This window comes from Camelus dromedarius, chromosome 16, assembly GCF_036321535.1.
Source record: "Camelus dromedarius isolate mCamDro1 chromosome 16, mCamDro1.pat, whole genome shotgun sequence".
NCBI lineage: Eukaryota > Metazoa > Chordata > Mammalia > Artiodactyla > Camelidae > Camelus > Camelus dromedarius.
Genome location: NC_087451.1, coordinates 40,116,493 through 40,176,510, shown reverse-complemented (window position 1 = coordinate 40,176,510; position 60,018 = coordinate 40,116,493). Strand labels below are relative to the sequence as shown.

General features: G+C 43.8%; 1 protein-coding gene across 5 annotated transcripts; it reads left to right on the top strand.

Annotated features, from left to right (window-relative positions):
* The first annotated feature begins 1,355 nt into the window (after positions 1–1,355).
* MAP3K3 (mitogen-activated protein kinase kinase kinase 3) lies at positions 1,356–59,704 on the top strand. 5 transcript variants are annotated; one of them, XM_064495683.1, is made up of 17 exons: positions 1,356–1,698; positions 9,206–9,327; positions 10,974–11,066; positions 20,101–20,141; positions 26,360–26,459; positions 31,193–31,306; positions 37,950–38,070; positions 46,755–46,888; positions 50,078–50,139; positions 51,960–52,027; positions 52,290–52,382; positions 53,034–53,225; positions 53,769–53,917; positions 54,509–54,640; positions 55,130–55,259; positions 55,624–55,801; positions 56,937–59,704. In XM_064495683.1, exons 1-17 carry the CDS (start codon positions 1,695–1,697, stop codon positions 57,163–57,165), a joined length of 1,962 nt encoding a protein of 653 aa, XP_064351753.1. In that variant the 5' UTR covers positions 1,356–1,694; the 3' UTR covers positions 57,166–59,704. The 5 variants fall into 5 exon arrangements, with proteins under 5 accessions (XP_064351753.1, XP_064351755.1, XP_031324715.1 ...); XM_031468855.2 differs by having other exon boundaries at positions 1,358–1,698; positions 50,078–50,151; XM_064495685.1 differs by lacking the exon at positions 10,974–11,066.
* Positions 59,705–60,018: the final 314 nt, after the last annotated feature.

The following is a 60,018-nucleotide window of genomic DNA, read 5'->3' as shown; positions in this document are numbered from 1 at the left end:
TATTGGGGGGTGGGGGGTGTGTAAAGAAAGAAGGAAGTCTAAATAATGCTTAAGAAATTTGACACCCAAGGCAAAGCCACTGCTAAAGATTTTTAGTTGACATCAGAGGAAGATGTTTCTGGCATCTGATTTATATTACACTGGAGCCAGAGGAATGGAGCCTGTATTAATTTTGCTGGACTTGGAATCTGAAGATCTGGGTGTATAAAATGTTGAAAAACGGAGGTTGGGAAAATTAATTATAGTCACTGCATTTTGAAATATGCAGCCAGTACAATTGTTTTCGAACAATATTTGGAGACTTGGGAAACACATAATAAAATGTAAGCACACGACAAAAGAATGTGAAGCTATACTTGCATATTTAGGTAGGAAAGAGATAAAATTATCTCTGGGTTGAATTTTTATTTTTTCAGTTTTAATACAAAGAGCTTGTACTGCTTTTATTATAACTAGGAAAAAATTTTTCTTTCCGAAATAATCTCTCTGGCTTTGCCACTTAATGGTTTCGGCCCTGGCCAGCGGATTCCAAGGACCCACCTTTCGGCACTACCCCAGCCCCTTGGAAGGTGTGGCCCTGGAGGTGTGAGACCCAGGAGAAGGCGGGCAATGGTAAGCCGATCCTGCCTCCCGGCAAGCGCAGCGTCTGAACAGGAGGACTTGCCAGGGGATCCGGCGGCAGAGGTGGCCACACGCCGGGAAGCGCTCAGAGCCAGAACCCTCCCCGCTTATTACGCTCCCGATGTGGGCACAGGGAGGGGTAGGACGTCAGCCTCAGGGACCGCCGAGGGGCTGGAGGCCAGGGGCCCTTGCAGCCGTCTTCCCAAACTCCAGCCTCAAAGTAGCCGGCGGGGAACCACGCCAGCCCGCGCGCCCGCGGAGCCTTTGGTGACTGATGGGAGGTGGGAATATGGGCGGAGCCTCAAATGCGAGCTGTGATTGGAGCCACCAACACCTCCCGGGGAGAGAGGGCGGGCAAGCCTGCGAGGGATGCGCAGAGGAGGGTGCTCAGAGCCCTCTAAGTGATTGGCTAGCAGCGGAAGGAACCGGCCGCTGTTTCTATGATTGGCAGGCGGTAGACAGCCCTCGGAAACCTCCTTGGCTTCGCCCATTGGCATCCTGCGAGAGTAGGCGGGATTGGTTCATCGTGTGGTGCTGATGATTAGCTGGCGGCTGAGAGTTAGGGTGTTGGGGAGAGAACAGGGGGAGATGGGGCGGTGGGGGCAATGACTTCCTCCTTGTTATTGGCCGATGAAGTGAGTGGAGGTGGTACCAACGTCCAGCGACTGCCTGGGATTGGCGGGCGCTGGGGTGAGTGACAGGCAAGGGGGCGAGCTGCGCGACCAGCGGTTTGTTTTTCGGAGCGTTCCTGAGGTGGAGAACGGTGGCCGGACGGAGCGACTGCGGGACTGGGGGACTGGCGGGCGGGCGGGCCGAGCGGGGCCGCCGAGGCCGGGCTGGGCCGAGCCCAGGAGCGCCAGGGATGTAGCGGGTCACCCTGCCCATGCCACAGTGCCCGGCCGCGGGCGGAGCCGGAGCCGGAGCCTGGGGAGGCGGCGGGGGCCCAGAGCGCAGCCCGCGCCCCCCGCGCGGAGCCAGGCCCGCTGCCGTCCCCGCCGCCCGGGCCCCCGGCATGCAGCCCCGGCTGCGGAGGTGACACTCGGGCCCGAGACGCCGCCGCCGCCATCGCCACCATGGGTGAGTGTCGCCACCGCCCCGGCCTGTGCCCGCGCTGCTTCGCGTCGCCCCGCCCGGGGCTGAGGGGAGGAGGACCCTGGGCCGCCGCCTGACAGGCATGGACAGCCCGCCCGGCCCGGGCTGCGGACTGCCGGCGCTCTCCCGCCCTGCTAGCGGCTCAGTGGCTCCGCGGCCCGGGCGGGGGTTCTGGCACCCCTGGCCCGCCGGGGCGGTCCCGGACGGCTGAGCCCACTCAGCAGCCTTCTTTTCGGCTGGGCCGCGCGGCGGGCGCATCCCAAGGAAGCAGAGGCAGGAGCGAGGGCCCACGCTCCGCGGGGCAGATCGCTCCGGCCCAAAAGAGCCGGGCCGCGAGCCCGAGGGCGGGGGGAGCGAGAGCTCAGTGTGGGGCCCGGGCTGGAGGCTGGTGCAGGCCCAGCTGCTGTTGTGTCTTTTCCTTGATTTGCTTTTTTTTTTCCTGCCTGTGTCATTTCCTTCCCTTTGCTCACACAGGCCGGCCTGTGAGAGTTCCCGGGGCTTGCTCTCAGCCCCGAGCGTGCCCCAGCTCAGGGGGGAGGGCGTGCGGGGAGATAGGCTGGGAGGTGATTAAAACGGCAATCACTGTTATCAACAGCGCGGTTGAGAAATGCGAACTGCACGCAGATTGCTGGAGGTTAGAAATTGGTCGCGGGCTGCCAATTATAATACACATTATACTTTTTGAAAAACCTGTTGCAATGTTCTACATCCATTATTTTTATCGTTGTCCCTGAAATTATGTAACTTTTAAAAGAGAGAAACGTTCACTACACAAAAGAGTCTCTGAAATTATTTTTTTATCGATATTTGCAGTTTCTGTTGTGAAGATGTAATCTACGAAGAGCTTTTAATGTCTTCCACATGCAGCATTTGAACTGAATTGTATTTCATGTCCTTTTTGGTAATTTAGCAAATGACTATTGGACTAGGTTAAGTACCAAATAACATTTTAGATGTACTTTGCTTCTCTGGTTGAATCAGTTATTTTGATACTGTTGTCGCAGTGTTAAGTTTTGCAGAGTATTTGGTATTGTCCTAACTAATCAAGTGCTAAACTCTAGTAAAAGGATCATTTGCAAAGCCTTTGAATGCATCTGTGAAGAGGGAACATTAATGTTTGCTTTGCCCTGTAGCAAGGTCAAGTCGGTTTTTGTAGGAGGTTAAGTGTTTGCTGTGTCACATCGCGCAGATATTCTTTTGCAGTCCATCTTTTAACTCTGGCTTTGAATGAACTGCCTTGTTCTTTTCCACGCTGCCCCTCATACAGTAAGAGTTGGGTTTGTTCATTTGTTGAGTTTACTGTTTCCTTCTTATGCTTTGCTTCAGAAGTGCTTGCTTTTGGGGGGAAGTGTGTGACAGTAAGCAGAAAAGGAACCCAGTGAGGCCTAGTATTGCAATACATAATTCAACAAATACTAAATGAACATTTACTATACCCCCCAGGTTTCAAACATTTATCTTATGTTCAGGAATTTGATTACTTACTATTTCAATTGATTTGTGAACCTGTATTTGCTATAATCTCGCTAATAAGTCTTTCCTCTCTGTCCAGTGAGGGCAGTCTTAAGCCCCAAAGGGGAGTGTGAAGCACTTGAGGGTGTGCAGACCTGCCATTCTCCACTTTTCTTGACTGCTAAATCAGTCAGAGTGTCCAGATGTGTTGGCTACATTTCATGTCTAACAACAAAATAGATGTCAGCCTGTTTTCACATTTCAAAACATTTTCTAAAGATTTGTATGTGATTATGTGGAGAGATAGGAAAGAAACTGTATAGGTAGGGTCCAGAGCCCCAAAGGTAAAAGGACCAAGAACTCGGTGTCTTCTCGTTTGTCCCAATGTCAGTTTACATGAAGAAAGTGAGACAGTGAAGGGAGAATTAATTTGCCTGGTTTTTGCAGTTTACTAGACAAGCTGGTTTAAGAACCACTGCCTGGCTTTCTTCAGCACTTTCCCCTCATACCTCGCTTTCTTTTTCGTAGATGACCTTGACATGCAATTAGAACTAATACTGAATTCTCTTGGAACCTAGATCTTTAGTTTGCTTTGCGTAGGGCTCAACGAAGATGTATGTACACATACAAACACACAGAGTCTCACTTAAGTACTAGTTTCCATTTTGGTGATACACATGATGAAAATTCAAATTCCTGGGTTAGTTTGCTTTAGTTGCTGTAGTTTTAAATAAATTCAAGGGGTAATAGGAGAGAAACACAGACTTATTAATATTTTTATTATACTTGTTAAACTCCAACCCAGTAAGGAAAGGACTAAAACTAATTTGAGTCCCTGCCCTACAGGTTCCTTGGTTAACAGTCAAATTTTCCTGAGCTGTTCTAAGCCCCAGACTCAAGCTTGTTTGACAACTTGGGTTGGTAGTGAAAACAGGTCAGATTTTATATTGGCTGTTGGCCCTAGTAAATTTCTAGTGGAAATTGCACTTATTCCTGTAAATAATAGGAAATATTCTTTTTGGGGGGTTTGGTGCTATGTGGTTAAAAAAAAATTAGGAATTGGCTGGTCACTTTTTCTTGATCACACCAAAATTCTCTCCTAGTTTTAGTAATTACAGTGGCAAAGGCTGTTAATAACACCTAAGATTAATTTGCTAGTGTTTATTTGGATTCTTTATAAGTGCAATCTAAAATTTAGTGGGAAGTATTACTGAAAAATATGCAACAACTTGGAAATGTTACAGGAAATGATCCTGAGCTGAGTTTAGGATTTAGGATAGTGTTGTTCTGGTTTGCTAACTTGGTTTGAAGTCAGAATCATTGTGATTTACAGATACCGTGTGTTTGTAGGGTCCAGGGCTTTTGGGAACTCCCAGTTAAACTAGTCTCAATTTACTTTGGCTAGAATCTGGCCACCTGTGTAGACTCTAAATAGTTAGCAGTTGTTTTGATTGAAATTGGGATCACAGTTTATTAAATCAACATGGCTATGTCATGATATTTTATGAAATGATGGTTGGATGTTAAAAATGAATTGTAGATACTCATAAAAAGTAAGTGTTGGTTCATTGAGCATTACGTAGGGGACTACATACAGGACAAGAAGCAGTTTTCTTGATTCTGACTATGTAAGCTATTTATTTTTTTGCCCATTTATTGGGCATTTCTTATGTGTCAGATACGGTGTTTGCTCTGTACCTGTATTTATCCCATCTTTAAGAAGTTATAGTTAGGTAAGGTGAACCAGAGCATATAAACAAGTAAATGCAATGAGGTGTTATAAGTACTTTGTCAAAACTGTAAAGTTTACAGGCGGGAGAGACTAATTCTGTTGTTTTGGGATTGACATACTTTATCCTGTGGTCCCAGACCTTTAAGGTTAATTTCATTAAACATTAAAATAAAATATGATGGTGATGTACTGATTCTTATGAGGAAGCAGTAGCTTAGTTTGTAATATGTATTTTTAAATTTTAAGTCATCAGTTAATACTGAAGGGCTGTTATATCCTAGAAACAGAAAAATAAACACCAGAATTTGACTTTGAGATCTAGTAAAGGTTCAACCATGTCCTTGAAGAAAAATATGTTTCTTGTGAATTGAGTATCAGACCTTTTTGCTTATACTTACTATGAAATGATGTTTTCCCAGGTATGGATAGGGTGGAGGCAGTGGGAGTATGAGAAGTGTCATGAAGAGTAAGATAGTAAAATCTGACTCACAAACACTCTAAAGCACAGGACCTCCTGGGTGAGCACCGTTATCGGGCAAGTTGGCAGAGCTGGGGAGAACACGGGGGAGATGAAGAAATAACATTTTTTATCAAGTGAAGACGAAGATGAAATTTGGGGTTTGTGGATATGGAAAAGAGAGAGTGTCTGGCATCATGCAGAACAACAATGTTTATCAAAGGACATGTTTCTGGAAACTTTTCTGGTTTTTAGCCAAGGAAATTCATAAGTGGGAGTGTCTTAAGACGCTGCTTTTAGATAGAAGTAATAGCTCCGTCTGGAAGAGTGACTTCCTGCTGGAGCTAGTGAGAGAGGCGTGTGTTGCCTGACAGCCCCCATGCTATAGGTCAGGGTATCCGGAGAAGAAAAAGTACATGCCACTGGATAATTACAGATAACTGACTGCTTAAGCGCTTCTACTTTTCAAGCCTGAACTGTAAACTTTATTTCGTAGATCCCTTCTTTTCTTTTTCCTATGACTTCTCTTTCCCTCTAGATTCTTAATTTCCTCTATGCCTCTTCTTGGTAGCTTTTAGATATGTCAGACCACCCCCATCCTTAGAGAAATCTTTTCAAGGCTATAGCATACTATTACTTCTGCATCATCTTGTTCACCTGTTAAGTTCGTAAGTGAATTGATTTCCACTACTTCGAATTTTCTTTTAATCTCCAGCTTCTTGATTCCCTGTAAAATTTTGTTTCTACCTCTACTATCCTATTGGATCTGCCTGGCCTACCCCTGCCTTGGCTTTTCTTTGGTCTTAGCTTCTTTTTTTCCCCAATCCTCTTAAAGGCTTCTCTGCCAACATACCTTCTTCCTACTCTACTCGATAGGATTACTACTCACTGAGGATCAGTCCCTGACCCTCTTTTCTTTTCCTCTACCGCTCACTTCCTTTCATGTCCCTTCTCCTTGGTTCATTTGTAAAGCTCTCCTGCATAGCTGGATCAGCTTGCTTTTCTGAAAGAATCTTTATTCTGTAAAATCATCTACATAACCTCTTGCTACTCACTGTAAAAAAATTTTTTTAACATATGTGTGTATATGTATTCTGGCTTGTATATTGTCTAATTTAGTCTCTTTATTTGTATAACCTTGTATTTATGTGTTATCTTTTTACCCCTAGAGTTTGAATACCTTAAAGTACCTTAAACTGTCTAGTGTATAATACATGATAGTTATTTAGTAAATGGTTGTTAATGATTAATAAAAATTCAGAAATAAAATTAAGTATTAAGGTACATTAAATGGCCTCCGGTCTTTCCCCATTAACCTTTTTTTCCACTGATGATGATAACAGCCAGCATTTTTTTAGCTTTACTACGTTATTAGGTACCATGTGGAATAATTTGTAAGCTTTTTTCCCCGCTTAACTCTCACAGCAGCTCTGTGAAATAATGCTTTTATTACCTCCATTTTACAGATGAGGAAATTGAGGTTTAGAGAGAAAAAGTGATTTTATTTAAGGCCTCCTTAAATCCAGGTCTTTCTGACTCCAAAGTCCATATAACTAACTACTGCACTCTATGAAAGCCGACATTTGTTTTTAACAGGTTTGTTTGCTTTTATTTCTTAAGGAATGCGTACAGTAACGCTGATAATTCAGTTAAAAATCTCAATCCAGGAAGAAATGCCTAAAAGAGCCACTTGATTTACTTCCTGTCTTTATCCATGTCCTCAGTTTGAAGTATCAGTTTAAGAACCTGTCTAGAAATGTACTCACGTTTTACACAAAGTTAGATTCTGTACCCCTGTTTCACTTGAGTCAGTTGTCCTGGATTTCAGGAGATAACGCTAAGCCATTCCTCTGGTATGTTCTCAGCACTTGAACTACCAAACAAGTTTATCCATTAAGTAATGCCAGGAATTGGTTAGCTTCCTGGAAACAGAATTTGTCAACCTGATAAACCAGCTCTTGTAATAGCATCATCTCATACAAAATTAGAAACGATTTTTCTAGTCATACTTGTCATGGATTTGATTTGAAAAGCATGTGTGTGTGTCTGTGTGTATGTATGCAGAGCCATCTTGATTCCGTATCTGAGCTAAGACAACTGAATTCTCAATTCCAAGGGTAGTTATAGTAAAAACTCCACGAATTCTGCTGTTAGGACTATCACTGGATGCTCCTCAGAGAACATCCACCTAGTTGTAATCATACTTATAGTGACTCCAACAATTTACTGTTACAGTTGGCCCAATAATTTTATACATATAATATTTAGTGACATATAAGCCAATTTAATATATAAGCTTACACACACACACACACACACACACACACACAGAGCCAATTGTCCTAGCTTAGCTGTTATGCTCTAGTTTTTAAATCTTGGTGGGAGGTAAAAAACAAAACAAAACAAAACAAAACAAAGCAAGTTCCCTTTCTTTAAGGAGCCTATAGGTAAATTTCTAGAAAATATAAAATAATTGATGGGATATATGTGTTTTAATTTTGGTAAATGTCTTTCTATAGGTACCTATTTCCTCCTCATTCCTTATCCCATTTACCGCATTCTTTTGGTGCTACAGTGATACCACTCTCATACTTTTGTATTTATTTTGAAGTAAAATCAATTGGGAAGCTACTCTACTTGTGTTTCCTGCAAGTCTTGAATCTAATTTTGTTTTTCTGAGCAGGCAAAAATCTCTTCATGGGCACCCTTCTTCCTTTCCTGCCCCTCCTCAGAGGGCATGTGGGGCACCTGAGCAAATTTGGTCTAGGAGGAAAGAGGCAAATAATACCATTTTATTTCCTATACTTCATGCTGCTCTTTCCTTTTCACGAGGTGTTAGAATATTTCCAAGAGACAATGATAAAAGGGCAGAAGATAGGCACACTCTTTGGGTGGAATCTTCTATACATCTTTTAAGGTGTGCCCCAAGTCCCTAAGTGACTCACTTGTCACTAAAGCAAGTGTAACGACTCATTCTTCATGTCCCTTTGCAGAGCAAGTGATTTATTTTCAATTCCCCAATGCTATTTGAGCACACAAGGATCTCTTGATGGACCTGGGAGAATTTTGCAAAACATGGAATTGGGCTGGTATAGTTTCTGGGTTATGGCCAGTTGTCTTCAATGCATGAGAACTCTAGTGCTTATGCTATTTCAAGAAAGGGGGATTAAAAGTAATGCCAGTCAGGCAGAGACAATGCATTGCTTCGCCAGTTAGGGAAGAAAAACAATAGAACTGCCTTTTGACTTCCCTGTGGGAAGCAGAAAGCCTGTAAACTTGTTAATTGGGAGACAGGCATTTAAAGGCTAGGCTTGTAAAACAACTTCTTTTCAAAGCAGGGACCTGCGGTCCTTGTTTGTTACCTTTTAAATATGCTCTTCTACATATGATGCATTAAGAATAAGTCTGTGACTAACTCTGTTCCCTAATCAGCTCTCCATGAATTCATCTTTTCACTCAGTACTCTGTTACACTGTGTTGTGGTGTTCTTCACTTCACTCCAACTTTTCGTCTATTTTTCCTGGTTGAGTTTCTCTGGCACTGGAAGAATTGCTCTGTTTAGCACCTCCCTTTCCCCTGGTGAATTGGTAGATATTGCTGCCAGAAATGATCGGAGAGCTGTTAAGAATTCATTAAAAAAAAAAAAAAAAAAGAATCCATTAAAATTCAAATCACCATAGTCTGACCTCAGTTATCTACTTTTCAAACATATCAAATGCATGTGATTATAGTTGACAGGGTCTGTCATTTCACCCTGGCAGAACTCCCTGAGTATTAGTCATATAGGTTGTTGAAGAACTTTTCTAGTCTGTGTTAAAGTGTCTTAGCCCATGTGCTCTCTTTCTTTGCAGATGAACAGGAGGCATTGAACTCAATCATGAAGGATCTGGTGGCCCTCCAGATGAGCCGACGTCCCCGGGTGCCCGGATATGAGACCATGAAGAACAAAGACTCGGGTCACCCAAATAGGCAGGTGTGTGCAGCCATGGCTGACTTAACTAAATTTGTTGGGGAGCAGTTTTCAGGTGGGAAGTATGTGAGAAGCTGGTGATACTCTAATACCAGGCTTGAATGCCATTGGCCCCTTCCTTTCACAGTCTGTTAAATGGTAAGTGATGTATACCAACCAGGTGTAGGTCATGATCTGGAGTCCCAGTGCCTCATGCATCTGACCGTGTGCATAGTGTTTCAGCTGTGGAGAATAAGCGTAATTTCTTCACTAATTATGGGGACATTATTCATATAATTTTTCCTTTACTAATTATTTGGCAAATATTTTATCCAGATTCACGATCCCTAACTTAGAAAGTATTTAGCTATCTTACAGTATATACTTAGGAAAATTAATTGATTTTAGTATTAATTATGTAAAACATAATTTGGAAGAAAAATTTATTTAATGAAACATATATTCTAAAGGTAACAATGCGTGATTTTGTTATTGTTTATTTTGTGATTGTAGTTGTTACTCCTCGTTAACTCAGGTAGTTGAGAGTGCCTGTTTTATTGAGAGTTGTGCTCTTTAAGAAAACAGTTTCTATTTTGTTAACATTTAAACTTGTACACTGGTGAGAACCTTCTCCCCTCCAGTGTCATTTACCTCCCTCTTCCTGGGTCCTTTGGCCGGCAGAGAGGAGTGAATGATGGTGAGCTTTACTTCCCAGTGGGTATCAAATGTTTGTGTGTGGTGTATTTGATGAAAATTTGCCCGTGAAATCCTCCCTTGTGGTCCTCCCCATTACCAGCTAAGCTTCTCTCCATTATCAGCTAAGCGTCTGTCTCCTCATTTGCACCTTGTCTACCAATTCTTCAGAAGGACTCTTAGTTTCTAGAGAAAGTATAAGGGCCTAGAACTTTTTCTGTCTGAAGTCTGCTAGATATAGCCCCTAGAGTATTTCCTGCCTTCAGGAAAACTAGAGACCCTGAGTTCTTTTGTTTCTGTTATAACAGACAGAATGGTTTAGAAAGCTGCTTTCATTTTGTGTGGTTACCATACAGAATTGGGGGAACAACAGAATAAGGCCCATTCTTACACTGTTCTTATACATTATTCTGATTGTGTGGGTTCTCCTTTGCTGTAACTCATTTCTATTCAAAGCTGCTTTTGGAAGGAGCTTTACCAGAAGTGAATCCCCTCCCCCACGTTTGAGCCTAATGACCTCACTTTCCTTCCTGTCTTCCTATGTGGAGTGTGCTTGCTAGCGCTGCTTCAGTCAGCTGATCTTTTTCCAAATGGGACTATTAGCGTAGGTATCAGTTAGGAGGTGAAAAGGGGAAACTTTCTTGAGTTGAAAGGCCCAAAAAGACCAGGTAGAGAAGGGAGGGCGGTGGAGTGGTCTCTGATTATTCCCTGAAAGGGGATTACCTTTTAGGAATCCTAATTCGAGCAGAAAAGCTATTATAAGAAAAGTCCTAATCTTTTACTGTGACTGCTGCTGTGTTGTTGGAGTGAAGGCAGTGTTTATGGAGGTAGAAGGCTGTGAAAAGGATTGACTAGTGTTAGCAAGTAATCTTAAGAGGTACTAACTGTTTGGACCCATAGTTGACTTGACTATCATCATTTTTTTTCTGTTGCATGAAGAATACAAATTATTAACCTCAGTTTTTTTGTTTTTAAAGAAAAAACACAACAGCAGCAGCTCAACCCTTCTGAACAGCCCCACAGTAACAACAAGCTCATGTGCAGGGGCCAGTGAGAAAAAGAAATTTTTGGTAAGGAACGAAATTACTCGTTAAAACTAAAATGTGCTTTTAAATCTGATACTAGTGCTGGAAGAGTGTGGAATTCATTTCCTGGACAAATTGTTTTAGTGGATTTATAGGGAGCACTGGTTACTCATTACCTATGTTCTGTCACTGTTTTTCACAGCAGTATTACTTATAAGTGGCCCTCTGTCAGTGCTGTCCAGTAAACTTCTGTGATGACAGAAATGGTCTAAACTTGTGCTGTCCAGTGCAGTAGCCACTAGCCACATGTGGCTATTGAGCAACTGAGGAACTGAATTTAAATTTTTATTTAGTTTTAATTAATTTAAACTTAAATAGTCACATGTGGCTAGCAGCTATTATCTTGGACAGCACAACTTTATTATATATTATATAAGGGACTATTGGTTTGTTGGGCAAGAAATTACGTACATGCTTGGAGATGTGTAATGATTCATTGGTACATTCACTCCTCCATACAGGTCATGAATTTCTACGTATTGTGATAAGCTTATCAATGGGAATTCTATAGATTCTGTTCCAGGAACATAGGAGTCTGGGGGGGAAGGTGAAGCTGTGGAACTAGCATGGCTGTTTAGAAATTGAAGCTCAAAGTTTTATGCTAATATTGGGTAAAAGGGCAATGAAAACGTCCAAATAGCTTCTCCCCTTAGTAAAGCCAAGGTTGTAGAAGTGTCTCTCCTGGGAAGTATAGCAGATGTTCAGCTGCTGACCAGGAGTAGTATTCTTCAGCAAAATCCTGAAAGCAGGAGAGAGAAAGTCTCGGTGAACGCATTTCCAAGGAAGGATGGGGTGAGCTATGTGGGTAGTGGGAACATTTGTGGGGAGAGGTGTTTACAGCTTAATGTAATAAAAAGAGCCCAGCCTAAGAGTCTCAAGATGTTAATAATCTGTTAACATAGGACTTTATAGTTTACAGAGTGAATTCACGTTTTTTCATTCTTGTTTTTGTTGCTTGGGCCTGGGATAGGATTGAATAGTTTTCTCCATTACCAGTTCTTCTGCCAGAAGGTCATGCTTAGGAGAGAGGAATGAAAGATCAACACCTAATTTAAATGGCTAAGAGATGCCAAATTTGTCTGAGAAATGTCAAATTGGGCTAAAGATTGAAATTGCAGAGACCCAGTTGAAAATAACCAAGTATTTTGGCCAGCAGGAAAGGTGATTTGTTCAGGGAGAAGATGGCGCTGGCAGAGGCAAGCAGCACTCCAGTGTAAGGTGGCGGAGCTGGGATTGGCATAGCTTCATGGGGCTCAAGCTTGGCGCAGCAAGGAATGCCAGAGGAGCTGGCCGTTCATTGACAGAATTGTTGTGAGCTGAGGCCTGGAAAACCTAATTTAGTATCTCTGCTTGGCAAGACTCCAGACATTCTCTTCCCTGAGTAAACAGGCTAGGTAATTAATTGAAAAAGAGAATGTATTTGAGAAGAGCTAAGCATTCTGAGCAGCTGTGGAAGTACATGGGCACGAGGTGCTCGGTTATCCAGTGATGTGCTGGGAGGTAGGATCTGTGTTCTCTGTGCTCTCCCACCTGGACATTAGGTCCCTGGAAGCCTATAACCTGGTTAGAGCTGGCTGCACATTTTTAGCTGTATGGCACATCCTAGGTGTAGCTGGGGCCTGTGGGTGGTTTTATAGGCCAGTGTGCAACATCTCTTTAGCAGTCATCAACTCCACAGTGCTTGATGGTGGACAGTTTAGTATAGTGAGAAGAGCACCAGGGTGGCAGTCATTGAATTGTTCATAATCCATTAATGTGGGATTTTACAATTTACAGAGTGCTTTCAACAACAGTTAACAATAGTAACAACAACTTTAAGCATGTGTGTAATATTTTAAAGTTTACAAAAACACTTATGCAAAGGTATTGAGTAAAGCCAGGAAGCAAACCCGGCTCTTCTGACTCCTGGTCATGGTAATTTTAACATGTATAAGTCTGATAATCTTTCTAAACCTCAGTTTTTCCATCTGAAAATATAGACATAGTGCCTCCCTCTGAAAGTTACTGTAAGACTGTAGACAGAATATACAGCATTTGATACATTGTAAAATAATGTACAGATGTAAAGTGGTAGTGATTACATCACTTCTGTTATGTTCTGGCATTGTGGGTATGAGCTCTTGTGAACACTTCTAACCAGAACCATGCAGATTGTCATGGAACTGAAAGGGTTAAAAGTTTTCTACCTTTATTGGATTGTCATTACTGTCTGTCAGATGGACCTTTGTAGACTTCTGAAGCTAGCCAAATATATGAAAGTCCCAGTGGAGGAAGAAATAGAATCCTTATTTCCACGGATTCCTGCTTCCCTTGAATCTTATCAGAATGGTAGGTAGAGGCTTGAACAGAGCCCAGGGTCTGGGTCTGACCCTCCAGATGCTCACCAGTGGGTGCTTCACAGTGGAAAAGTTGCTTTCTTCATAGAAGGCATGAAGAGGGCAGGCTCTTGGCCATCAGTTCTAGAGGAGAATTCTATGAGCTGTTCCTCCAGCAGGGTCAGTATTGAGCAGACTATCTTTTGCTTTTACTGTGATAGACCTAACTCTTCAGGACTTCCCTTTCTGTTTCAAAGGATGTGATTAGATAGGCTGGCTAGTTTGAAAATAAAACATAATGCAATATACAAGCCTCATGTTCTGTTTGGTAAGGGGTTCCCTTTTTTTGTGGTAGTTTATTAAGTATCAACAAATAACTAATACACCATTCAATCATTGATTCATTCAAACACTCACCAAGTCCCTACTGCATGCCAGGCACAATGCGAGGACTGGGGACATTGAAAGAACTAGGGCAGAGAAGAAGGTGGCTTTATAATCATCTCTTCCACTGATCTCTTAGGACTTTCCTGAGTCATACAAGTAAAATTATTCTTGTTCCCCCTCCTTTTTTTCTTCTCATTTATTTACTGTCTTTGGGAAAATAAGGACTCTAGAGCCAAAGATGTGGGAGCCATCAAAGGTCTGTAGCAAATATAGGGAGAGGGAGTACTACAGAATCAGAGACAGGGTACCAGAGGGGATGGTTAGCTGGGGCTTTGCCAGTCAGAGGTTCACAAACCTTTGTTGAATAAACACTTTGATTTGTTTGGACTCTTTGGAACCTTCTTGGGTTACATGTTCAGTTACTGAGTTCAAACTCTGAGAAGGTCATTTCTACTGAAGTTTGGCATTATCGTTGTTTAGTCTTGTTACTGCCTGCTGAGTCCCCAGATCTATAGCTCAGCCTGGAGCCTGCACTGTCCTTCTCCTGGGCGTGGCTCTCACTCTTCCTTTCACCAGCTTGGCTCTGGTGGGCAGGCATCTTGAACCTGCCTAGACCCGAATTTTGTACTAGAACTTCTTTCTCAGCAGCTGTGGCACCTCTCCATTCAGTTCAGCATATGCCTATGCTATACTCAGGCTTCTGAGACAAAATAAATATTAGTATTGCTCCCTGTACCCTAGGAGTCATGCAGTCTTTTTGGAAATGAGAAACATGTGAAAACAAGAAACTGAGGTAGGATGTGACTATGCCTAAATATACGGTACAGATACTGAGGCTACAGGAGGCCAGGAAAGTGAAAGAGGAGCGTGGGCCGAAGGAGTTGTGGAGTCCTGTCTGGAGGAGGTGGCAATGGCACTAGACTGTGAAGAATGTGCGAAAGGTTAGTTAGGTGGAAAGGAGGAAGTGTGGCACTCCAGGTCGGGAAACCTTGTTAAAGGCCTGGGGAAAGGAATGTATATGGCACATTTCAGGAAATAGGGTGTCCATTGATCTGGCTGGAGGGAGGGTTTCCGTGGAGAACAGATGGTGTGAGATGGTTAGGTAAATGGAGTGGACTTAAATTCCAGAGGGCTTTCAATGATAGTTGAGAATTTAGACTTTATTCCATAGGTCGTGGGTATCATTGATTACTTTTTGAACAAAGAAGGGATGTGGTGAAAGTGGTGGTTAAGATGATTTAGACTGTGGAGGAATGTAGAATGTGTGGCAAGAGGGGAGCCAGGAAGCACAGAAGCTGCTTCAGGAACTCAGGATTGAAGGTGAGAGGGCTCAGCGAGAGTAATGGCCAGGAGAGAATGGGAAGCAGAGTCTCACGCTGGGATCCCTTGAGAGGAGAATTGGAACTTGCTGTCTGGCTGTGAGGAAGGGAAAGGAAGGAAAGAATCAAGCAGAACTCAGAGGTTTGAGCCTGTAGCCAGTGTGAGAAATGGCAACACTGAGAAGGCAGACTAGTTTAGGTGGGTAGTTGATGCATACACACATGGCAGGGTTGAGCTTGTGGTTACAGTGAAGGACTCTGAGACTGTGTGTGTGGCTTTTGCAGGTGCACAGTCACATATCTGCAGTTCTGAAATCCAGAGAGTACTACAAGCTAAAAGGGTGGTTGCTGCTGGGTTTTGTTGGTTTGTTTAATTTGCAGCAGACTCATTTGGCAACAGAATTTGCCTAAACAGACTCAGGGTTGTTTATAATCTTTACTTATTCCACTTACTGTGAATAGTCACACTTTTCTCTATAAAAACTTGTGTTGGCTGTGTTAACAATAAACCCTAAATCTTAGTGACTTTACACAACATGTTCAGCACAGAGAGGTGAGGACAGTGCTCCCACACTCCTGGGTTCCTGATTGGGGGTGGCTCCACTGACCTGGAGCACGTGGCTGCCAAGGAAGAGAGTACAGAAGTCAGTTCTGTTCCCAGCTCTTGGTCAGAACTAGTTACAAAGCCCCAGGCTAACTTCAGGAGAGGCTAAGCAATGCAGAGACGTGCCCGGAATACCCGCGAGCGCTCGGGCCTCTGCTGTGGGAGTGCTGCCCAGACACCCTCTCCCTGGGGGAGGCATCACTTAATGTAGAGAACACATACCACTACCTCTCTAGACCCAGATGTGCGTTCTGAGACACTCGTGGCCCCAGAGGTTTTGGCTGAAGGGTAATGGACCTGTATTATCATTGATTGAGCACTTACTTTGTGTCAGGTACTCTTCTCATATCTTTACCCAGTCATTTCACTTAATTATTTTGATAACTCCATGAGATAGATACTATCACTATTTTCACTTTACAGATGAGGAAACTGACTCACAGAGATTAGTAACAAGTTCAAGGTTACAATAAGGAGGTTGTAGAGTTAGGATTTGAAGCTAGATAGTTTGACTCTAGTGCTGTATTCCTAACAATGACTTATCTGCCTCAAACATGTGGCAGACAGATGAGGTTTTGCTAGAAAAATTGGGACTGGACATAGAGATTTGGGAATCTTCTGTTTAGAGGTTGCTTCATATTTTAAAAAAATTCCTTCTGAGGAGAGGATGTGAGAAGAGGGAGAGAAATCCAGAGGCCAAAAGTCCAAACATTGAGGAACAGTCACACGTTGGGGGAGGGGTGGGAGAAGGCATGAGGAAGAGGAATCGGCAAAGAAGCAGAAGTGGTTAGAGTGGTGGCAGCTCCCTGGGTTGGGGTGGAGTCACAGAGGCCAAGGGGAGGGAATCTCATGACAGAGGTTGTGGCCACCAGTGCGAAATGCCTCAGAGAGGCCAGGAGGATGGTTGGCAGGGAGGAATTGAATCCAGTTGTCTTTAGCTGAACTTTCTTGTCCATGGCTTCTTCTAGTCACTCTGACACGGTAAACTGAGATTTAGGAACTAGGCAGATTTGGGCACACCATGTGGTACTTGGAAGTCAGTCATGGGCCTGCACCTGAAAAGGCTGTTACCACGTCAGACAAGGGATTCAAAGTCTAGGCATCTTTGCTTTCACTGCTTACTAATCATAGGCTAGATTAGTCTTGAGTAAGAGTGATTTGTGGCTTGAGGCACAAGTTTGATTCCCTTTCTGACTAAATTCATGTAGAATAGTATTTACATTATGGCCCATTGTGAAATAGATTTACTTCCTTCAGTCCCACAAAGGGACAGAGGGGATTCCTTCATTGGTGCATCTGAATATAGTGTCCCAGTTTACGGAAGAGAGCTATGTGTTTTTTATTACTATTAGAAAATTAGATAAAAATCAGCAGAGGAATAAAAAATGTTTTCAATCAACACAGGGGGAAAAAACTAAGGAAATCTGCATGAACTATGGACTTTATTTACTATATCAGTATGGGTTAATTAACTGTGGTAAGAAATGTACCATACTAATGTGTGATAATAGGGGAAACTGGGGTTGGGGAGGGGGAAAAGGGTATATGGTCACTCTCTGCTCTATCTGCTCAATTTTTCTGTAAATCTAAAAATTTGGTCTAAAAATACAATCTATTAATAAAATAATAATGAGAGCTCCACCAAGTTTATGCCAGGCTGTGAGCAGGAGTAGGTGAAAGGATGTGGTAACCTACTTACAGGGACGGGCAGGACTGTAAACTGCGTGGAGCACTTGAAATGGTCCAGAGCTAGTTGTGGAACTGGATGGTGGGATGCTGGAGATGGCAAGTCACTTCGTGGTAGCGTGTCGCAGGCATCATGTTTTGGAAGGCCCTTGCCATGGGAAGGGCTTAGCATTTCAGGGGAAGAAGAAAAAAAAGACAGTGAAAAAACTGCTGTCACTCGTCCATGCCTTGAATCTATGTGATAATCTCCTCTGCAGCAGTGTCCATCTTTCTGCTCAGGTGCCTGTGCATATGCAGGTGCATACACACATGCACACACACACCCACACTCACTCTCTCACCAAGAATGTAGACCGGATGGGGCACAGTGCCTTTCCATTTCAACTCCTTCATCTTCATCCACTCACAACCTCAGCCAAAGCCTCCCCTACTGGTTCCCCAGGCCTCATTGCTTCCTGCATGACTGCTACCCTGATCTCCTGATTTTGACTCCATTATTACTTCATCTCCTCCATGATTTCTGAAAAGTAAGGTCTCAAAAGATTCTTTTATAGTTTCTTTCACTGCTCCCATTGAAGCCCTGCATCTGTGAGTAAAATAAACCTCCCTTGCCTGTGTGACACTTAAGTTGTAGCATATTTGGGCTTCCAGGGTTCGAATCTTGGTTCTTCTCTTAAAGCATTGTGATCTTGAGAGGACTGATATAACTTCATTGTAACTCAGTTTCTCCTGGAAAATAGGGTTAGTTTAATCAATATATGCAACATGTTTAGAACAAGATTTAGTATATAGTATATGCTCAATAATTGTTAGCGCTTGTCATATTATTGTTAATGGATAAAGTGGTCCATATATTACATCAAAGGATGAGAGCTGTATCAGGGCTGTTATTTTGAAGAACTGTCACATTGCAGCCTTGCTCCTCAGGGGAGCTTTGCTGTCCACTATTTGGTATGTGAACTTTTCAGGGATATGAAGTTCATTGAGCCTCTATTTCCTTGTCTTTAAAATAACGGGTTAGAGGATGTACTCATATTTTAATTTAGTGACCCTTTAGCTGTGTTCTCGGAACCCCTAGGAGGTTCTCGAGAACCTATCAGAGGGTCCATTAGGTCAAAACTATTTCGTAATAATGCCCTTTTCACCCTCATACTCTTAGGAACGTAGAGTTTTCCAGAAACTGCATGATGAGTATTATCACAACAGTTTGAAAACAGAAGCTGATATGAGAATCCAGCTGCCTCCTATTAAGCCATGCGTTAAAGAGATTTGCATTCTCTCACTTCACTTTTTAAAAAACATACAGTTTTTAAATTAAAATGTATTTATGTTAACATGTAATGACTTTTAATTATTTTTAAATGAATAAGATAAATTTGAATTTTCTCAACTTTAATTTCTGATATGGCAAATATCAGTAGATACAATCTACATAAACAAAAGCTCTTTGGGGTCCTCAATAATTTTTAGAGTGTAAATTAGAACCACTGGTCTAGTTCTTGACTGGAAGAGAAGTGTAGCCCCCCAAATCTCTTGGGAAAAAGAAGTCCTTTGTGCACCCACCCTACCTGTCAGCTTTCCCTTTTCTGTTGTTTTCTCTGTCTGCTCTGTGTTCTTCATCTTCAAATACTCTGAAACCCTCTTCTTTCTTCCAAACCACACAATCTCTTAATTTGTCTATCTCAGTATAGTTTTCATTATACAGAATTATAATGATATTCATCACTGACTATGAACTCTTTCTTACCTTCATGTTTATTACTTGTTGGTTTCCTAACAATCTTAGCTTTCTTTTTCTCTATACCTGTTCTTTTCTTCTGTGAAATCTCTTCCCTTCTCCTGTCATCTTTAACGCCTCAGGATGTTTGTTTGCCCTTCACAGTATCTTTTCCTCCTTGATTTGTTACTTAACATTCTAACACTTCTACTTCCTCTTATTTCAGATGCTTGCACCCAACTCTTTTCATATACCAACCTTTGCTTGTCACTGGGCTACAGAAGCAAGATGGACATGATTCCTGTCCTCCTGGAGCTTAGAGGGTACCCATGATGGACATTTAGGCTAAAGCTAGGGGCAATTATAAGGTATTTGTCCAGGGTCACACTTTACGCCCACTGAGGGTAGCCTTGAAGGATCATGGAAATTATCAGTAGCAGCAGCAACTTACACTCGTCTACGATGTATTTGGTATTTTACTTACATTTTCTTTTTTAGTTCTCATAGCAACTGTGCAAATTGTGTTTAGGCCTACTCTAAATGGAAAAACTAAGACTCACAGAGGATAAGTTACTTGCTTGTGGTCATATAGCTAGGAAGTATCAGTATTAAGATTTCTTTTTCTGTTTAGTGACATCAGCCAAGAAGGAAAAGTATCCTGGCCAGGAGGCAGTGATATGGTGGGAGAGAAACTCCAGAGCCAGTTATGGGAACAGAGAGTGTGAACTTCCAAATGGCATATCAGAGCAGAGGACCTGAGCTGGGGCAGCCACCTGGGGATCTTGTCCCAAGAGCTTTATTGCCCCTGAGGTTAGAACTGGAAGGCTACAACTCATTGGAAGGAATGCCTGTCCGGTAGAGAAGCTCCAACAGGGGCCATCAGGGATGTTTGCCTGATGTTGCTAAAGGACTGCCTGAGGCTTAACCTGGGAAGGGCGGGAGTGACACAAGCCAGAGAACCCCCGTAACCTGTTTATCATTTCTTTGGCAGAGTGACGTCAGAATCAAGTTTGAGCACAACGGGGAGCGGCGGTAAGTCTGCCTTCTTATCAGTGGTTGTGTTCATGTGTGCTGCATTCCTCAGAAAGCGTTCAGCTTGTGGAAGCTGTTTCCCTGGAGTGATCCCCATGGGGCCACTGGCTGGGTAATGGGGTTTATTGGGCATCAAGGGGAAAATTTCACTCTTGGCTTGGCCTGTCAATTGAACTTTGTTTCTGGTCTTCGAATTGGAAGCCAACTGTTAAGGTTTTACTCTTTTGCTCTTATTCTGCTACTGTGAGATCTGCCATTTTACTCAGGGAGGAAGTCAGGACTCCAGCTCTACTGAGTCATGGCTTCCAGACACACTGACACTGTGCCACCGGTGGGCACCAGAGAGAGATGAGGGTTCTCCTGTGACGTGGTGCCATTCCCATTCCTGGGATTAGTGTCCCTGGTTTTGTCCCCATCAGGGGTCAGGCTGGTGAATTGAAAGTTTCCTTATAATGTGTCTAGATCATGGGAAACTGCAGCAATTCCCTCCACTGTGAAAGATTTCAGATCATTTGAAGACATAGAGAGAGGGCGTTTCTCAGTCAGTATATCTTACCTTGTCAGGGAAATGAAAGTAACGTTACAAAACTCTTCTTATCCTTTACTCCATTGTCAGTATTTAGTTTCTTGTAGAAAGTCAAGGCAGAAGTTCTCAGTGGAAAAAAATATGATTCCATTTAATTTCTCAAGTTATTTTAAGGAAGAACTTTAAGAAAGCATACAGAACTCCGGTCGTGGGATATATGAGACCCTGTGTATGCATGTGTGTGGCATGTATGCATGTAAGTATGCTTTTCAGTATCTGCTTCCCACTCTTTGCCTTTCTGTCCCATTGATAACCACCCCTCCTCCCTTCACACCCATGCCCCTAGCCCTTTTTCCTTGGCTTTGAGCATTTGGAGGGGCAAAGAGCATATCCATGAGGATAAGATCCTCCTACTTTACAAGTCCCACCAGAGGACCTTAGTACCTTCAAACGTTCTTGTACTGGTAGTTCTCTGCTGCTGGCATCTTTCAGCCCACTTTGAGGCTAGCTTCCCAGGAGATCTGTGGCTACTATTCTCCCTTAAAAAAGATACGTTCACGCTCCTGCAGGTTGTCAAAGTTTGCCCGATGGAAACATTGTGCAAAAGTGGTCTGCAGAGCCAGGTTCCTGCTGTTGCCATGTGGCCTCTAGGGCTGTTACAGGCCTACAGGGAAGAAAGTCTTCTGAGCTCTGTCCCCAGCTGCTCATCCTGTGTCCTTCCAGTAGCACGGAAGTTAAATTGTCACTTCATTGTTGCTGTTTTTCATACTTCTGACTCATACGTCTGACCTGACTGGGTTTTTGGAGGGATTGCCAAACCTGGAGCAGCAGAGAGTTTTCAGAAGTAGATATGAAATCAAAAGCTCAATTGTGTTGGAGCCTAATTACACAGTTACGCTCTCCTGAATTCCTGTTCCCAAAGTGGTATGCAGTTACAGTGAGCGGACTTACACTGAAAAAGTGTGTGTGTTCAGTTTTAGAGACACTGCCAGATCGAAACCACAAATATTTAAGGTGGTCAGGCAGGAATGGCCTTTTGAAGCCCTGAGCGGCAGTGTTGGTATCAAGGTTTTGAAAACTATACATTCTCTCTTTATGGGGCTGTTTTCAGGAGCCACGGCATTTCACTGTTTGTGTACTATGTGTGGAATTGAGGACTTCATAGAGTTTGTATAGGGAAGCCAAGTTCAAGCTACTGTGTGCCAGACAGCTCTGGTTTCATGTATTTCATGTCTTAGGATTTTGTAGAGAATGTTGTTGTGGGCTTTCTTTACTTTTTACTGGGAGTGTAGATACTATCTATCTAAATGTTGTAGGCCCTTATAGAATTAGAATTGACAGAAAAGAGGAAAGAAATAGTGACTTTTCCCATTTGTCTTTGCCAAAAGTCTGTTCTGGTGGGCTGACTTCCCCTTTGCTTAGGAAGGCTGGGGACCAAACTCCTAACCCTCCTCCCTCTTAGCTCCAGGAGGATGGAAGAGGACTGTAGATTAGAATCTCCTTCCCTTCATGTCTGGACACTAATGGAGGTGGTTGTCCTGGGTGTTAGACCCCTCTTTGAAGCACTGGTCTAAAAATGCCTGTTACTCAATGTGATGGCAGCAGCTTAGATCTTATCAGACCTGGAAGTCCTGGTTTCTGATCTTGACCAGACATTTGGGCTGCTTTGAGGGACTATGAATGGCTTGTCACCAGGCTGAGTGCAGAGAGTTTATCTCTGAGCCTAATCTTTTCCTAATGGTGTGCTAGGGACATCTGAGTGGTCTCCTGGTATTTTATTCAGAAAGGTTGGCCCCTTTTGAACTGTTGCTGAGGTTCTGATGAAGGAGGTATGATTTACTATTAGGAATTAATAGAAAGCTGTTCTCTCAGAAGTATTCAGAAAACACTCATATCTAGACACTCAATCTAGATAGCACCTAATTATTGCTTAAGACAGTTGGTTTGAGGGAAAAAATATAAGGATCATAATATGGATGGATTTCCCAGTGGATATAAACTAATATATTCAATATAATTTTCAAAAATGAAAGGTAGTGATGGATGAAGGAAAAGTTGTAGAGAAATTATCTTCCTGGGATATTAGGCTTTGTGTGAAGGACAGATTATGGTTTATAGTAATATCCTATCAATGTTGTCCAATAGAACTTTCTGCTGTAATGGAAATGTTTTACAGTAGTCCCTGGGTGTCTGAGGAAATTGGTTCCAGGACCCTCTGTGAATAGCAAACTCCTTGGGTACTTAAATCCTTTACGTAAAATGGCGTACTTAAACACAAGACAAGACACTGTAAACCTCCTAGAAGAAAACATAGGCAAAACATTTCTGACATAAATCTTAGCAATGTTCTCCTATAGCAGTCTACCCAAGCAATAGAAATAAAAGCAAAAATAAACAAATGAGACTTAATTAAACTTACAAGCTTTTGCACAGCAAAGGAAACCATAAACAGAACAAAAAGACAACCTATGGAGTGGGAGAAAGTATTTGCAAATGATGATACTGACAAGGGCTTAATTTCCAGAATATGCAAACAGCTCATACAACTTAATAAGAAAAAAACAAACAACCCAATCCAAAAATGAGCAGAAGACCTAAACGAGCAGTTCTTCAATGAAGACATACAAACGGCCAATAGGCACATGAAATAATGCTCAGTGTCACTGTATCAGAGAAATGCAAATCAAAGCTTCTAGAGGTATCACCTCACACCAGTCAGAATGGCCATCATCAGAATGTCCACAAATGATAAGTGGTGGAGAGGGTGTGGAGAAAAGGGAAACCTCCTACACTGTTGATGGGAATATAGTTTGGTGCAGCCATTATGGAAAACAGTATGGAGATTCCTCAAAAAACTAAAAATAGACTTAACATATGATCCAGTAGTCCCACTGGGCATATATCTGGAGTGAATGCTAATTCAGAAAGATACAATGCACCCCAGTGTTCATAGCAGCACTACATACAATAGCCAAGACATGGAAACAACTTAAATGTCCATCAACAGATGACTGGATAAAGAAGTTGTCATATACACAAACACACACACAGAGAAATACTACTCAGCCATAAAATAGAATAAAACGATGCCATTTGGAGCAGCATGGATGGACCTGGAGATTGTCATTCTAAGTAAAGTAAGCCAGAAAGAGAAAAATACCATATGATATCACCTAAATGTGGAATCTAAAAAAGAGACACAAGTGAACTTATTTACAAAACAAACTCACAGACATAGAAAACAAACATGGTTCCTGGGCAGAAAGAGGGTGGGAAGGGATAAATTGGGAGTTTGAGATTTGCAGATACTAACTACTATATATAAAATAGATTTTAAAAGTTTATACTGTATAGCATAGGGAACTATATGCAATATCTTGTAGTAACCTATAATGAAAAAGAATATGAAAATAAATATGTATGTATATGTATGACTGAAACATGCTGTACACCAGAAATTGACACACTGTAAACTGACTATACTTCAAATAAAAAATTTTAATGGCACAATCTTTGCATATAACCTATGCACATCCTCTTGTATTCTTTAAATTTTATCTAGATAACTTAAATACCTAATACAATATAAACTCCACGTAAATAGTTGTAAATACAAGGTAAATGCTATGTAAATAGTTGTCAGCGTGCGGCAAATTCAAGTTTTGCTTTTTCGAACTTTCTGGAGGTTTTTTGTTTGTTTTGTTTTAATATTTTCTATCTGTGGATGTGGAACCTGCAGATATGGAGGGCTGACTATATAGTTGTGTTTTCCAACATACTAACCACTAGCCACATGTGTCTAGTGAGCACTTGCAGTGTGGCTAATAGAACTGAAAGAGCCAATTTTAAAAATTAATTTTAGTTAATTTGAATTTAAATGGCCACGTGTAGCTAGTGGCTACCATATTGAACAGCACAGTTCTAGATGATGAAGGGTTTTATGCTGCCCACTGATCTGAGCCAGGCTGACACAGAAGAACATTAAAGAAACTGGTCAGATTCCATTACAGTCCCATGGCTTAGATCCCTCTTTCCTGTGGCTTATTGCTTCTTCCAGAGCACTTCCCACTCTGGGGAAGGAGGGAACCAAAGAACTACACACTTCTTCCTCTCAGCAGGGAGGAAGGCAAGAACTATAGAGGCTCGTGGCTGAGTGCTGCTACTCCATCACACACTAGTCACATTTCATCCAGCCTAGGCATCCTGAGAGATGGAGGTGGCTTTAGTATACATTTTTCCCCATCACATTAAGCATCTTTTCATGTGTTTATTAATCATTCATAACTTTCCTGTGAATTGTCTCATCATATTCTCTGCCTACGTTTCTATTGGGTTGTCTTTTTCTTACTGATTTTTCCAGGTTTGATGTTTGTCTTCTTAACTTTGTTGATGGCTTATTTTGGCATCAAAAGTTTAAATTTTTGTTGTCAAATTTGTCTTCTTTTGGTTTTCTGTATTTTATATAATACTTAGGAAGACCTCTGCTCCAATATTTTTTTAATCCTATATTTTCTTTTATATATATTAGAGAGAAAGAATATATATGTTTCTTTCTGATATTTTCTTCTGTTTAGTTTATCTCTTTGCTTATTTTGGGAGGAGGGGGTAGGTAATTAGGTTTATTTATTTATTTATGTTTAGAGGAGGCACTGAGTATTGAACCCAGGATGATTTATTTAGTTATTTTTAGAGGAGGTACTAGGGGTTGAACCCAGGACTTTGTACATGCTAAGCATGTGCTCTACCACTGAGCTATACCTCCCTACCTATTTTTGTTTTAATTATTTAAATTTTAGAGTATGGGGTTGGATCCATATGAAATTGCCACTTTTGTACATCAAAATTTTTGACCATCTCCATTATCATATAGTTAAACCTACTACAGTGATTAGAACTTTTTATTAAAGAAATTTCAAACATACACAAAAGTAGAATATTATACTGAACTCCATGGATCTGTCACCCACCTTCGGTATTATCAACATTTTGCCAGCCTTGTTTCCTCTATCACCACTTTTACATTTTGTTGTGACATTTAATGACAAATCATTTTAAGGCCTCCTTCTTTGAACATGCTCTTATTCTACTCTCTATAGAAATTGTTCTTTGAACTGATCTGATGAGTCTTTATAGAAAAACATCAATATCAACACTACTTACATGCTCACATGTGTCACTGGTTAAGAAGACTGATCAGGCACATAACCAAGCTCAAGGGAAATTCCTGTGACTCTGTGGTAGGAAATGTCAATTCTGAGGAAATCAGCATTGAGATTCCTGTGGCATCTCTGAAATGGACAATGGAAATACCTTTCAAGTCCTGAGATTGAGTTGAGACCATTTTTTCAGGACTGCTGCTCCAATCTCCAGGTTTTCTTCCTAACAAGAGTCTTTGGAACATAGCTTTAAAATCCAGGTGTTCTGCTATGATACCGAACTGTTGTTGACAGAAAGATCTGAGCTAAACTGGTGGAACAATGGTTGGGATTGAGTACTGCTTGTAGGTACTACTGGCAAACCTGAGAGATGCTAAGAAGAAGGGTGAAAAGATAAAGGTAGATAAGAGAAGAAAAAGAATACAGAGAAAGAATTCTATGTTGAAAAAGAAAAGGAAGACATCACTCAGAAGCTGTAGCTTTCTAAATCCTGCATTTAAAATATACAATTAACCACACTTCCTACTCCTTTTCAGAATTATAGCATTCAGCCGGCCTGTAAGATACGAAGATGTGGAGCACAAGGTGACGACAGTATTTGGGCAGCCTCTTGATCTACATTACATGAACAATGAGGTAAGAAAGATGGATAGTGTGTGGACAAGGCAGGCACAGCTGCCTACCTTTTTTCTCTCTGCTTAACTGAGGATTTCCTAGTTTGTCCCTCCAGTATCGTCTGTTTTCATTTTCTGGAGCCTGTTTTCTTAATTCCAGTAATTCTGGGATTTCTGTTTTTTACTACATGTGAGATTACGTAGCTATTTCCATTCCCTCTGCTCATCCAGTATCGGTAGCTCTAATACTCCATGGTGGAAACAGGTATGGGATCAGGGCCAGGGCTTATATTCTCTCCTTTGCATTTTGTAGATTACCTTTTTCTTTCTAGCACAGCGTTAATAGCAGAGGGTTCAGCAGGGGCTGGGGAGGTGTGGAAATTGATGGGTTGGTCCTCTATTGACAGGCATAAATGCTGGATTCCTCTCTCAGAGTTTAACTTCTGATTGTAGCTTGTTTCAAAAGTTAGCACCTACTCTAATCATTTCTTTAACTCTTAACTCCTGCTACCCTTGCCCAACAGTCCTTACTTATTCATAGTTCTAGTATCACCCAGGAAGGAATTTTTTTTTCTTTTTTTTTTAGTATATGTGCTGCTGAAGTGAGCACAGAAAGGAATTCTTTCGAATGTCAGTTCTTTGGCTGCTTTCCCAGCTCCAAGGAAGATCCTAGAGGCTATATCTGCTTAGGCTGGTGCTTTGCGTTAGTTTGAAAGGCTGTGTGTGTGTGTGTGCACGCGCGCGCCTAGTTAAGAGAGGGAATTGAGTTGGGTGGGGTGAGGCAGGAAAGCTGGGCAACCTCATTGGCTCTTTGAGAGTCAGGTCCTTACTGTGTAGTTTTATTTTACTGGTTGAAGAGTTAAGAATTTCTTCCATACTTTGGGGCTGAGATTTCTTGGCTAAAAACTCTCTGGTCCTCTTCATACAAAATGTACAACTACAGTTGGATGTATGCACTGCCAAATAGCTAACAAAAGACCATCTAATCTTTTGTTTTTTGGATAAATTTTAGAAATAAAGCAAATTTAGAAAATAAACCAGTAACTCTATAGTAAATAAAAAACACAAATGAAAGTATTTAAAATATGTAGACTACAAGCAATTCTCCAAGGAAGACATACAAATGGCCAATAGGCACATGAAAAACTGCTCAATATCACTAATTATCAGAGAAATGCAAATCAAAACTACAATGAGATATCACCTCACACCAGTCAGAACGACCATCATTCAGAAGTCCACAAATGACAAATGCTGGAGACGTTGTGGAGAAAAGGGAACCCTCCTACACTACTGGTGGGAATGCAGTTTGGTGCAGCCACTGTGGAAAACAGTATGGAAGTTCCTCAAAAGACTAGGAATAGACTTATCATATGACCCAGGAATCCCACTCCTGGGCATGTATCCAGAAGCAACCCTACTTCAAAAATATACCTGCACCCCAATGTTCATAGCAGCACTATTTACAATAGCCAAGACATGGAAACAGCCCAGATGTCCATCAACAGATAACTGGATAAAGAAGATGTGGTATATTTATACAATGGAATACTATTCGTCCATAAAAATGACAACACCATTTGCAGCAACATGGATATCCCTAGAGAATGTCATTCTAAGTGAAGTAAGCCAGAAAGAGAAAAATACCATATGAGATCGCTCATATGTGGAATATAAATAAATAAATAAATAAATAAATAAATAAATAAATAAATAAATAAATACAAAACAGAAACAGACTCACAGACACAGAATACAAACTTGTGGTTGCCAAGGGGAACGGGAGGTGGGAAGGGACAGACTGGGATTTCAAAATTTGTAGATACTGACAGGCATATATAGAATAGATAAACAAGATTATACTGTATAGCACAGGGAAATATATACAAGATCTTGTAGCTCACAGCGAAAAAAAATGTGACAACGAATATATGTATGTTCATGTATAACTGAAAAATTGTGCTCTGCACTGGAATTTGACACATTGTAAAATGACTATAGCTCAATAAAAAATGTTTATAAAAAAAGTCTGACCAAAAAAAAAAAATTTTGTAGACTAACACATTTTAAATAAAAGATATGAAAATCCCAAAAATATAAATGTTAAATTCATGGAACTTTAAAAAATTGTAGCTCAAGCTTCAGTGACTGTATACAAAAGTAAGGCTAAAGTCAGCTAGCCAATCAGCATTAAAGAAGGTGTTCTTTAGTTAGTATAGACACTTCTGGATGATTTAGTGCTTGTTTCTCTTTCTGTTAGTATTTCCATTAAGAATTCCAGATGTCCCCAAATGCATTTTCAGACTCTTTTGCCAAGAAAGTGACTGCCTAGAATGTTGGGCATTCCTTTATTCAAATGCTTATGCAGATACTAATTCTAAATACAAATATAAATAATTGTTATTATTTTAAATCATGCACATCTTTCTATACTCAGCTAATGATGTCAATGACCTAGAGTTGCCTAATTTACATTTTATTAATTTCAAATCTCTCAACCTATTTTTCTTTCGTTTCCCCTGTAAACCTTGCCTTACCAGGATTTATGAACCACAAGTGAAAAATCTGTTGAGATTTTATTTTATGTTTATATTTTTGTAATAATAGCTTTATTGAGATATAATTCACCTACTGTAAAATTTACCCTTTTAAACTGTACAATTCAGTGGTTTTTAGTATATTCACAGAGTTGTGTAACTAACTTCACTGCTTAATTCTATAACTTTTTCATTACCCCAAAGAGAAACACTGTATCCATTTGCAGTCACTTCGCATTCCCCCTTCTCCCCAGTCCCTGGCAACCACTTACATACCTACTTTTTATCTCTCTGGATTTGCCTATTCTGAACATTTCATGTAAATGGAATCACACAATATGTGGCCTTTTGTGTTTGGCTTCTTTCACTAAGCATAATGTTTTCAAGTTTCATCCATGTTGTAGCATGTGTCAATGCTTTGTTCCTTTTTTTACTGATGAATAAATAATATTCTGTTGTATTGGTATATCACATTTTGTGTATCTGTTCATCTGTTGATGGACACTTGAGTTGTTTTCATGTTTTGGCTATTGTAAATAATGCTGCTATGAACATTTGTGTAAAATTTTTTATATGAACGTATGTTTTCAATTCTCTAAAGTATACCTAGGAGTGGAATTGTGTGTCTTAATGGTAACTCTGTGTTTAACTTTTTCAGGAACTGCCCAACTTTCCCATATCCCATATTTTACATTCCTACCAGCAATGTATGAGAGTTGCAATTTTCCACATCCTTACCAATACTTGTTATTTTCTGTTGTTAAAAATTATAGCCATCCTAGTAGGTGTGAAGTGGTGTCTCATTGTGGTTTTGATTTTTGTTTCCCTAATGACAAATGTCGTTAGGTATTTTTTCATGTGCTTATTAGCCGTTTGTTTATTTTCTTTGGACAAATATCTATTCAAGTCCTTTGGACAAATGCCTATTCAAGTCCACTTAAAAAAACTGGATTATTTGTCCTTTTATTGTTGAATTGTGAGAATTCTTTATATATTCTGAATACTAGATTTTTATCATACATTTGCATAATTGTAGGTTTTTTTAAAAGTTAAAACTTACTTCAGTAGTTTATCTTCCCCCATCTCCACCCACCCTCTCCCCCACCCCAGTCCTTATTTATCCCTACTTTGAATGTTACCCAGGAAGGAATTCTTTAACAATATGATTTATAAAATTTTCTTTCATTCCACGAGTTGCCTTGAGATTTTATTTTAAACACTATTCTTACTATTTCTTTTTTCTTGGCCTATGATTTAGTTTTCATTTCCTTGGATTATAAATTGGGAACTGAAGAAGTTAATTGGATTTTTGCTTTATGTTTGCCACAAATATGTAAGATCTGATATTAGGTCTTAGGCAAAGCATACTTTTGCATCTTTTAATAGTAAGTACTTATAATGTCTTCTGCTTTTAACAGCAAGTGAGACTTATTTGTACTTCAAGGATCTTCTCTTTAATATGTCAGTGGAATGAAAACAGAGGAAGTAGTTTTTGGTTCTAGTCACTGATTTTTACCTTTAAACATTAAGATACTAAACTCTGCTATGCAGTCTAAATTTGTGTTCTTATTTGAGTAACTTTTTCATCCTCTACCTGCCCCCTCTTCCTCCTGTGCCTTTTCTGCTTTTTCTGTTGATGTCAGCATAGGGTAGGGTGGGACATGATTCTACTGCTTAATTTGCAAAGAAATATGGGGATTATAGCTGTTTGGGATTTGATGCTTTGGAGTAAAGGATACTTTTAGAGACAAAGCTCTTCTCAGAAAATATCTTGAAACAAAGTGTTAATGTGTTACAGCATGGATGAACTCAAACACATTAAGCAAAGCAAAAGAACCTAGACACAAAAGACTGTATAAATTGAATTGAATATATATGAATTTTATGATTCCATTTATATGAAATATCCAGAAAGAGCAAATCTCTAGAGACAGAAGGTAGATGAGTGGTTGCCTGGTGTAAGAGATAGAATGGGGAAGTGACTATGACTGGGCTCAAGAGATCCTTTTGGATCAATGGAAATGTTTTATAATTGAATTGTGGTGATGGTTGCACAATTCTGTAAATTTATTAAAAATTATTGAATTGAAAAAAATCTCTGTGGTTTCAGATCTTTTAAGACCCCATAATATCCAATGAAATTGTTTTCCTCCGAACTTATTTTATTTTTGCAAACTAAAGACTTACATAATTTCCTTCTCTGTGTCCTGTGTCATAGCTCTCCATCCTGCTGAAGAACCAAGATGATCTTGATAAAGCAATTGACATCTTGGATAGAAGCTCAAGCATGAAGAGTCTTAGGATATTGCTGCTGTCGCAGGACAGAAACCATGTAAGTAGCCCCTGTCATGGCCTGACATCTGAAGACAAAGCTTGCAGTCCTTCAGGAGTTCACCTTGCTTCCTTGAAAATGTTCTTTTCCTCAGCCACTGCTAAAGCAAGACCATAATTGTTGTCCAGCCCACTGGTCAGCAGCCCGCTAACCTTCTACATTTGATTTAATATTAGTGTTAAAAAGTTGCAACTAAAGATTACTTGGTTTGTGGTGTGGGAGGAAGAAAACATTTTATGATAAAGGGGAAAGTTCTTTTTCTCTGTATTTATGTTCTTCCAATTAGGTTTGGGCCCCAAGAAGAGAGACTTGGTTAGTGTGGGGTGCTGATTAGCAAAGGTGGTCAAGGATTTGAGACTATCATGCTTTGTAAACCCAACTCCCACAACTCCTCAGCACCCTTGACTTTCTCTTGGGACGTGTGTAGGAAATAAACTTTCCCTTCTGTTCAATGGCAAAAAGGCCATGGGCTGAAGGGCCTCTTTTAACTTACTAGCTGCTGCTTTAGCAAATGGCGGGCAATCTGCAGGGGCTGTCAGAGGTGAGGAGTTATCCCTACACAGTTTCTGCTCCTAAAGGGTCCCTGGGGGCCTGCGTTTCAAAAGAATGCTTGTAATCTGGGTGTGTCTTCTAATCATTGATTCCTCTATCACCTTTCTTTAGTTGCATGTTCCTAAAGGTTTCTTGACACTCTTTCCTTATGCTTGAAAACAGCCAACTGTGGACCCCTGACATTGCTGCGTAAGGACTGTGGACGCACATACCAGGACAGAGTTTAGATGGAATGGAGCTCATGCTGACCATTTGTTTTTAAAGAAACTTTGGGCTGTCTGTTGATTAGGGGAAGACGCAGGAGAATGCAGTTAGGAAGCCTTGTAATAAAGAAGACATTTTCTAATATTACAGGTGTGTCCTTGAGCACACAGACTGGCCTTCTCTATCCCAATATATCTTTTTTCTGGACATGTTTTTGGAAGTATTCTGAAGTAAAATATATACTTTATTATTTCACTTCTCTGTTCAAGTTACTCACCTGCTCCTTAAAATGCCTCCTCATTGCCTATCATATAAAATCTAAATTTAGCCCAACACCCCCGGTTTATCACTGACTACCCTTGCTTTCAGCTCCCCAGTCTCATCTTTCCACATTCTTCAGCATTCTCCCCCTATTCTGCAGCTCTTCCTTCTTCCCCTCTGCCAGACCGTATCAAGCTTTTTAAGGGTCTAGCTTGATTTGCCTGCTACAGTTTAATTAGTGTTTTTGACTTAAGTCATTTTGATTATTCCCTGTTCCTTCAGTCATTGGATATAATTTGCGTACTAGTTCATAGGTTCCTTCGTGGGGGCCCTCTAGTTGTTGCATATTGTTAAGTTTTACCCCAAAAAGTTACAAGCTCCTCTAGAGCAGGAGCTGTGTCTTACTGTTTTGGAACCCCTTACCCACCCATCCTCTTAGGAGAACAGAGTGAGTGCTGCTTATTGTTAGCAAGAGTCAAGCAGAGATCATATTCAGCAAACCCCTTCTTTACAGAAGGAGCTGGAATTGGGGTTTAGTTTAATGATGTCACTGTTTAACTGGGGGCTAGCACCTCTGCTAGTGATCCCTCCACTCCCCTGATGACAAGCTGTAGACAGCTGGTTCTTTACATCCACTTTCCCATCCACGAAGGCGTGCACTCAGCCTCAGATGCTGCTGCAACCCAGAGCTGTTTGAAGGATGACCACTGGAGCTCTGACACTCATGGCATTGCGTTAGATGTTGCATAAAATAAATGCCATATTGATGCCTCTTTCTAAGGATGTATAAATATATATATATATACATATATATATATTTCCCCTAAGGCTGTATATTTTAAAAATTTATTATAAAATCAGTAAAACTTACTGTAAAGTTAAAAAGAGGGCCATCTTGTGCAATCCTAGCACCATAATATTGATTAATTTTTGCATACGCCCTTCTAGTCTTTGGCCATATGTATACACACTTTAAGTGTTGTCATGGTATTTATACAATTTTCTAACTTAATTTTTCACTTAACATTGTCATGTATGTTTTTCTATTAATATATACTCTTCATGATTATAATTTATAAGAATACATAATTCCCTTGACTGGCTATACCATAATTTAATTAACTATTTTTTCTGCTGTTGCAACACTTAAGCTGCTCCTAATTTTTGCATTTATGAAGTTCTACATTTAAGACTAACAGGTATTGGTGGTGATGAAATCTTTCCTTGGGAACGTCCTCAGCTAGACTTCTGGCTTCTTAATAAACAGAGGTATCATTATCCAAAATTATATTCTCAGGAGTCCCACCTCTAGAGCAGTGCTTCTCTGTTTGTGATGAAATACCAGTTTTGTTCTGATTTCCAATCTGTCAAGGACCAATTCTTTTTTAAAAACAGAAAAAAAAATGAAAAATGAAATGGAAAAATTAACTAGACATCTGCAAAGTATAAGCCCACAATTTTTATTGTTAGATTCAATAGACATAAGTCACTCTGCCAGACTGTTGTAAAAGTCTTTAAAGGATTATTCACCATTTCCATATTTCCCTTGTTGAGGACTGGTACAGCCTGGCACCAGCTCACAGATCACACTTTACATATGTTTCTCCAGAATACCTTATCACCCAGGTCTCCATCTCCTCTTGATGGTAACTGTCAGTCACTTCATTCTCTACTTAGTTTCCTCTATTTTTAGCAATCTGTCACCTCGTCCACCTTTTGTTACCACCTATACCTTTATTTCCCTTCTTATTCCTGTTTTTAAATGTACTGTCTCTTTCTTCTCTCTGGATTCCTTTTTTTATTGTTCCTTCTATGACCACTTCTGATCTTTCCTCTGTCTTCATCTCTCACCAAGATGTATAGTCATACCCCTCCTATCTCACCTGGCCAAGGCCATGTCTTACGCTTCAGTATTGTTCTTACCTGAGAACTCCTGGATTTTGGTAGTCACAGAACCTCTTCTTAGTCTTAAGAGCTTTTCTCTAGCCTTGGTTTTACTGCCATTTTACGATACTTCACCATCTCTTTCAGTAGTTCTTGTTGCCCTGGGCCTCTGCCTTGGACCATCAACTCTTAGCCATTTCCTATTAAAGACTTCTTTTCTAAACATGCGTGCATCTAACTCTTAATTTATCTTTCTGTTCTTGACCTTCTTATAACTTTCTAGACCTTCTACTATCATAATGTAATCTCAATCTTAACATTCTATCGTCACTTATATCTGCATATGATAAAAACTAAATACCCAACCACCTTAAACTGAGTGTGGCATTTTGTTTTGTTGCCTTAGATTCTCTCTGATAAAAGTAAACTTATAATCTCATCCAAGTGTTGCCCACTTTCCAAATTTCCCATCAGTGAATTTTACACTATCTTGTCTACTATTTAAGTTCGAAATATCAAGGATAATCTAAACGCTAATTCTTTCAGTTTTCCTAGAATAATGGGGCAAGTGCAGGAAGTTAGAATGAAACTTGTTGGACAGAATAGCTTCAGTATGGCTGTTGTTTAAAAATAATAACATTTAAGGTATATGTGGTACTTTCATCTCTTATTTGATTTTTGCAGCTTTGAGGAGTCCTGGTTAGGCATCTGTTATTGCCAGTCTACTCCTGGGGAAACTGAGGCTTAGAGTGACTTGCCCTAGGTGAGACAGTAAATAGTGACGGAACTGGTCTAGAATCTGGATGTTCTAACTAGTCCAGTACATATCAGATGCCATCCAAGGAATGGATCTTAGAATTATTGTAGTCCTTGAAAAACCTCACCCAGGTTCTTCCATAGTTCATTAGAAGCAAAGCAGAAAGTATAATGTGCCTGTGAGGAAAACTTGTAAGATGTGTCATTCTCTTCCCCGCAGCTCAGAAAGTAACTGAACTAAGAAAGGTCCAAGAGAAGACAAAATTTTCAAGGGGTTGGATCAGTTTTATATGTGAATAGTCTGGGAAGCCTGGAACTCTTTATTCAGGAAAGGCAGCCTAAGCGTACATATGTATAAGGAAAGTCTGTGAGGCATTGAAGAGTAGGGATAATAAAAACAGATTCATACATCTAATCTCAATTTGGATGAACCTTTTGAATATTGGGGGTTATCACAGAACAAAACAGAAGTGAGAATTTGTACATGGATTGTAAACATGGCATTCTTTATTCAAGTTGTATAGCTTCAAAACAGATTTTTTTTAAGGTTTTTAATAAAGTCATGGATATTAAAGCTGTAAATTTATTAAATAACCTGGATACTTCCACAGCTTTCGTAACTATCATGGTCTTCCAAGGAAAGGTCTCTTGCCACCAGTGAAGCAGACTGGTGAGATCCAAACTAAAGCTCACAAATGGACACACATATACACACATACCCTTCTTCTCTCCTTGCATCGTTGAGTCCACTTTTTCCTTTTGTCTGATACCATCAAATCTTTTATCGAGATAATTTGTGGGTCAACTTTTATAATCTCTTTTTCTGCTAATCTCCTAACTTCTAGTGACTGCAGTCTTTATGTAGGTGGTTCCCTGGTAATTTTTCATGTTGTTTGTGTCAGCCACAGCACACTGCTGCCCACAGAGTCCTTCAGTGAGGTTTTCATTGAATGGTCAAATGCCACCTTCTGTTTGCTGTCTTTAGAATGTTCTGCCAGGTACACACTTTATACTTGATGGCTCTCCTTTCACTCTCTTACAGGCCCCTTTTATTTTTCCTAGTCCTGTCTTCCTCTCTCCCATTTCTTGGTCTTGTTCAAGGTTCCCTGAACCCTTGTGTCAACCTCATTTTGTTTACCACACTGTTCTCTTTTATCTCCTTAAATCAGGGTTTTCAAACTTGACTGAATATTGTAAACACTTGGGGAAAGATTTAAAAAATACCAGCCCTTGGGCCCTGTCCCCAGAGATTCTGTTCTAGATGGTCTGAGGTGTCAGAAAACCCCACAGGCAGTTCTGATGGGCAGCTAGGCCTGAGAACCATTGCCTTCACCCTAAGCATGACTCGCCTCCTGAGACCTTGCTGCTCAGCGCGCTGTCCATGTGCCAGCAGCATCAGCCTCACCTGAAAGCTTGTTAGAAGAGCAGATTCTCAGCCCCACCCCAGACCTACTGAATCAGAATCTGAAATTTAACAGGTCTCGGGTGATTTATGTGCACATGAAAGTGTGAGAAGCCCTGCTTTGAAACCTTCACTGATTCTCTTTGTTTTCTAACCTGTTGTACGGTCAGCCTTTTCTCTTAGGAACCTATGCTTGTGCTGGCTGTTGAACCTACTTTCCTGTCTTGTCCTTTAGATTTGAAAATTGAGAGTTTAAAGTGTATGTTCTTTGGTACATTTCAGATTCATGTTGCCAAGATGTACTGAATTCCCACTATGTGTAAGGAACTGTGTCCAAGCAGGTGTCCTTGGGGTGCTCAGCATGTAGCTCTTCTCTTTCTGACTGTGAGGCTGTGGCCTTTCCTTGCCCTTCGCTGGCCTGCTTCCCCAGTGTGTGGCTTTGGCTGTTTTTTCCTTTCTGACCCTCGGCAGAGAGCTCTTGCACATCAGAGGCTTCAGCAAGAACACTCACTTCCCCTTGTTTCTGACTTCCCATTAGAGCAAGACAGTTTGTCAAGACAATCCTGGATGTGATAAAGTCTGGTGTGGGGAGACTAGAGGAGGCTGCTTGGCAGCTGATCTCGCCCCTGAAAGTGGGACGCCTTTTTCCTGGAAGGCAGGATATAGTTTGTTTAGGTCGGACTTTTTTTTTTCTTCTTACAGGAGGTAAAAGAGAGAGAGAAACAAGTAGAAACTTTGACCCACATTACTTAAAAATCCCGAGCTTCCACCCTCTTTAGTGCCCTGCTTCTTTGTGAGCACATCCTGACATCTCTTGCTTACTGCCATGCTTCAGTTTTCAGCCTTCTCTGTGCAAGGGCCCCCCTTTATTGCTTTGTTTTCTCTCTAGGGCTCACCTGGTGGCTCAGCTGGGTCAGTGCAAAAGTGGGGGTAGACGTGGCAAGGTTGCTGACCCTGTTCTGAAGTCCTTGACCTCTGGCAGAATCGCACCTGTGCTAGCCTTTCCGAGATGAACACAGTCCTGAGATGGTTCACATGTAAACCCCAGTAGTAAGAAGCAACTGAGATCTCCTTACCTTAATTTTCAGGGAGTGATTATGGTTAGGGAAGAAGCAGCATATCAAACTATTTTAAAGATAAATATTTACCAACCAAAATTTGGGGGGCAAGGAGGTTGCCATTCTGAACCCCCAGTGCAGCAGGTGATCTTGCAGCTGAAATAATCTCCTGCTTTTCCTATTCTTCCCAAGCTCTCTGGAGAATTTTATGAGAGAGTTTTTACAACTCTCTTTTCTGTTTGGCAGATTATTACAGGGACGCCTGTTGTTCTTCCGTGTCTGGGTCATCACCTATTAAATTCGGGCACTGGGTCTCAGTGCTCTGTATCACCGAGGCCGTAAAACTACATTGAGCAAATAGTGATTTGCTCAGTTGGACTGAGGAGTGAGATTTGGGGGAGAGCTGGGTAGCTCATGTACTTAAAGCCTGAAGGTGGCTGAGAGCACGGGAGTCCTAGGGAAGGATAACGGGGCCTTTCTCAGCCTGCCTGCTTGGAGAGCTCAGCTTTTTCCTCTTATCTTGCAGACCAGTTCCTCCCCCCACTCCGGGGTGTCCAGGCAGGTGCGAATCAAAGCTTCCCAGTCGGCGGGAGATATAAATACCATCTACCAGCCCCCCGAGCCCAGAAGCAGGCACCTCTCTGTCAGTGAGTATTTCACCCCTTTTTCCTCTCGTCTCATTTATCTGTCCATTTTTTTAATGTTATTTTTAAAAATTATAAATTTAAAAACAATCATCAAACATTATTGACTGCTAATTTGTTCAGAATAATCTTCCATGTGTTTCTTTGGGGAGAAGAAGTAGAGAAATGACTGGGATGGAGTCCTGGCCCTCAGGGAGCTTACACTATAATGTTGTAATGGCATAATCAAATTCCTTTTCAGCAGTCTTGACGTAATCTCCTCAGACATCTGCTTGAAGACCTCCAGCTGCAGCCTACCCTCGTCTTTTACCATTCTTTCCCCAAAGGACTGGGGACTTGGGGAGTTAGGAGTTAGGTCCAAGTTTGAGTTTTACATCAAACTTCTTGCTTGTGATTCCTGAGGAGTCTTTATGCTTTGAGGAACATATAGACCAATAAAACCGCTGGAGAGTCAAACTAAATTGTTTGACTGTCCTTGACATAGTGCATACAGTTGGCTCACTAGGAAGAAGGCTATATAGCTGCTGCCAGACCTCCCCAGGAAAAGAGTTTCACTCAGGTCTGTGCAGTATTCCAGGCAATCCAGTGTTGCTCTGGATTCCACTTCCTACAGTGTGAGGAGAAAGCTTATTTCTTGAATTGTGGAAATTTGGCCTCCTCAGCTCTGTGTTGAGGTTGCTGCCCTCGTGTTGCTGAGACCCCTGCTGCTCTCCATCCAGGTTCTAGCCATATAGGTAGAATTGCACCATCTGAACTGCTCTCTGGAGATTTTGAGCTGAGCCTGGGGAGATCTGAGCATTGGTCCTATCGCTGAGCTTGTCTGGGGGTGATAAGCCTCCTGAGGGAGCAGCAGGAAGAATATGTTGCTAAGGCACTGACTTTGCCTCACTGAATAATTCTGCAACCCGAGCAAGCACTGGTAGTAGGTATTGCCAAGCTGAAAGTCTGTATATGCATTTCATATTTCTCTAATGTTGTGGGTAATTGGTGGCTATGTTTTCAATAAGCTGGTTGAGGAGAGAAAGCCACCACCCCAGCAGGGAGACCTTACCCAGAACCTCTCTGGCCCTGGAATCTGGGAATGTCTGCTAGTTTGGCCTCTGTTCCAGAGCCCTTGTAGAGTGAGGGGCTGGAGAAGGGCGGTGTTGGGCATTCTTGGAGTGAACATTGATGACTGATGTGGGACAGTGATTAGGTCCCCTGCTCCTAAACAAGTGCTGTGACTTGTGTATGGAGGCAGGGGCTGAATGCTGGGCCGTCACTGTAGGGGCCATATGTGGAATCTCCTTGTCTGCAAATGCTGAGGAATAAGATTTCTGCAAACAAGTTCCTATTCATCTAGAGAATGGGCAGCACAGCCTCCCAGCACACATAGATCCTGGGTTCCTTCATTCAGCAGGCATTATATACCAGCCTTTGGGCTGGGATGAGCGGTGCAGTGGAGGCATGTGGGAGGTGGTGTGGGAGCACAGAGAAGGCAATAACCAAGTCTGCCCAGGACTTTGGAGAACAGTTTTCACAAAAGTAGGGGAACATCAGAGCTGACATGTGGAAGGAGATTTACTGAGCTTAAAGCAGAGACAGATATTCCAGACACAGGAAAGACCATCTGCCAGGCACAATCACAAAAGAAGGTGGTGAGTTCTGAGAACCCGGGTGGTTGGAGCGGTGAATTTGACGAGAGAAGTGAGCAGAGCCTGCCAGCCCTTCTCTAAAGCTGGAAAATGACGGAGATTATGTCTAACTGAAATGACCTGGGAAATGCAATCAGGGGAGGAGCTGTGTAAGCTGGATTTTTAGAGATTATGGAGGATTTCCATAGAAGGATTAGGGGAGGGGACTTTTCAATGATTTGCTGCTAGAGATCTCACTTAAATCCTTAACACTGGCTGATGTATTTGGAGGAGAAATAGAGAAGGCTGAGAGAGGATGCCTGCCTTGACTGAGGAGCCTTGACTGCACGTGGGCTTGTTTGGTAGGCAGTGGGAACCACTGAAAATGGTGACCCCTTGTACCTCTCTGTTGTATTGCTTATTATGTTACCTTGTTATGTATCCTTCTCCCGATCAGATTGCATTTTTATTCATTCATTCATCTATTCATTTAAGAAAGAATTACCAAAGTATCTTCTGTGTGCCAGAATCATGGGAAGCAAAAAGACACAGCTCTGGTCCCTATGGCCCTTGAAGACCTGTGGGAGGTCAGATCTTACTTGTCATGATCTGATTCATGTATAATTATAGGCTGTGACTAAAAGGTGTGTGGTGTTGTGAGCACCACTTTAGGGTTTTTAAGTGAAGAGGAATGGATGGCATGACATATTTGGAGTTGTATTTTGAAAAGACTGCTCTAGCTGCATACAGTGTGGGGAACAGACTGGAGATTGGATCTAAGAGAACCATATTACGTATCAGCTAATGCAGTGGTCCGGGTAAAGGGAGACAGTAACTTGGATCAGGCTAGTGACGGTAGTGGAGAGAGGAGGAGCAGGTGGACCTGAGACATTTAGAAGGTGAAACTGTGACAGAACATGGCATTGTGGCTGTGGTGGGGTCTGGGGATGGGACTAGGGGGTCCCCGGGATCCTTTTAGAGGGCTTGCGAAGTCAAAACTATTTTCATAATAATACTAAGATATGATTTAGCTTTTCATTCATTCTTTTGTAAGTATATAGTGGAGTTTTCCAGAGGTTACATGCCTGAGATAATGTCATTGCTCTATGGTTAATGGAATGTGTGCTTGTATATTATTGTGATATAAAACTTTTTGACCCTTAATTTCTAATACAGTGGATATCAACTGATACAACCCCCATAAAAAAAAGCTCTTTGGTGTCCTCAGTTTTAGAAATGAAAAAGGGTTCCAAGATCAAAAAGTTTAAGAACCACTATTGGATTGAATTTTAAGTTGCTGAGAGATCAGGACCTAAGTTACTGATTTACGGATCTGGATAAATGGCACTGCCTTTCACCAAGACAGGGACACTAGAAGAGAGCCTGGCTCACCTGCTGAGAAGGACAGACCTGGTATTTTAGACACGTTGAGTTGGAGATGCCTCTGAGACTGCCAGTAGGAGATAGCAAATGGGCAGCTAACTACACAGGTCTCCAGCTCAGAAGGGAGAAAACTAGGGTAGAGGGAAAAATTGGAAGTTGTCACTTTGAAGCCATGGGCTCAAATGGAGGTTTCTAAGCAGACTATAGAGTGAGGAGAGAGCCTAGGACTGAGCCTTAGGGACTCAGATAGTGGCAGTTAGAGGAGGATGACCCTGCAAAGGACACAGGAAGGGAGTGACCAGAGAAGTAGGAGAGAAACTGGGAGAGGGTGGGGAGGAGGCCTTACATGGTACCAGCCAAGTTGGACAGGACAGTAAGAGACACAGACTTGTCATTTTCATCTACAAATGTCTGAGTACTTGCTATGCTGGTATAGGGTAAAGCCTTCTGGGAGTAGAAAGAAACAGAAGGAAAGGAGTCAGAGTTTAAGCATGAGGGACTAGGAGAAGTCCTAGCAGTAGAAATCAGGTCAAAGGAGAGAATCCTTAGTGGCTGAACCCTTCTCAACTGGAGGGAGGTTCTTTGCTCTCCTTGCCCACCAGCACTGATGTACCTGTGAGCACTGAGTGAAAGACTGAACATGCAGGCCATTCAGCTCCCGCTGCAACATTTTCAATAATGAGGAAGTGCAAGGTAGCCCAATCCGATTTTAGACAGCTCTGTTTATTTGACATTCTTCCTTGTTTTGAATGAAAATTCTGCCTTCTCTCACATTACGCAGTAACTCTAGTACTGCTCTCTTGAGCAACACAGATAACATCTTTCCTATGACAGTTTTTCAGATATTTGAAACCAGCTATCATGTCCACCTTTTGTTTTTTTCCATCATAATATACATACCTTGAATTCCAGGTTTGTTTTTAAGCCAGTTACTCTGTTAAACTAGCTCATGCTTGAAAAAAAAAAAAAGCAAAAAACAAACCTACTAGGTAATGAGTTAATGCAAAAGAGAGACCCCTGGGAAGAGCTCCAGACAAGGCAAATGGAATTTCCCTACATGAAGATACCCTTCCTCACGTCTTTGCCTATGGAAGTTGTGTCCACTTTTGAAGCCCAGCTCAAGCACCTTGTCTTCCCTGATACATGGTGTTACCCTTAAGCCATATAGGCAAGCTTCAACTAAAGGACTTGTCGCTGCCACATCTGACCCCCATTGGGTCTAGTGCATTTTAGGTGCCTTTGACTCCGTTTTACTCCATCTTGCTCCTCCTCTTGCCACTGCATCCCACAGTAGGGCAAACCAGATTGCAGTCCCTAAGGAATGGGTAGCCAGTGTGTGGAGGCAATCAGTTCTTTCAAGGAGTTTGGCCGTGAAAGAAAAAAAGAGGTGGGCTAGTGGATTAAGGGAGTGGCAGAAACAAGGTCAGGATATTTTTAGGCCAGAGATCTGAGCATGTTTATGAAAGGAGGCACAAAGACAGCTGAAAAGAGGAGTGAAGGTGATGAAGAGGGGACCGTGGGGGAGCTGACTCCTGCTGGGATGAAGTGGGGATCCAGGCCAGGGGGCTTATAGTGCCGTGGCAAAGAGAGAGGAGCCCTCTTTCTGAGAAGAAAAGAGGAAAAACTCAGGCAGAGGGGAAAAAAGGAATGTTGAAAGGATGAGATGACTTATATATAATGAGTTAGAGAGCAGTACACAGTGCAGACCTCCAGTCCTGGTACAGATTTGCAAAAGTGGAAACCAGGACGGCAGAGGTGGTGACCGTGTGTATATGGAAACAGCGTGGTCAGCTGCCTTAACTTCCACAGGTTTTCCACCTTCTTCCTATAAATTCTTCTGTGATACTAGATGAGACCAGAAATTGTTTAGTGATAGTAGCAACTTCAACATAAAATTTGGGAGTTTTGCTAGTAGAAACACATGACGTTCTCAGGGTCTTATGGGATGAAAATATCGAGAAGCTTTGTTCTGCACAGGCTGGTTTAGTGTGAGCACGTTGGGAAACATTAGTTAAGATTTTCCATTGAGGAAGAAAAAAAAGATTTGATTCCTCCCCTCATCTCATCTGCCCCCCAAGAGAGAACAGGATTTAGAGAAAATAGTTGGTGGCCAAAAAAAAAAAGCTATCTCTTTGTACTTGCAATGACCCGCACATTAACACTGACCCAAAGCCCTAGAACTCCCTGTGGAGGCAACTTCCTGGCTGCATCGCTTCCTGACAGGAGTCTCCTATGAGAAGAGCTAGAATCCAAGAGCCTATCTTTCAGCTTTGAGTCAGAGAACAGAGCAAAAAAAAAAAAAATCAACCGTATCCTAGGACAAGCATTTTCCTCCAACTCTGCGGCTCTGGGTTAAGGAGGAGGCTACAGAGAGCTAGCAGGCTCTGGGAGGAATGCAGACAGCTGGCAGCTTAAATCCTGTGTAGGGTGCTTTCATGGGAAATTGTGGGCCACTCTGAACACAGGATGACTACTCTGCTCTTTTGTTTCAGCTGGTGCTGAGAGGGAGCCCCTTGGCACAAATGGCCCTATGAGACTAGAGCAAGATCAGGCTCGAATGCCAGGGAAGGGTGTCCCAGAGAACCTGCCATCCCTGCTGTGCTTGCCGTCTGAGACCTGGGATAGGTCTTGCATAGCACTGTGGTTTGCGCTGTCTGGCTCCCTGCTGGTAAATATGTGAACATTGATGCATCTTATAGTTCAGTGTCCTGTCCTGTTCAGGACCCTGTCTCAGTTGCTCTCAACTGCTGTTGTGTGTCTCATTGGCCCCTAATTTCTGAAATGAAGATAGAAACAAAACCGAAAATGCTCTGGAGCAGTTCTGCCAGCTCCTGGTTTTTCCATTCGCTTCCTCTGATAGCCATTGGTTTGGGGAGACTTCCCTTTCCTGCCCTGAGCTGTGGGCCTGTGCACAATAGCCCCTGGCCCATTGCCCATCAGATAACAAGGCTGGCTCTCTGCAGGCAGCAATGTGTATTGGAAAAAGTGAAAGTCTCTGGCTGGAAATAAAAGCTCAGAAAACCTTTGCTATTTTCCCCCAGCCCCTCCTGGATCTGTAGTGCTGACCTCATGTAAGCTAGTCCCATCTCACCTGCAAAACCAGAGGAGAGTTCACTGGTGACTGGTGAAGGAGAGAATGGATGTCAAGGGGCCTTGGATCTTTTATCCCAGGGATCTCTGACCCTCGACACTCCATGTAACAGACTGAGGATAGTTCAGCCTGTCTAGGGATAGTCTGGACCAATGTCTGGGATTTCATCAATAAGTGAGAGTTTTTCTTTCTCTCTTATCAGTCCCTCACAAGAGACATTTTGTTGTTTGTTTAGGTCAAATGTGTAATACATTTTCACTCCAGACTATATTGGTCAGGGTTCAGTGGCACAGAACAGAATCCACTCTAATGAGTTTCAGGAAGAAGGCATTTAGTGCGCATTCTGACTTACAGAATCATAGGGAGTGAAAAAACAGACTCTAAGTCTAAAGATAAACCACAGAGTTCCTCCTTCTTCTGTAATCAGGAAGCCACCAGTTCAGAAGCACAGGGCCCTTCTGCTCTGTCCACACACCACTTACACGGATATCTTAACATCAGGGAAACTGGGGACCAGGTGTGGGGCCTCTGCTAATGCAGTGGCAGAAAAACTAAGGCTTCGGGGCTATGCCCAGGAACAGTAGGAAGTCATCTAAATCTCACACAAGTGCCTCTGATTGGCTGAACCTAAAGGAGATCTTAGATACAACATAACGAAGGAGGCCTTTTAGCTGATTAACTTCTGAAGTGCAGGAAGGTCCACTAGAAGGGTCGGATGGATCTTGAGTCTAAGCCGTTGTATCTGCCACATAGAGCGAAGGAAACGAATGGAACTCTACTGAGTTCCTACCATGTAGATGTGTACCTATTCTACCACATTCGTAATTTCCAAAAAGGGTTATATGTTAGATAGTTCTCCCTGTTTTTGCAAGTGAGGAAGGCGGGAGCTTAAATTATTCAGCTAATGAATGGCAAAGCGTGGTTTGAACCTCTGTTCATCTAATTTTCAAGCTTAGACTTTTCTCACTATACCTTGCTCACCTCTTTAGGTTACTTCTGCTGCTGACAAATGTTGCCAACTTAGGGATTGGATTTCCACAGAACTTGTGGGCTACTAGAATGTTATCCAAAGCTAGAAGTGGGATGCAGGCACTAGGCTGTTTGTAAGCCAAGTGTTAAATTGTGCTCTATGTTCTGAGGCATGGTATGGCATGAGAAAACCATCTTTTTTTCTTGGTTGCACTGGGATTTTGTGCTACAGCGGCATGGGAAATGTCCAGCTGCATGGATCATTGATATCTGGCCCTCTGGAAAATGGAGTAGCTTTCTTCTTCTTGTTCCAGATTTCCCCTTGATGGCATTTTGCATCCTTGGCCTCCAACTCACAAGTGACCAGGGAAAGAACTCTGAATTTGAGCTGCATGGAACAGGGCACTGTGTTTCCCTTGTGCTGTGAAGAAATCCCCATATTAGCCTCCCTCCTGCTCCTTGCAGAAAGGCTGTGACATTTCCCCATGGGTGGGATCCATCCCCCTCCTCTGTTTGGATTGGAGAATGTATGGCCTGACCTGTTTCGGGAGAAGTTTTGCTTTCCACCACTGTGTTGAGCAGCATGCCTGCCCTTTTGAAAATAAATTATGGTTTCAAAATTGTCTTGGCCAAACTTCACTGGGACTTATAAAGTCTGTTATCTAGCTGCAGCCCCACCATTAAGTCACTGTATAAGTTTGAGCTGTGGCTTCCCCTTCTGCTCACTGTGGATGACTTGAATGCACTTCCACTGCAGGGGTGTTGTGAGGATTAAAAGAGAGGTAACAGAGAGTAAAAAAGAAAAGAAGGATTGCCTTGGCTGATTTCATTGCTCTGTTAGTTCATGAAACAATACCCCTAAATTCACACTCTGAGCAGTGTCAGTTTTCTGCCAGGGCTTAGAACTAACTTGGACAAACAGATTCTCTCCTCTGTGGGCTGTTGGAGATCATTTGAAACATGGCTCAGGTACCTTTTTATCTTGAAATTGGTAGCCCATACCCTGTGAGTGGGGTTTTGAGACTGGAAATCCAGCAAAATTCTATGCCTGTCTTCAGAGCAGTTTTGTTTCTGGCCTCTGCTTTAGAGTCAGGTGGGGAAGCCAGGCTACCAAGAACCTCAGGTTAGCCTTCCCACCTGAGATACCTAATTGTGCCAGTGGTCCCCAGAGAGAGTCTGGGTTGATGCCTCCAGCAAGAGATTGGAAGTGTTCTTGGTGGCAAATTCATTACCATATCTTCCCTACAAACTAAATGAGTCATATATTCTGAATGACTGACTTTGTGTGGAAGAAAGATGGAGTCAGTTTCTTGAAGGACATTGAAAGTAAGAGTTTAAATTCCTTAAAGACTATCTTTCAAAGATATGCTCCCTATCATTCTTTGACTTTTCTGCTAACTGTTTTCCTTCTTTCTCAGGATCCTTGGATTAGTGGGAGGAGCCACCTGGCTCGGGACATTTCCTTGAGCCTCAGCACTTCGTTAGGCCCACCCTCACTTCCATGATGTGCAAAGAGCCAAACGGCTCTCCACCAGTTTCTGCAGCAGGTGCTTGGTCTGGGCTGGCCTCCTGCTCCTCTCAGGCTGCAGGTCCTGGGCTCTGCAGTCAACGGTCTTGTTTCTGTGCTCTAGGCTCCCAGAACGCTGGCCGAAGCTCACCTCCCCCTGGCTACGTGCCTGAGCGGCAGCAGCGCATTGCCCGACAGGGGTCCTACACCAGCATCAACAGTGAGGGGGAGTTCATCCCAGAGACCAGCGAGCAGTGTGTGAGTATAACACGGGGGGAGGGGGAGACAGGGCTGGGGTGCGGCTTGGGGTGCATCAGACCAAGGTTATAATAGAAGAATCTTAGTGGGCATAGTGTGGAGGTCAGGTGCTTGAGTCCCATCCGATAGCTGTTTTGTTTACCAGGCCTGCTCAAATATGGATTATTTCTTTCTGGGGGCCAAATATCAGTTCCTACCAAAGGCAGGATCTAAGCTACCTCACCTCCTTGGTGTTGGATGTGCCTTCAACACATTTTTCCTCTTCTGTGGTCCTCTCACGGTTCTCCCTGCAGAATACCACTCTGCTCTTTGCATACTTCTTACAACCACTTGTCATTTCTGCAGAGTTTTAACATATGACCAACCCTAAGCTGACAGATTTTGTTTTTCCTTGGCCATTTCTTGATGAAATGTAGGGAGTATACCAATCCAAAGTAGGACTGTTACTTCAGGTGAGGTTTTATCGTATTAGACAACTACGTTAGTTATCTATTCCTACAGAACAAATTACCACAAACTTAGCTTAAAACAACATACAACATAATATTTATTATTTTACAGTTTCCTTGGGTTTGGAATCCAGGCGTGACTTAGCTAGGTTCTCTGTTCTGGGTCACATAAGGCTGCAGTCAAGTGCCAGCCAGGCTGCATTTCTTTCTAAGCTTGGGGTTCCCTTCTAAGTTCAAATAGATGTTGGCAGAATTTAGTTTCTTGAGGTCAGTAGCACTGTGGTACCTGTTTTCTTGGTGGCTGTCAGCCAGGGGCCACTCTGAGCTCCTAAAAGCTGCCTGCAGTTCCTTGAAATCTGACCCTCTCACAATATGACAGTTTATTCAAGGCCAGCAGGAGAATCTCTTGCTCCAGTCTGCAAAAATGGAGTCTTGTGTAACTTACCTATAATCATGGGAATGCATATCCCATCCTCTTTGCTGTAGTCTGTTCACTAGAAGCAAATCACAAATTCTGCCTATACTCAAGGGGAGGGGGTTATACAAGGCTGGGACTCATTGGGGTGGGTGTCACCTTAGGGTGTGTCTACCACAATGGTTCACCCATTTTAATGGCTAGCTTTTTAAACTAGTGGCTCACTTGATGAAAATTGCCCTTTGGTTTAGTGAACTCAACAAGAATGAGATCTCTGGCTTCATTCTGAAGTTCTTTCAGTGAGCTTGCTTTGACTGCAAAGATCTGTCTTATAAATTTTGGGGATTTGATCTTGAAGGGGGAAATTTCTTAAGGGTAAGTGGATACAGTTGAAGAACCAGCACGATCACATGGGGGACTTTACCAAAAAACCCTGATTCTTATAACTTTCCTTTTTCCAAAAACTAATTCTTACAGCCTTTTTTCCCCCTCAATAGCTAGTCTCTGTAGAGCATTATTCAAACTATATAGGCTGTGAGAAGCCTTTTTAAACTGCTGCTTCTCTCTCCTGTAGTCCTGCCTTCCGGATAACTTTACGTTTAGAACAGTGACGTAGAGTGCTGTTAGCTGCAGATTCCCTTCTTAGGTATCTTACTGACCATCCTTTCCATTTTCTCTAAACAGAGTACCTCTGGGCATCAGCTGTAGTAGGGTGACTTGGGTGCAAAACCTCAGAGATTGCAAATGAGTTCAATTGTCTTTGCTCTGTATCCCTCCCCGTGGCCCTATACCCTGGTCCTTTCGCTGTCTTGCTCTACCTCCCTTGCCCTGGAAGGCATGGAAGTGTTAGACTCCTAGTGAAGACAGACTTTCAAGAAGAGGCCAAGGAGGGTGGCAGCTGGGGAATGCCCAAGTCCTTCTCCATTGCCCGCCTCTTTAGCTAAAGAGAGTTGCTGCCAGTAAAGGGCTGTTCAAGATAAATCCACTTAACCGAGACCAAAACAGCATAGTGAAAGAATATTCAACCAGGACTTTCTTGAAAAGTGAAACTAAGATAAATTTATCCTGTTTTTTCTTTGATCAGATTTGAGTAATAGTTGCATCTATTTGCTAATTTTCAGGATGAACAAAGCATGATTCATGCTAATTTTTTTGCCTTAATTTTTAAAAATCTTGCTAGCACAATGTAACTTCCTTCACTTCCCTTTGACTTCTGCAGCACTGTCATAAAGAGGGTCCTTTTCCCAGAAGACTTCATGGGATTCAGTGTTTTCTGAAGGTTCCTCTTGAACCTTTGGTGTTCCTCCTTCACTACACCTGTCACCTTAGTTATACTTGCTCTTTCTCTCTTCTTCTGTTATTTGGTCTGACTTTGCCAAATATGCACTTGATGGATTGGGAGCAGTTCTTTCCCATGTTGGTTTTATCCACTTGGGGAAATCCTATATCCTTAGCAAGGTTTTTGCAGTTTTACTTTGCAATTAATTTGCCTTATTGGCAGTTTTTAAAAATCGTATAAGTCAGTATATGGGTGAAACTGTAGGTGAGTAGGATTCTAGAATTAAGTGGGAGGAGAAAGTTTGAGTTGGAAACCAATTTTATAAAAGTTGTTCATGAATTGTCATAATTCTCATACTCCGATTCCCTATGTTTAGATCTCAGGTAATGAATTCTCTGATAGTGAGTACCCCCCATAGGCAAAATGAAGGGGAAATTAATTGGGAAAAAAATCTAATCTGAAGGCTTTCTGTTAGTCTGACGAAGGACCAGAGAAGCATGTTAATTTACATAGATACCTAATGGCTCCGCATGGAAGCCAGGAACCTGGGAAGGTTTTGTTTTGTGTCAGCTCTGTACTGACTGCTGTCATGATTTCAGATAATTCTCCTCACCTTTCTAGACCTGCAGTTGGCTCACCTGTGAAATGAGGGCAATACTTGTCTTTGTAAATTATAAATTATGGGCTGTGAACAGAAGCATTTACAGTCCCACCCAAATGCACTAGAAGCCTCTGTGGGGTAGAACCATCTCTGGCGCCAGGCTCCAAAGTTCACAAGCCAAGAAAATGCCAATGAGAAAAGCAGCGTCTCTGCTCTGCTCTCCTGGCCGGGCTCCTTGGGATGCCAGCCAGGCATTTTTCATCTCTCCTGGAAATGTGCCTTGTTGACTACGGGGGAGAGTGGTACCTTCCTAACCAGTCTTCTCGTTGCCCAGGCAGAGAAAGGGCACTTTTATATTTTGAAAAAAAAAGACCATTTGCTGGCTTTGGCTGGGTCACCTGGCTGGGACCGGGACTGGGATTTTATTTTACGACTTGCCTTGCAGATGCTGGATCCCCTGAGCAGTGCTGAAAATTCCTTGTCAGGAAGCTGCCAATCCTTGGACAGGTCAGCAGACAGGTATGGGGCTGTGGCTGGCTTGGGGGTTAGTGTCTAGGTGTTCTTGAAACTAATAAACTGAGGAAATAGAGTTAACTAGTATGTGTCTCCAATCTAGGCACTGGTCTGCAGGCCCCTGGTTAAAACATCTTACTTCTGGGAAAGAAGCCTCTCACTGGGATTCCTAGCCCTCTCCTTAGTTTTCCAAACACCAGGAGAATGTTGTTTGTATAATTAGATGAATATAATAGTAGCTCATAATAGCCACTCACATGTGTTAAATGCCTGCTCTGTAGTTCCAAGTGCTTTACGTGCTTTGACTTTCCACATAATACATGCTGCTCTTGTACTCTCGGCCTCGTTGCTGTGATCTGGACTGAGAAGCAGCAGACCTTCAACATATTAGGGACAAAATTTGTGGGTTTACTTTCATTTTTTTTCTCCAAGTGTTTCTGGTAGAATAAGAAAGTGGAATATAAAAACCAGGAAACAAAATATCTAGACTGCCTAGCTTACCTCACTGCCTGCTTAGTGTGTAATCTTGTTCTTACACTTTGGGAGGGGACAGGTGCTGTCCTTTACACACCACATGGTTCTGCAGAGCTGGTTTACTGGTCAGTGGGGGGGTTTGGAGGTGGCTTTGGCATTGATCCAACCAGTCTCTCACTTTGGCCTTGTTATGCCCAAGAACACGTTTGACCATGTCTGGCTGGGCTTAGGGCTGTGGTCAGAGGCTCTGGAGCGGTTAGGGGAGTTTTCTTTTCTTTGTGTAACTGATTAATTGCTCACATCGGTACTCTCCTTGTGACCATGGCCAGATCTGTGTGTGTCTCTCCTAACAGACCTGCGCACTGGTGAGTGTGGTCTCCCCTCGAGGTATCATAGAACAGTCACAGTTGCTTGTTGGCATCCAATCCGTAGCCTTGTTTTGGGCTTGCTTTCCAACCAGGAATGCAAAGAGGCACAGGTAAAAGTGCCAGAAGTTGCTGCCACAAATTGAGGGCTCTGCCAGGACAGGGACTGACTTTTGGACTCGCTTCTAAGTTTTGTTGCCAAGCCAGGGGAGGAGAAGGGGATGGGACGGGACTACAGAAGGTCTAGCAGTTGGGAAGTAGGGGATAGCCCTGCATCACTGCCTTGAGAGTTTCTGACCTATGACTCTCTCAAAAAGCTCTCGTACATGAGGGAAAGGGCCATTCAGGTGGATGCTGGGAAAGATAGCTCAGTTTACCTACTTGATTCTTTAATTTATCCTCTGTCCCTCCAGTGCTTTGTTTTCTCCTCCTTGGGAGTCAAACTCAGTGACCTGGACTTACTGCCTTGAGGTCTGGCCTGATTTGAGCTCAAGGCTGCCATGTTCCTTTCATGGGGTCTGGAGCCATGTAGACCCAGCACCACCAAATATTGGTCAGTTAGCTTTGGACAAGTTTCCCTTAACCACTCTGTTCCTCAGTTTTCCTCATCTCTAAAATGGGGTGGTGGTGATTAGTCTGAAAGGAAGATGCAGGGTGTTGCTATCTTTATTACTGCCCTGGGTAGGGGATGTTTTGCAGCTCTTCCCCTGTTACCAAAGCGGGAGGAAAGGGCAAGAAGAGAAAGTGCTGTTAGAGGGGAAGTTGGTTGGACTGGAGGGATTCATTATTCAGGGTCCAGTCAGATGAGAGCCTCAGACTAGTAAAGTAGGATGCTGAGCTCAGAAGATGGCTGTTTCTCTCGAACTCTGCTTCATACCAGATAATGTGGGAAGGAGTTAGGAAAAGGAGGCTATCTGGGTGAGCTGCTTTGGAGGTACCCAGAAGTCTACTTTGTGATTTGTTTTATTTTTCTAGCCCATCCTTCCGGAAATCACGAATGTCCCGAGCCCAGAGCTTCCCAGACAACAGACAGGAGTTCTCTGGTGAGTTCTCCAGAGCCTGGGTGAGCACTGTAGGGTGTCTGGGTGGGGCTGCAGGCAGTCTGCTCCTGAGAGCTGAGTTAGGAAGAGAAGCCAAGGCTATTTCTTTGTTTTGTTTTGTTTTGTTTTGTTTTTGGGATGGGTACAAGGCTGTTTTTTAATTCTTCTCGGGCCTACTGCTCTGAGGTCTCGGGTGACCTAGAGGCTTAAATGGATCACTCACACTGGCCTATCCTGAAGCCAGTGATTCCTCTGTCTTACTCAGATCGGGAAACTCAGCTCTATGACAAAGGGGTCAAAGGTGGAACCTACCCCCGGCGCTACCACGTGTCTGTGCACCACAAGGACTACAACGATGGTGAGTGCACCTTCATCCTGCCCCCTGCCGGCCACCTCAGAAGAGCTGTGGTTAGAGCTCCACCACAGAAAAGCCACTGCAAGGCGGTGGCCCAGACACTCCAAACTCCGTGTTTTGTTTATTCCGGAGGAACTGTGCCCAGGCTTGTGGCAGTAGAGACAGGGTTTTTTTTTTGTTTATTTGTTTGTTTTTTAAAAAAAGGAGGGAGGATGGTATTTGCAGACGATGCTACAAATGCTACAGCAACTCCATCCTTTGTCTGAGTGCACAGCGTGCTCCAGGGCTCCAGCTCTCCGACACCCTCTTCTGCCTCTCCCGGCAGCAAATGGGATGGAGCTTCCATAGCGGCTTAGGGTTAGGATGCCAAGGAAAACAGAAACCAGCCGTGGATTGGCCCTGAGAGTGATGTGGGGCCTGAGGGCCAGCCCTGTGCCTTCCCTTTGGCCAGGGCTCACTGAACCACCTGTGGCTGCTTCCTAATTCCCACTATTGTCCTGGTTCTCAGGGTGCTTGAGACATTAGCCATTCTGGCATGAGTCTGGTAGGAGGGCAGATAGGAGGGAGCAGAGCTGGTGTTATGACCCGGTTTGCACATTCAGCCTCGTGGCCAGGGATCTGACTTGCTCTGCTCTGGCCCCTGCACCTCTTCAGGCAGAAGAACATTTCCCCGAATACGGCGACATCAAGGCAACCTGTTCACCCTGGTGCCCTCCAGCCGCTCCCTGAGCACGAATGGCGAGAACATGGGTCTGGCGGTGCAGTACCTGGACCCTCGAGGACGCCTGCGGAGTGCGGACAGTGAGAACGCCCTCTCTGTGCAGGAGAGGAACGTGCCGACCAAGTGTGAGGAGTGGGCCCTGGCCAGTAGGAGGCTGCCCTGGGGATGCTCAGACCACCTGCTGGGCAGGAGGCCAGTGGGTCCACTGAGGCTGTTCGGCTCAGCAGTTGGCTGTTCTGACCCATCCACACCCCATAGAAGAGCCTGCGGGTGGGCAGCACATTCCTTGGACCTTAGTCCTCACTCCACTGTTGTGTGACAAGCCACTTCTCCTCTTTGGTCTTTAGTTTTTTCATGTTTAAACTGAAGAACAATCTCCTAATCCCTGACATAACGAGATATTTAGGGGCTTTGGAAGTAAAGGTATTTGATCAATACAGATGAGCATTCAACCATGATTTTAGCCAGTCCTCTGCTTCTCGGGACTTGGGCCTTAAGGTCTGATTGACCAGGGCTATAGGCATACTCCAGATGGGGGTGGAGGTGCTGGCTGAGAGATGTGATGCTGCCAGGTCTGGCGGGGGTGGATGGAGCCTCTGGAGAATGAGGCAGAATGTCGGGAAGTAAGTGTTTGAACTTGAATGCTCTTTCCTTCTGTTCCCCTGTAGCTCCTAGTGCTCCTATCAATTGGCGCCGGGGGAAGCTCTTAGGCCAGGGTGCCTTTGGCAGGGTCTATTTGTGCTATGACGTGGACACAGGACGCGAACTTGCTTCTAAGCAGGTCCAGTTTGACCCAGACAGTCCTGAGACAAGCAAGGTACTGCCTTCCTCATAGTCTGACTTTCTGTTCCTCCCTCTCAACAAAATGCCCATCTCATTGCACAGACTAATTGCTTGAGGTGCTACAGGTTGCTTTCCCCCATCATTCTTCCTCCCAGGCTCCCCTGCTGTCTACCCTGGCCCTGGGGAGGGATTGGGTATGAGGAACTGAGCTGGTGCCAAAGTGCCAAGCAACCCAAACTGAGAGGTGATGGCCACTGCCACAAGGAGCAGTACCTGCCCTACTCTCACCAAACAGATGTTCTCTCAGCCCTTGAACCAGGAAGGAGCCTATCTTTGGAGTTTTTGGCCTTGGATATGGCCTTTATTCCACTTTGAGTGGACAAATATAGCAGTTACCTTAACTAAGCAGCCCCACCCCACTGCTGCTATCTTCCAGCTTGGGAGTGCCACCATCCCAAGGCTTGTCCAACATTGTGGACAAGGGCCAGACCATTGTGAGTCCCCCTTTTCTCCAGCTGACGTTTCCAAGGCAGACAGACTCCTCTGAAGCCACTGACTAGAGGCTGAGCTGATCCTAGGCAGGATCACCCTGAGGGCCTGGGTGACCTCTGGGCCCCTCCCCTAGGAGGTGAGTGCTCTGGAGTGTGAGATCCAGTTGCTGAAGAACTTGCAGCACGAGCGCATAGTGCAGTACTATGGCTGCCTGCGGGACCGCGCCGAGAAGACTCTGACCATCTTCATGGAGTACATGCCGGGGGTATGTGCCCCTTGATGTGTGTGGGACACAAAAGAGGGGGCCCGACCTGGGGCTGGGGGCTGTGGAATGGGGGTCCCTTTTACATGGGTCTGATCACCTGAGACCCCAGAGGCTCAGGGGAGAAGGTGAAATAACAGCAGGGTTTGGAGTCAGCAGGGCCCTCCTCTGGCTGCAGTGATGCTGTGTGATGAGAAATGTCCCAGGCCAGCCTGACCCGAGGCTTACAGGGCAGCTGCACTGGCCAGTGAGTGCCGCCTTTACCTGGAGCAGACAGGTCTCCCTTCTGGATTTGGGTCATCCACTGCTTAAGGGAAAGCCCGTCTCCCACTTTTCTGCAAGCTGCCTAACAGTCCCTAGCAAAGTGCCTGGCACATTGCATATGGGGATTTGATGACTCACTCCTTCGCTGCAGCGCTGGGGACTGGAAATAGCCTTGCCCTCTTCCTGCTGCCTTCCTGCAGTGACTCCCTCTGACTCCTGTGGCTCTAGGGCTCAGTGAAAGACCAGCTGAAGGCCTATGGAGCTCTGACAGAAAGTGTGACCCGAAAATACACCCGGCAGATCCTGGAGGGCATGTCCTACCTGCACAGCAACATGATTGTTCACCGGGACATCAAGGGTGAGCAGGGGCAGGCTGTGGGGTCCACGGGATCTGGCCACTTGGGAACTTCCAGCCTGGTCATTTCACACTTTCTGAAAAGAACCCTAATTGCCTCCTTGGGGGATTGGTGTAAAGATCAGTTAAGCAACTGGGGGAAATACTGTAAAGTGCTCTGCTGATGCTGGCCATGGTGATGACCGTTCTGTGCTGCAGGGTTGAGGCTTCCTGTCACTAGCCTGTTTGCTCTGTGCAGTCTGGGTCTAATTCTTGGTAGCCCCCATTCTCCCCAGCAGCCCTTGGACCTGGGAGGGAAGGACTGAGGGAGGATGATGGAAAGTGCCCAGGGGTCCAGGGTTGCAACCTCTGCCCTTTCATGCCTTAGGAGCCAACATCCTCCGAGACTCTGCTGGGAATGTGAAGCTGGGGGACTTTGGGGCCAGCAAGCGCCTGCAGACCATCTGCATGTCAGGCACGGGCATGCGCTCAGTCACCGGCACACCCTACTGGATGAGCCCTGAGGTGATCAGCGGTGAGGGCTACGGAAGGAAGGCAGACGTGTGGTGAGCGCTGGGGATATGCTGGGACCCCATCTCCCTGTCTGGGCTGTAGTGGCACCAACTTAGAAATGAGGCCTGGGGGCTTTGCAGTGTGGCAGGAGGAAGTGAGAACAGTTGCCTCTGGCCAGCAAAGCCAGCCAAGATGCAGGCTCCATGTACTCAGAGCTGGTGGTGCCTGCAGCAGCTCATACAGCAGAAGCGTTGTGTTTTAACTCTGAGTAGCAACTGTTGGTTACTGCTGGAAACTTAGGCCGTGGAAGACATCCCTGATGTCTGCTAAATCTCTGAAAGAAGTAGGATCCATTCTCAAGGCCTGGATCAGTGTTCTAAACAATAGCAGGTTTCTGCTCTCTCTCCTAGTGCTCAGATGGCTTGCATTTGTGCTACCTAATTTCATGTCCATCCTCTGAAAGGGCCTGAGAATCTTGAGAGCATCTCTTCCTCTTAGAACGTTATTGAGGTGGGCTGAATAACAGCCCCCTGAAGATACACATGTACTGACCCCTAAGGGGTTAGTAAATGTTACCTTATAGGCAGTAGGGCCTTTGCAAATTTGATTAATTTAAGAATTTTGAAATAGGGAGTTTATCCTGGATTATCCAGATGGACCCAGTATAATTACACAAGTCCTTATAAAAAGAGGGCAGGAGAACAGAGTCGGTAGTAAGAGATGTTACAATGGAAGCAAGAGGCTGAAGTGATACAGGGAAGGGGCCAGCAGCCAAGGAATGCAGGGAGCCTCTAGAAAAGGCAGAGAAATGGATCCTCCCCTCAGAGTGTCTAGAAGGAACCATCCCCACCAACTCGTTGACTTGAGCCTAGTGAAACTAATTTTAGACTTCTGATCTCCAGAAATGTGTTCTTTTTTTTTTATGCCACTAGGTTTATGGTAATTTGTTACAGCAGCAGTAGGAAACTAATGTATCCTGGAGCTCAGAGGTGGGTGTAGTTTGTAGACAAGGCTAACAGGGCTTTGAAGCCTTTTCTGGCCTTAGGAACCCTCTACAGGGGTGTCAGCCCCCAGCTTATCTCCTGCCTCAATGTGCTGTGAGAAAAACACTTCCTTTCACTTCAGTGGGCAGGGAGGCTGGGAGCCTGGGGCTGGCTGAGGAGTGACACAGGGCTTCTCTCTCTCCAGGAGCCTGGGCTGCACCGTGGTGGAGATGCTGACAGAGAAACCACCTTGGGCAGAGTATGAAGCCATGGCCGCCATTTTCAAGATTGCCACCCAGCCCACCAATCCTCAGCTGCCCTCCCACATCTCTGAGCATGGCCGGGACTTCCTGAGGCGCATTTTCGTGGAGGCCCGCCAAAGACCTTCAGCCGAGGAGCTGCTCACACACCACTTTGCACAGCTCGTGTACTGAGCTCTTAAGGCCACGCTGCTGCTGGCTGTCCCCTGCTGCAAGGGCAGGGGGCTGCTGTGGGGCTCAGCAGTATTGCTGCTTCTCCCAGGCAAGGCTGTGGACCATGGAGCTGCAGTCTAGCCAGCGTTGTCTGTGCCCTTCTGCTACTGGGGCTCAGAGCCAGGTGGGGTGGCTGCAGCCTTAAGGACTGGGAGCCCCCAGCCTACCAGACCCAAGAGCACCGGCGTCCTAAGCTCAGTGTGGAGGGGAAGGGGCTAGGAACAGTGTTCAAGGCACCATGGGCCCCTCCCTCGGGGCTGTGTCCTGACAATGCAGTCAGCACCAGACCCCAGAGGAGGGTCTGGGGGCACAGGATGGACACGAGGGTCTGAATAGTGTTACTTTCATTCAGAGTGTTATTTTGTTTGTCCTCCTTATATCTGGAGACCATCAGGGCATCTCTGGGCTGGATAGGCCCACCCAAGCCTGAGGTAAAGTCCAGCATCCCGTAGCCCATGGAAAGCAGAGGCCTGGGCCACGTGCTCCCTGGAGCCCCCAGGCCAGCTTTGCCAGTCCTAGTCCTCTACCAAAGATGAATGAAGCAAATGTTATGCTGCCTTATTCAGGGAAGGAGGAGCCTGTCCTGCCTGCCCCCATGACCCTGACCAACTCCCCTCACCCTCAAGCAGGGGCCTGAGATGTGGAACTGTCCCCACTGAGGGGGAGACCCAGTTTTGTCAATGCAATTGTCTCTGTTTTACAAGTTGGAGTCACTCTTATGTACCCAGTTTCTAAACTGGAGAGTTTGCGTGCCCTCTGGGCTGAGTACCCCTGCTGTGGGCTTGGGCCTTGGGCCAGATTGGAAAGAGCTGAAGGAAGGTAAGGGCTTTTGTGCTCCTTGTCTGGCACCTTTCCCCCCACTGGAGCAGAAAGAAAGATGGACAACACAGTGAAGGCATCTGAGCCTGCTGGCCACACTGAGTGGGCCATTCAGGACAGCCAGGGGAGTCATGTTAGGCTGGTTGTGAGTCGTGACTTGCTAGGCTGGAGATCTATCTGGTAGAAGGGAGAGCCTGAATGATGCCACCAACTGTGTCCAAAACCACCAGCTCAGTTCCTCCATGGCCACCCTTGCCCATCACCATGAGGTCTCAGCCTCTTTCCCTTCTAGCTCCTGTGGGGGAGGAATGGCAGCAGGGGCCAGGGAGTCAGAATCTCCAAGCAGCTTAGAGTTGGCCTTATTTACCTCAGCCTGGGGCGCTGGTCCTTTCTTCCGGCCCCTCCCCTCCAAAATGTGCCTATTGCTAGAGCTCCTCCCTCTGAACACCCAGTTTCCTTGGGAGTTGTCATTAAAGGAAAAAAAAAAGCCAGTGCCCAGGGATGACATATCTCCAAGGAGCTGGGGATTAGCTCCAGGCAGCTCATTGCCAGCCATGCCCACTCCCCCATGGGCACCAGAACAAGCCAAAGCCTTCGTTGTATGTTGACGATGCACTTTTATGAATGTAGTTTCTATCGCTGTTTTTAGCCTTTTCACATCATGTAATGTGAGGCCTTGTACTTGTTAATTTATATCTCAGATCATATTTGATGGTTTATATATATATCAATTCTAGACTGTTACAGGTGATGGACGCCTCAAGAGAGAGAAGAGAAAATGAAAGCAGCTGGTTTTGCAGGAATGTGTGTTGCACGGTGCCAGATGGGCCTGGGCCCTGTTTCCATCCTCTTCCCCCAGGTGCCTATCAGGCACCCCCAGCCCAGCCCTCTGAAGACAGTGAGCATGTGCTCCTACCTCCACCTCGGCTCTTGCCCAGGGTGGGGACCGGCCCCTCATCTCGACCAAAGCTGCCAGGTGGCAGCTCGGCCTCTCCACAACCCCGTCCTGATGGCTGTAGCACTCTTCTTGGGCCCACACTCCGTCCCCAGTTCCCACCCCCCAACAGGAAACAAGAGCGTGGTGCCGGCACTGTCAAGATAAGACAACTCTGTGTCCCAGGTTCAGGCTCTCACAGAGCCCCACCCACCCCGGGGCCTTACCTCACAGGGAATGTTTTAAAAAATGATTTTGTAAACAAGCCAACAAACCCTGCACTCCAAAAAGAACAAAAGACCCTGATTTTTTTGTGCCAAAAACTGTGGACATGCTGGCTCAGCATCCTCAGGACCAAGCTGTTGCTTAATTTTAATTTATTGTTTTTTTATTAAATAATCCAGATGAAGTTATGGGCCTAAGATGGCCTGGCCCAAAGGCTCTGAAGGGCAGTCTCCTAGCAGCCCCAGGCTGGCTGTGGGAAGGGCCGTGCCACCATTTGCTTGTCATTCCGTGGGGGATGTCGGCCTTGGCCAACCCAACACGGAGAGGCCAGGGCCGGGGACAGTCCACACTCCACCGCCCTCCTGCCCCTCCTGCCCACCCCAGCTCTGTGTCTGTGTCTGAATTGTGGATCGTGCAGAAGAACCTGCAGCCATAGTTATTTGACTATATCTCGACCGAGGGCTTGCAGTGCAAAGCCAGGCCAGTGTCGCGCATTACTTACAATAAAAGGGATCATTTATACCTGAGGGGTCCTGTGGCAGTGCTTTTGGGCAGGGGTGTGGGGGAAGTAGGTGTCTGTCCAGGAGGAGCCCAGTATGCAGACAATAAGCCTGTATCCCTCAGCAGACAACCTGAAACAGCTGCAAGAGGGCTCCTGGGATGATGTGACTTGGCTGGTAGGACCGCTAGCTCAGAGGGGCCGCCTCCTCTCCTCCCCACTCCTAGGAGCTCTGCTGAGGGTGGTTCCACCAGGGCTGACTTACTGAGGTGGCACTGATCGCTCTCCTGACCTGAGCATCACTGTGGCTGGGTTCCCAGGACCTTTGTGCTCGGCC

Bases quoted from the DNA above. Each gene is read 5' to 3' on its own strand.
- MAP3K3 (XM_031468855.2), top strand. The intron at 11,067-20,100 runs GTAAGGAACGAA...TTTCTTTGGCAG, and splicing joins GTGAGAAAAAGAAATTTTTG to AGTGACGTCAGAATCAAGTT. The intron at 53,226-53,768 runs GTGAGGAGTGGG...GTTCCCCTGTAG, and splicing joins GAGGAACGTGCCGACCAAGT to CTCCTAGTGCTCCTATCAAT.